Source organism: Cyclopterus lumpus, chromosome 23 (genome assembly GCF_009769545.1).
Source record: "Cyclopterus lumpus isolate fCycLum1 chromosome 23, fCycLum1.pri, whole genome shotgun sequence".
NCBI classification, from domain to species: Eukaryota; Metazoa; Chordata; class Actinopteri; order Perciformes; family Cyclopteridae; genus Cyclopterus; species Cyclopterus lumpus.
In genome coordinates this window covers 11,413,702-11,484,768 of record NC_046988.1, presented here as the reverse complement: position 1 = coordinate 11,484,768, position 71,067 = coordinate 11,413,702, and the positions used below count along the sequence as shown (strand labels likewise).

Below are 71,067 nucleotides of genomic sequence, written 5' to 3'. Positions count from 1 at the left end.
CAAGGACTATTCTGAGGCTTTCATCTGTTTGAACAGTACTGTGTTTCTGAATCCATGTGAGAGAAGATCAGCCTGAGCAGTCTGAGCCTGTATTACAGTAACTACCTCTTGTAAAGAAGGCTAATGTGTCAGATTTAATGTGAGTTAAAGGAAGAAGAATGTGATGCTCAGGGACTTCTTTTGCCTGAGGTGTAAAGGGATAGCTCAGATTATTACAGGTGGGGTTGTTTGAGGTACTTAACCATAGTTGGTGTATTATGAACAGTAGGCGGTCAACAGGCCCTCAGCTTAAAAAAGCACACCGGAGTACCAGCACTGGAGTTAAGCAAATATACTGCTGCGGACGGGGGCAGCAGAAAAATGCATTTCAGACACCTTAAAGAAAGTTTAAATGTGTGCTATATTTAAAATAAAACCAAAAACCAAAATGCTGACTCATTTCCTGGTTTTAGGACTCATTCGAACAGCACTGACTATGGATAAGTGCCTCACCCCACTTAAAATGATTAAAAATATCCCTTCAACTGTTTATGATAAGGCATATCACTTTTTTAAGGACATTATGGAAATTCCTTCAACGGCCAGTTAAATGAATATCATGCTCATTCAGCGGAACAGACACCAGACTTGGCAGGGTAACGGCATGTGTCGTCTTTTGGGATCAACAAAAGGTCAAAATGTCAAAGTTCAATGCTGACGAGTAGCCCGATGCAGGCCGGGATGTCTGTGTCTGTGCCTAAAGGTTCATTCTTTGCTAACGTCGGACAGCTTCCTGTCTCTGTTTCACATTAGACCTGCACATTAGCATCTCCGCTTTCCTGTGATGAGAAATCAGCGATGCTGTGCGATTACAGTGAATGTCTGGCGGGGAAAAGCGGCGGCCTGTCCAATCTGTCGCCAACAGAGACGTGCTACAAATAGCTGTAGGTTAGCTGTGCATGTGTGTCCTCTGAGCCTGAATACTTGTGTTTACATGGCATGAAGGGAGCTTTTTTTTCTGCATTTGTGTGTATGCATTTCCCCCCCCAGAATCGTGTCTTGCAGCATGGACATTTTCAACAGGAGGTTGAGGGAGCGCCTTGAGCTCCAACTTGTATCGCCTCGGGGATGGCGGCGCGTGAGATGTTTGACAGCTCCTCTGTCAGCCCTGTCAGTCTTTTCTCTGTCCGTCTCTCTCTTGTTTAGCCATTCCTGCGTCTGACCTTGCGAGCCCCGTTGAATGTTTTATTATTCCTCCGCCGAAACATGTTGAAAGGTAAATCAATGGCCGTCAGCACCAACAAAGACGGTGTCTCTTCAAGGATGGCCAAGGTCAAATTGGAAAATGCTTGAGTCGTAGGCCGGCATTATGACCAATCAATGACCTATTTTGATGAAACTATAGTGTGTCCTTCTTTTGTTGTGCAGTGTATTTTTTTTATTGTTCAATACCTACACTTTATTTAAGCTTCGGCTTAACGTTTTAGATGAAACAAAATCGTAATAATAAATTGGCTTAATATAGATTACCTTCCCATTATTGGAAATATTTTATGACTTGAATGGATTTCTAATTTAAGCACCTGGATCAAAAGAGTATTTAAACAACCTTGTTTTCCTGGAGTCTACAGACAACTGAAAAAGCTTTTAACAGGTGCATTTGTCATTGTTGCCCTCAAAGCAAACCTTGACCTCTCAACACAACAAAAACAACCTCTCGACCTCAGGGTACATCACGTCTCCGAGGAAATATAACTGTTTCCCCCTTCAAGATGGCAGAGAGGTGTCCCACCTGGTCAAGCTTTTTTTCTTCTTCTCCATTTTCCTTTGGATGTCCTCCATGACTAGTAAACACATCAACTGTGAGAATCCCCTCACCCGTATCTCTTGCAAGCCTGCCCTCGCTCTGAGAGTCTTTGCGAGAGTCTCCTTGATTGTAAAGTCACAGAGATTTACTGTCTGCTGGAGGTGTGCAGTAACCAGAGGCTCCTTGATGTGGGCAGGTGAGAGGTCACGGCAAAGAGGCGAGGCGGGTGGTGGTGGTATGGGTTGGTTCTGTGCGAAGGAACGGCCGCCGGTGACATGTGAAGGAGAGGCCAGGTGCTAATTGGAGCATTGGGAGCGCTAGCTGGGCAGCGTGATGGATGGATTGTCATCTCAAGTTTCTACAGGGAATATTAGCCAACATATCAGCAGGTCAGACCGTGCAATGAAACCAGCAGTTGACATTGGTGCTGGATAACATCACTCCGCACAAACACACACACTTAGCCAGGGGAGAAAATACATCTCCTGGCTCTCGTGTCATATTTAGATACGCCGTTTGCTCTGGGAAGCCAATGTGAGAGGGATACATAAGAGCTCAGGCATTCTGTCCGACCATATGATTCCCATTAAAATGTCTGGATATAGATAATTTGCGACACAACAATTGGAAAATCAATGAGACGTCATATATGTAAAGCCAACGCTGGCTTCTGTCCATGACAAGTAGTACAGTACAGTAAGTTAGTGCATGCTGTTTCCATTTAGAGTGCTGAGCACAGCCTGCCTGAGAATGTGGAGTATGTCTGTTGGACAGACAATCGGACGACTCTGTCACCCAGGCACCCTGGGTGGTCTCCACGCACTGGTAAGACACCTTAGCTTCCCCTCTGCTATGTGTATACGCCACCAGTCATTACTGTATACCATCAGGCTGGTCCACAATGTGAATGCATGGCCCTCTCGTTCGGACAACGGCCATTACTTAAGACGAGAAGGGGCCCGTCAGTTGCCAGGATAAAACCTTTTACTGGTGCAGTATGTGTGAGTGGGCCAGCCCTGCGTTAGGTAAGTGCAGTCACCCAGAACTGAACCAGAAGAGCCCTTCGCATTGTCCGGGACAAAGAGCAATGGTATTTGGCACCAGGTTTGAAGTCAGGCCTCCGCGATGAAACCCAGTCCATCTTGTGAGGAGAGATTAATTGCGAGGGGGCGGTATAAGCCCCTGCTTCAATATTTATCAAGACGGGTGATAGGGGTCCTCCCACTGGCTGCCCCTGACAACCGCAGAGCAGGTTCTCCTTGAACTGAATGGAACGCAAGCACCATTTAGCATGGAGTTAATTTATTCATGCTGGCCTTTCAGGTACAAAGCCACTTGGTGCGGGCTGCATTTACCCCGGAGACACCGAGGTTGGTATGTAATTGGTCCACTGTCCAACTCTTAAGTGTTAATTAGGTACAGGGACCTTTTGGCTTGTGTTCAGACACTGGCGTTAATCAAAAAAACCAACACTCCAGACACCCAGTCAATTTGTTTAACGCTGCTTGTCCCTGCTTCACAAGGGCTACAGCTAACGCTCTGACAGAATAATACCATATTGTTGCCCCATGCTGATTTTATCACCGTTTTATGGAGACAAAAAGGTCTGAAGGGATTTTATGAGGCATATTCAGTTTTACCACATTTCCCTGCAGAATGAAGGACAACTCAACTCTGTTTCCTCTTGTGTCCTTCCACCTCTTGTTGTCTCCCATCAAGTTGGAAGAAGAGCCTCAGGCTGCTGAAGTGACACCCGCTCAGTCAGTTGGCACCAACTCCCGAAACCTCAGTCCTGGGCGGTCCAAAAACTACAGTTGCCTCTCTCATAAAGATCCCACATACTTTCCAGCGACAGTGAATCTTTAATTTTTACGAGCGGTACAACAAACCACTCCTTGTATGGACATCCCCAAACCAGAACCATGGTAGCGTTGTTTACCACTGGAGGCTTTGCTGCCTCAAAGATCGTCTGCGTGATCCAAAAAGCCAAGTCTATCAGAAAGTCTGATTGGCTGAAAACCTGAGGGAACCTTCCATGTGGTTGTTGCCTTTCCTCTCTTGGCTAATGCTTCACAAAAGAGTAAAGTGAGCATCGCCATCTCCTTTAATCGCTGACAGACGAACAGGGGGCACAAAAACAGATCCCTTTGTTTTGCCTCCATGTTTTTCTTTCTTTCTTTTCACCAAAATCCCATTACATGTTGTTGTTGTTTTCCCCCCTCTGTGAGTCTCTGGCATGTTGCCTCTCTGGGTTATTACCCTGAGCCTGTGCCCACAAACAATCAATTCCTCTACGGTTTACAGAAGACTGAATTACCCGCTCTGATCATCACTGCTTTTAGTTTCTTCAGATATCTTTTCTTCAAGGCTGTTTTTGTCCAACCAACAGTCAAATATTTATGAATCCAATCTAAATGTTTAAGCCATCCACGATTCCCTTACAACTAGGCAAACTCCATCTACCGCGGAAGCTCAGGCCATACGATTGAAAACCACTACCGGACCTTGTTGTGATGCTCTCTTAGGATTTGCTGATTTCCTTACTTCCATATGATTGTTAAATAATGATAAAATATTTGCGATAGCTAATTCAAGGGGCAGCCCTCTAAGTTTACACATAAAGAGGCCAGAATTTTTTTATTTCTTTTGTATCCCGGAGAGGGAAGGTGTGATGAATCTGATGTTGTCAATAGGGTTTTCTTTTTTTAAAAGAAAGCTTGCATTACTGGTTGGGTCATTTTATCAATCGATCTGCTAATTGTTTCAGGAAACATTGATCTACAAGCTCTTTTTCCTGCGTTTGCATTTCAGCCCATCCTCGAACAGAAGGAAGGTTTTCGGCGAGTCGGATCTCGTCTGCAGCAATGAAAAAGCAACCTGCTGTTTAATATTGAATGAGCGCTGGCGTTTCACCGACCAACAAAAGGCTTTTGTGCCGCTTCCGCTTGACCACTTCACACACACACACAAAAAAACATCAAAGAGAGGGATTCTCAGCTCTCCAGTCGCCACCTTGCCCTTTCCGCTCACCCCGCTGTCCATCGCAGGGATTAGGGGGGATTGCATCGGTCTGCCATCCGACCACTGGGGCAGTATGGGTCAAAGCTCAAAGTCAAAGGCAGGACACTGGGGACTGTCGTGATGTCCGCAGGGAGGTGTAAGGCCCACCTGCCTACATACATAATAGAAAACCCACCAACTGTCAATGCTTTCTCCCTCCACCCGCAATGAGGACAGCAACAAGAAAACAAAACAACAACGACGGGGAAGTTGTGTGATCTCAACAATGAGGAATGGCTATAGACTCCAGACTAACAAACTGCCTGTGGTCCAGAAGTTGTATTCATCACAGAGACAAAAACAAAAATGAATGTGCTCCAACTGTTGTTTTCCGTTTTGATTTTGGATCAAGTATAAAAAGTGAGTGGTGCCAAAAAACTTGATAGAGTGACTGTAACTAGTAGCAGTTTCAGTCAAAGACCTCGTATGAAGGTTATGGCATTGGTTCTGTAAACACATGGTCCCATGGTACCTTGACGATTGTTAAGAGCAGCCCCCCTCCCCGATAGAGCAGGTGCACCATCTGGCAATATGAACTTTTTATGTTGGTCTTCATTGCTGCTGCAGTGCAGGCGTGACTCATGTGTTTGTGTGCGAGTGAAAGCGGAGCACTGAGAAGACACTGAATCCGACGGTATGTTGGCCTCCAGAGGGTTTCGGTTTGTCTCCCAGTGAATAGACTGGATACATGTGGAAGACCTCCCATCACAGCACCAGACTTAACTGGCCCTCCACCTTCAGGAGAAAAAAAATGAAAGTCTCCTATTTCCCCCCACTGAGAAAACAATACAAAGGTCACCATAATATTAAACCGTTATTTCACCCCCTGCACCACGGCCCTCCGAACAATGTGTTCCCCTTGTGGAATGTTCTGGAGGGATACTGTCAGCAGTAGAGCTATAAAGACAGGAGGCAATTAACAGTGGGGTTGTTGGGTAAGAGAATCTTCATTTTTGGGAGAAGGAAATTTAACACACTTGAATGGCAAAAACAATTTCCAGCAATAACAACAGTTTTTTCATGTTTACATATATATATATATATATATATATATATATATATATATATATGTGTATATATATATATATATATATATATGTGTATATATATATATATATACACCACCCGAAAAAAATAATTTGGACTCATAAAATGAGATTTTAAAAGAGTCAAACTCAATATGTATATATGTGTATATATATATGTGTATATATATATATATATATATATATATATATATATATATATGTGTGTGTATATATATATATACAGTTTTTATTATTCTTGTTGCAAAAAATCCATTTTGGATGATGGTGTCATTGGTCACACTGACTCTGACGGATTAGAAAATAACGCATAAAATCGTTGGTGTGTAAATGTGATTAACATGTGACGTCATATTTATTACACTCATTGAACAAAAATAATACAGACTTGCAATATGTTCTCACCCCTTTTCCTAAATTTGTATTTAAAATCCATATGTTATACCTTCTTGTAAATTTGCCTAGTAATTGGCCCTGGAAATAGTTTAACCAAAAAACTTAACTCAGTAAACTAGTAGCTACAGCTAATAGCTTCATATTCATGCACAAAGGCTCATATTGAAAATTCCTACAAATTGTTTTTACAGCTGAGCTACCGTTGGCCAAACTATTGCTATTCTAACGTTAGCCAGTTATAGCATTAGCTAACTTAAACCACAGATAGCGGTCACGAGAGTAAACATTTTAATAAGTAACTCAATTCGACTCATCGTATAGCAGCTAAAACATGTCTCATAAAGAGCTGTTGGTATCGCCGCTTTGCATTTTGTAAGCAGAGCGAATGCTTCATAACAGATGAGTCTTTCTTTCACCTCCTTGCCTTTTTCCTCACCCCGATCTTACATATTTTAAAAAGCTGTGGTTTTTTGGGCCCAGTGAGGTAACTCAACCACTGAGTCTGGAGTCTGCAGGCTATATGATGTACGATTGTGGAACTCCTGCTCAGACCATCCATTAAAAAACAGCTGTACGTTTAATGACATTTGTCATCTTTAGGCTCCATAAAAATGTGTTTAAATTAAGATTTACCTCCATGCGGTAATGTATTGTGGTCTAAAAGGTTTTCCTGAAGTCCATCCAAGAGCGTATGTTGGGAAGATGTATGATTTTTATATTTTTTTTTGCAGAATTCTGAGCCCTGCCTGTTTTTAATTAGCTGTTGGTGAGTCTTGCCCAGGGTAGCTCTGGCGGAGCGAGGTGTGTATCATCTTGAACCTTTTCAGCATTAGGAACACATGCTATCTGAAATGCTATCTGAAATGCTATCTGAAATGCTATCTCCTCTGCTTTGAAGCACGAGGCCGATGCGGCCGTGTCTCTTTATTAAACATGCATCTATATGCTTTACAGCACGCATTCATGTGTGTGTGTTCTTCATCGAGCGCCACATGATGCGCTCGCCTCGGATGATACGGTGTTCAAAAGTACTTGAACTCTCGGTTCACAACACAACATATAAGGCCGCGTAGCTAAACACGGTGGATGTAGAGAGTGGAGAATCGTGGGAAACTCTCCTGCGACTGAAGTGGTTAACTCGTCTTTATTTCAAGTTAAACACTCCAGCCTTTACGAGGCGAACGCCCCAAACAACAGCCTGTGATCAGAGTGAGGGGTGCCACAGAGAAGCCACTTTCCCCTCGAGATAAAAGGCCCCCGGCCTCAATCGCGTACGTCACACAATAATCAAAATGTGACTTTAGACCGAGGCGTAGAGGCAAAGCACAGGCAACCTGTTTGCTGATGAGAGGAGGGAGTACAAAAGAGAGCAGAGGGAAGGTCAATGGAAGGGAGGAAGTGGAAGGCGTAGATCTACTTTGCCCCCCCACCCGCTCTGCTCTCAGCACAGATTGAAAAAGTGATAAATATGCATGAGTTTGGCTTCGACTGGGAGGGCCTTTGATGGTGTGGTTCTCTATCTCGGAAGCAAATAGGCTGAAAATAACTGTCTGAGAATTTGTGTGTGAACAATATGCGCTTTTAATAAGTAGGAGAGACTTTTTTCAAACTGTATCTCCCCTGAACAAGTACTCTGTTCTGTTTTATTGACTGGAGGAAAGCTAAAGTAGTGATCTCCGACCATTTTCCTTCAAATAAATGTCTGTTAATAAGTCACAGTAATGAGCTGATGATGACGATGATGATGATGATTATTGAGCCTATGATGAATCTGTTTGCATATTCAGTGTTACAAACTGGGTATCTGCCAATCACTGGAGAGGCGACACTCTTTGGATCTTTGGGAAGTGAGACCCAAAAGCGCACCTGCAGTTAAAAGCTTATTGATAAAAAACAAATCAGAGATCTTTGAGATTGTCACTAATCATTGTTAAGATTGATATCAGAGGCCTTTTATTATCTGCCTCATCCAGTAATGATAGTATTAATGATTCAGTCATTTGGATAATTATTTCTGTAATTCAGTCTTCTGCTTTCATCCTAAATAATAAACATTATTTTTGTAACTTTTCCAAAAAATAGTCATTGTTAAAGAACATAGTTTCAATTGGATTTGATTCAAGTTATTAAGTTATGTTATTATGTTATTTAAATCAAGAAACATTTAGTCAAAGAGTTTGATCCCAACCCTTCTGCAAATTGCAACAAAAGCGTGTGTGAACTGACGTTATTAAAGAACAGCATCCAAATCTTAAAAATTAGTCCCATTAAGTTTTCTTCTGAGATCTCTCTTTGAAACTTGAGACGTCATTCGGGGAGCTTGTGAGATTCACTTGGTCTTGTGTGTAGCTTTAGAGTTTAATTTGGTAGAAGTAGGAGAAAACTTCTATCACCTCATTGTGGAAACAACATGTTTTCTTCTTCAACCGTTTCTCCTCTGTGTGTCTCTCAGACCTGGAGGCGTCCCAGTCCTTTGAACACTACAGTATATCAGAGAAGGCCATGGACTACCGGATCCTGCAGATGGACGAGGACCAGGACAGGATGTATGTGGGCTGCAAAGACCACGTCCTCTCCATGGACATCAACAACATCACACTTGGCACGCTTAAGGTCAGCAGATGTTTATCATCGAGATTTATGATTCACATTTTCGACATGACGTCTGGCATCTGTTTTCTCTCGACCACGACAAAGGAGAAAATACAATGTTTGTTCAATTTAACAGTGTGTTAGGCACATCATAAAAACTGCTACACTGGTATTATTCTAATCTGTGCAACGATGTGCAAATTGCCATACGTTTGCCTCGATCAGAACCATTTTAGGGTTGTTCAAAAGAGGCATAAACATGCCCGAGCTCTCTGATAAGTGATTCTGTATGTCGGCAAAGGAGTTATCTTCAGCGCAATTGACAGGCATGAAGTGCATAAACAGATGGGAAAGCCTTTAGGTTCCCCCAGGGAGCCTAAATGCACCGCATCCATTTTTCCCCCGAGTAAATTGCTTGATATATTAATTGAGCCAGACCTTCGAGCACCTCTCCCAGGTTTGAAAGCTCTCCCAATTTTTCACAGACGATAACCGGGCAAAAAAAAAACGCTGACACGGGAGCTTCTATCAAAACTGAACATGTTTGTTTTGTGTTGTGCACATTTCTCCCTGTGATTTCTGCCTGACGATGAAACCTCGGACTCGTCTCTCTCAATCTGTCACTGGCTTGCTGGGCTCTTTTTCCTAAATGCTGTTTTCAAACTCCCGCCAGGTGTTTTGGCCTGCGTCTCCGAGCAAGATAGAGGAATGCCAAATGGCAGGAAAGGATCCCACGGTAAGAAACCTCAACATTTCAAAACCCTCCTCGTGGATTTCACGGGGCTTTTTAGAGGTCAATCAATAAAAAAACACTAAATAAATGAAGATCTAGATATGAATGCTCATGTCAGCTCATGAAGCCCGGTAACAACAGTAAATATCTCATAGTCCAGAAACCCATGGGGGACATAAAAGAGAATATGTCCACTTCCTAAAATACAGTTTGTGTTTATGTGTTTAGCAGGTATAATGTTTTTGCTCATTAGGACTAAACACAAAGTACACCTGAACTGGGTTCTTTGTTTGTGGACATGTGTATTCATGACACTTTAAGGAGGACGTTTCTGGAACATCAAGCTGCAGCACACCAGCGACATACTTCACCATCACTTCTGAACGCCGTGCTTTAAATGTTAAAGTTGCTGCCGTTATGAACGAGATCTAGACTAAAGGTCTCGTCCGCTGTTCCCAGATCAGTTCCTCCAAGTGGGTCGACTGCGATGCAGTGCGTGCCGCCTCCCGGTGTATTCCCCCCCCCCCCCCATCTCCCATCTGTGAACTTGTTTCAGGTCCAACCGCATGTGTGCAAGCGGGCCGCAGATGTCCACGGGGTCACCGACTGACCCCGGAGTCCTCCTGGCATCGGCACAGTTGGTTCAGGAACGAGAGTGAGGCGTGGGAGGATCCGCGGAGCGCCGTAGAAAAATAAACCAGAGGCAAAAGCTTGCGAATGGGGGACGCAGCTCATTGGCGCGGAGATTTCATAACCCGGCCTGATTCTGAGCAGCACTTGTTCGCTGCAGCAAGATTTAATGAAGGCATGTGGTCGGACTCAGAAGACGGATTCCTCCTCCGCCGCCTCTGTTTTCCACTAATTGGGTTGCTCTGGAACAAGCACACCCACACACACACACACACACACACACACACACACACACACACAGTTGCCTTCAGACACTGCAGTGCAGAGCAGAGAAGTTTTTAAAGAAGAAATCTCCCGTGCAACTTTTTGACATCAATTGAACCCCTTATTTTTCAAAGTAGCAGCGCAGGTTACCGTAAAAAGCCTCGGCGCTGCCCTTTTTGCCCTTTTGGCCCCACATCCTCCACCTTGTCTCCATCCCCTGGCAGCAGCTGGAGTAATGGAGCCAGGCTTTTGTTCAACACGCTGGTGCAGAAATAGAGAAGAAGCTGTTTCTCGTCACTGAGTGAGTTGTGCTGCTGAGTCACAGCCCGCCCCGCTGCAGACAGCCTCCACACAAATATTTGGGTGAGCCATCTTTTGTGTGGAGCCACTCAGTGGCCCCCTTCTCCCTTCTTTCCTTTTTTTTTTTTACTCACAACTAGTTTCTTTTAGAAAACTTTCTCTTTCAATTTTTTCCCTTCCGTCCTCGGTCACATTTTCCAACTCTCGGTTTCTTCCCTACCGCGGTATGTATTTCATTTTCTGTCCCCCGTGATGCCGCTCTTCCTCCCCAAGGGTTTTTGGGTTTGAATCGGAGCGCCACATCGCTCTGTTTTGGTTACACATCTGTATATATTAAGTTACTCTTCTCCGATGCAATCTGTGGTCAAGAGGGGCTCCATCCAGCGACCGCACATTGTTTGTGCCGGGAGGGGGGAGGGGGTTGCCACAGATGGAGAAAAATACACCAACCAGGTTGATTAAGTCTGTTTGCTGCTGGCTCAAAAGCCTCCACTTGAAACTCAATGTGGACAGCACTTGAATTTGAGGCCGTGAGGCTGGATGCTGTTTATCCGGCACGACCAGGAAGCCGGCGTGCGTATGAGCAGAGAACACGAGAGAAGAAGAAGAAAAAAACAGAATACAGCTACGTATTTAAGTTTTTATCCTCCTCTGTTAATTTCCCACATTAATCTGCGAAACCCGACGTCAGGCGTGAAGGCCGGAGGAGGCTGTTATGAGATGAATGAGTGATGTGACGTGGGGAGAAAGCAAGACAGACAGAGAGAGATAAAGAGGAGGAACATGCAGACAACAGGGGGGTGACGGTGAAAAATTCCCTTGTCTTTTGTCGATGGCTCCCGGTGGAGCCGCACACCGACCGAGAGCTGCAGCAGCTGCCATTCCTGCAGCCGCGGCCAAGTTCTCAACGGCTCCCTGGATGCGTTTTCCTCTCCTCCCTTGCTCCTTTCTTCTCTGCCTTCCTGTTTCTACGCTTGTTTTCTACAAGCTAAAGGCTTAATTAGCCACAGAGTCCGGCTCTGCCGCCGACCACTCGAGTTTGGGAAATGAAAGCAGAGGTGGATCAGTGATCTGCCTTTAACGAGATCTATCACGTACACCACTGCCAGTCTTTTTCCACTGGCCTTAATACCAGTGAGCTGTGGGACAGTCTGATTGTGCAGCATTGTATAACCTCTATAAGAGATAAGTTTGAGCTACTCCCTCATATGGAAGAGGATACTTCAGGAGAGATAAACAAGTTGGATTTGGTATTCACCTTGGCTGCACACCAGGAGACATTATCCTCTGTTATGTTGTATTCAGCGTGTTGCGTCATAGCCTAGATCAAGAAAAATATGAAAGTCATAATTTTGTACAGGGCTGCCAAATGCTTGTTCTTTTTTTCAAGGATTTTCATGGTTAGTGACACTAATGTTAGCAGAGCTTAAATGCTACAAATCTATTGTAACAGTATACCTCAAATGAAGAAATTTTACAACGATGTTTTAGCAAACATTATCCATCATAACCAAGTTAGGCTGCAGCAGTAAAACTCCAGAGTGTATTAAATAGAAAAATTTTGCGTTTTACTGCCTATAAATTCAAATTTCTATATATTCTGTGCGAAGGAACACTGTCTTCTCTCAGAAGCCACGTGAAGTGACGTGAGACCCCCGATACATTATGAAATATAATGTTTTACTGCCTGGTTTAACATTTCACTGTAATTCACCTCGGTGACATTTTTATTGTTGTTTCTAACCTACTGAACTCTTTCCGTGTCTCTCTTTGTTTATCGATGCCTTGCAGCACGGCTGTGGGAACTTCATCCGGGTGGTGCAGCCGTATAACAGGACACATCTGTTCATGTGTGGCAGCGGAGCGTACAGCCCCGTCTGCGTGTACGTCAACAGGGGCCGCAGACCAGAGGTGGGCGCACGTTGACGGATTCACTTCACTGAATATACAAACTCTCGGCGGCGTAAACCATGTTTTGGGAGACGTTGGCCTGGTGGTCAACACAGACGTTATTGTAGCCGTTGAGAAGCTGGAGATCCCGACACCGTCCATGTAGTTTGGTAGTTTGTTCCCTTCGGTTGGCGATTTAAATACTTTAGGATTTCCCCCACTGACGTGGTCTTGGAAGTGTAAAAAACATCTGGTATCCTAAATTAAAGTATTTAGACTTAAATATACAGCTAAAATTAATGAGCAAAAAGAACATGCAGTGGTTCCCCAGTGGTTATTTAAACCAAAAAACTAATTACGCTAACATAATTGAGTTAGTGTAATTTGTGTCCTCATTACTTTTTTGAGACAGTAATTCATAATTCTTATTCTTTGTTACGCCCTAAAAATAGTGTTCACTGTTAAGGTCCCTCATGAGCGCGGAATATAGTCAAAGTGGTGGGAATACTGCCACCCAGAGCAAGTAAACCCCAAAAAATGTCATTCATTTCTTGTAAAATTCTCGTGGGATGCGAATTTTTTAATGACTCCCGATTTTAACTCATTATTTAGGGATTCGAAACAAAACATAAGTGATTGATATTGATTGGCGGCTGCAAAAATATGAAATAGAATGTATTTACAACACTCGATACTAGAAGGAGAACAACATTGTCGTAATCTATCTGTCTAGTCGCCTAGGAATGTAAATGTATGCGGTAGATGATGACAACCATGTGCACATGAAATTGCAATAATCTCATTGCAGTGTATCTTCGCCTGATATTAAATTATGACCGGCGTCAGATAGCGGTTGTGTCTAACAATAGCTCATTTGTTTACCGTACTAAAAAGAGTTTGGAAGTGTCACTGCACGAAAAGATAGACTCCATAACTTCATATGAGCGAAATTTTCATATGAAGTTACATGAGAGGAGATGCTGAGGATAAGAGGGTTAAAAATGGAGCCTTGGTGTCAGCTGATGCGCTGTCATCTCCGGCCACGCGGCTCTGGAAGTGGGAGCGAGGAAGAGAGAAAAGAGAAAAGTGCTCACTGAGTGAACGGCATTTAGCCACAGACTGCCAAAGACGGCTGCCAAAGCGCTAATAAGCAGAGCGGCCGAGCTCCCGGCCAGGCTCTTTCCGCATCGCGGTGCCTTTTGTCATTTGGGGGGGGGGGGTTTGTTTGAAAGGCATGACTGCTCTGTTTGCAACTTCGGAGCTCAAACATGTCTCCAGAAGTAGGGATCTGGTAAGTATAACAAGCTGTGCCGTGCGAACGTGCCCGAGACTATTATGTTGTGTTCAGACTGGCTGGAGGGGCTGCGACGGGAAGATACTGTAGGTCCTCTGCATGGGTCACAGGTTTTGTGTCTTGTTTTTAGATGAGTAGTTAAATTCGCCACGGCAATAAATGTCCATCTTACTGAGTTAGTCTTTCATTTAGTCTTTAAATCTTTTATAGGGCGTGATACCGACACTCAAGGAAGTTACACTCGTATCAGATATTCCCTGTAAAAGAAAAAACATTTAAGATTAAAGATCTCCTCCAGATGTTTTAAGGCATTAAATGTTTAATTAAAGTACCAATTAAACCTTTTGAGTGGAGAAAATAAACGTTCCTCTGCAGATGAATGTGAAAACAGCCTTTTGGCATCAAAATCTGCAACGGCATCTTTCTTCAAGGTGAAGGTCAAACAATCGAAGCGAAACCCATTTCTGAGTGCATGGGGAGGAAGAGGAGGGGGGCTTTAACAGTTCATCAAATTACTTAAAAGGCACTCTCTTCGCAGTGTAGAGGTTAATGACCTGGCTCACCAGATGGAGTTGTTTGGCGAACAGACACGTTTTCCTGGAAAATACTCCTCGGCCGACGTCACTTCATCACCATTCAAGGAAGCACCACCAGCCGTGCACCAGAGCTTAATAGGAGAGACAGGAAAAGATCTGTAAATGTGCCCAAAGTTATACTGTAAAAGGCGTTTGGACCGTCCAGTCCACCACAAGGAGGGCGTTTTAAACTTGGCTGACGTTCCACCTGAGATGCTATCCAACAAATTTGCAGGGAAATTCCTCCCAAATGGAATGTTCTTCTTCTTTTTTTTTTTTACTGCTCCACACTGGACCGTTAACGCAGGAGCGTTTCAGTGCTTAGAACCAAAAGGGAGGGGAACGTGAGCAAAGCTACCTAGTGGGACATTGGGCGTGCTACTACTTGCGGTTTTATTGCGGTAGAGGCCACTGGGCTCATCATATGAAACTGTCTCCACAATCTCTGACTTCCTCTTTTCTCACACAGGAACAAGTATTTCACATCGATTCCAGGACGGAATCTGGAAAGGGGAGGTGCTCCTTCAACCCTCAAGTGAACACAGCCTCCGTCATGATCAGTACGTGTTTCCTAGCTCCCCCTTCATGGCTTCTGTCTCTTTTTTTTTTATCCTGAAAAGTTGGTAATACCGAAAACAGATTTAAGTTTAGTTTGTTTTTCCTACGGTAGCAAAGGGCCATTCCGTTGTGTTTTGGTCCTGTAATTTGATTTGTTCGGTATCTCCTCGAGTCAGCGGTGCGTCTCTTAGCAACGCCAGCCATCAAATATCAGTCGGTGTCATAACGGTTAATAAAAAGTGAGGATTCGACTTCAATGCACGTCAAACACAAAGCACCGAAGTGCCCTCTCCTTCCGGCCGGGCCCTCTCTGTCCCTCTCTCTCTGATTGGTCGAGGAGTGTTGGGTTGCCGTTGACACGGCTAAAGGCGACACATTGCACCCTGAGCTCTGCTTTCTGACATCTGAGCATGGCGGCGTCAGCAGCATGCGTTTGCCAACAGAGACGGGGGGGTAGAGGGGGTAGGAAGGAAGGTGCTCTGCCAAATGGAGTCGAGGTCAGAGCGAAGGGCCGGTGAAGCACTGCTGCGGCTCCCGAGAGCCTCCGAGAATCAGAGGCAGTGTCTGGGCTCGATAAGATCCGCACTTCGCCTCCCCATCCGCATGTTTTGAACCCTCTGTGGCCGCCTGTGCCGTCAACGCTCCCTGCTTAGCCAGGCAGCTCGGATGCGGGCCATATCCCTTTAATCCTACCCCGATTTGTCCCACATCCTCCGTACACATACTCCAGACCTGATTGATGATGGAGTGAGAGTAAAGGAATGCAAGAACAAAGTGTCTTATTAGCAGCAGAAACCCATTCATAAAACATGATTTATCAGTCAAAGAAACAACTATATATTTTATCTATATTATGTTAAATGTCTGACACAGTTTTTCTTATTTTCTTGGTTTCTAGAAGCGCTGCACAGTCAATCGTAGTTGTTTTTGGCTCTGCAAAATATGTGAGCCCGTTGTTGATTTGCTGTGTGTTTCTTCTAGACCAGGAGCTGTTCTCAGGCATGTATATTGACTTCATGGGGACCGATGCTGCCATCTTCAGGAGCCTGACCAAGAGAAACGCAGTGCGAACAGACCAGCACAACTCTAAGTGGCTTAGTGGTGAGAACAAAGATTTTAAAAATTCATATAAATACACATATTGATGAATTTACACAAATATGTTTCATTTTTATTTTATCGATTGTTAAATTCTCCATGTATTCCTTGTTTTTTACATTCAGAGCCAATCTTCATTGACGCCCACCTGATACCCGACGGAACAGACCCCAACGATGCCAAATTGTATTTTTTCTTCCGCGAGAGGCTGACAGACAACAGTGGAAACACAAAAAATATCCACACCATGGTGGCCAGAGTGTGTCCGGTGAGTGTCCTTTGCATGTGCCTACATGGATGGACACTGTGCTGTTTTGCGGGGGGTTTTCGTAGTTTCTATGTGCAGCTTTTGTCCGCAGAGTGACATCGGAGGACAGCGGAGCCTGGTGAACAAATGGACCACCTTCCTGAAGGCCAGGATGGTGTGTTCAGTTCTGGAGGACGACGGCACCGAAACGCACTTTGACGAACTGGGTGAGTCAAGCGAAAGGAACGTGTTTTTTTTTCTGCATGTTTGTACATTGCCTCTTATTGGTTGCATGACTGCCGTGCTCCGTTATGTTTTTCGTGCTCCGTTAAACCACTGTGAAACAAACGTTGTGTTTTAGAAAATTCGAGACCATCCTAATTCCCCAAAACTCGCCATTTTTCGTTCCAACGTTTCCAGCGATTCTTTTCTCCGTAAACAATCCACGGAACTTCCTTTGTTTGGTCTGGATTAGGGCCGTAGCCCCTTTATCAACTTTCATAACAATTGTTCTGTTGTTTTTTTGGTTGCGTCGTAGGGGAGAGCGGGGTAATGTGACACATTTTTTACATTTGCTCCCCTCTAGGCGAGCTAAAATGATATATCAGTAAAATGTACACATTTCCCATTCATTCAAGATGTTTCCTAGCAATGTACATTATTAGAATGTCTTCAGGACAAAGGACAGTGAAAATATGATTGTTTTTAAAAAAGTGGTCTTGTGTCTTGCATGACCTCAGCGGCTGCACTCTCCATCTCTGCGAGGGGTGTTTGGCCCCAGGTTGTCTTCCTGGTGTAGTTTCTTGGCATGATGGCTTTTCTACAATGTTTATGACATTAACAATAAAACATATGTAATGTAATATTACACTAAAATATGTTTAAGACTCAACTTAACTTGTGCCCCACAGCCACTGTTTTAGAAAAAAACACATCTCCTAGCAATTCAGGCTAATCTTCAGCTAGCATCAATCACATGGTTTTATGTTGGAAGTTCATCAACATGTATGATATAAGTGTTTCTACCTGAATCAATTTGCTTTGACACAACAGTTGATTTAGTTCACAGCAAGAAAATTTACTTTTACATGCAAAAAAAGACATTTTTGTGAAAAAACATACTTACCACAGCACCAGCACCAACTTCTCCTTCATGGCAAGGGTGGAATGGGAGGGGCTTGAAAACATAATGGTCACATTACCACAAATGTGTTCCGTTTTCTAGATACAGGGGGTGTCTCACATTACCCGGTGTCCCACATTACCCCGCTCTCCTCTATTGGTTTATGAACACATTATTCCAATCCTTGCTCCTCACCTTTTGAAAACTACAAACCTGAGCTCGCAAAGCTGCTTTTCCATTTAGCTCATCACACCAGTCAATCTGTCAACATGTGCATTTATGAATTCACTTTCTGGCACTGATCCGGGATATAGGGAATTAGTTGAAGGTAATATTAATATCACACGTTTGCACATGTGCGTTTTTTTCCTTTTCAGAAAATGTGTTTTTGCTGGAAACCGATCAGCCCAAGGGCCTGTTGGTGTTTGGAGTCTTCACATCCACAAGGTAAGGCCGCCGCCGATGAAGCCAAGTGTAACATTCCTGCAGGCCTCAGCGGTTATGTTAATAACTGACTGGATATCAGCGGGAGGGGATGTGCTCGTCAAAGGGCCCTGTTACATAAAGACGTCATGTTGCAGAACGTCCTGGTGGCTCCACCACATGGCCTTCGTTTTGATGTTTGGTCCTCATGATTGTAAGCAGCAGAGCATTATTTTTGCTGCGTGAGATATATATATATATATTTAGAGTACGCATTGATACGGATTATGTAATACGACACAGCAGGAGATAATGAGTTTTATTGCAGTTTCCAGATTGGTGACGCATGAGCCTTGTTTGTTATGTTTTAGAGAAAACAAGAAGGAATATGATCACCTTTCACTTTATATTTAATAAGTATTGTATGAATGCCATGTTTGAAAAGTATCCTAAAAGACTGTAAACCAACCAGCTTCTGTGAAAGTAAAAGAGAAAGAGACAAATACAGTACAATACCACGTAGGTGTTTTGTGATTTGTATTTTTTTTATTGATTTCATTGTATCTTTTACCCAGTCCTTATCCCTACTAATACTCTGACAGTAAATGTAGTATTTCCTCAACCCAATTTGGGACAATTAATCAAAATTAAATTCTTAAACTCTCCTACCTCAGTAGATCAAAGAAGAACCCCATTTAAGCACATTTTATAATTCACACTGCTATTAAAATGATGATGAATAACATTTCAACATCATGATCTTTTATTTAATTTTTTAGAAAATTATGAAAGCAAAGTTCACCCATTAAAACCTCTGTGGTAATTAAAGAAACGCTGAATAAACAGATTCAACGTCTCTCAATTAGCCCGAAGGTCACAGTCAGCAGGGTTGCACGGCAAATTAGGAGGTTTAAAGGAATGGTCACTTGATCCGGATCCTGCCACAGGCCCTCGATCCACTTGTTAGCTCGGGATCATAGAAAGGTTGCAGTCGAGTATCCTGGCTCAAAGAACACAGCCAAACCAAACAGTGGGGTCCTGGAGGTCTTTTACCTCAATGTTATGGCTTTCTCCACACTGTGATTCGTCCTCCGTCTCCACTTCACACAATGTGCTTCTGTTCTCCTTTTCAACAGAGATTTGTGTGTGTGTTTTTAAATGGCTTAGCCAAGCCGCATCAGATCAATGAGGTGGGAAATAGGTAAGCCCCCCCCCCCCCCCACCCCCCGGAGAGGGGCTTTGGTTCTGCCCAGACTCCATAACTTGCACACCCTTAGAAACAGAGATCCTAATAAACAAGTGCAGAATACTTTAGCTGGGTGGGTCTCGAGGTTGTGAGTTTAGGAGGTTCCCACTGTTGTGTTTCCTTGAAAGTATGCATCTCATTTCCTCAGCTCCGTGTTTAAAGGCTCTGCAGTGTGTGTGTACAACATGGCCGACATCCTCACCGTCTTCAACGGGCCCTTCGCTCACAGAGAAGGGCCCAACTTCCAGTGGGTGGCCTTCCAAGGACGCATCCCTTACCCGAGGCCCGGAACTGTGAGTTCATTTCTGGGCCATTCGTTCATCCATATTTAGTGGATGATTCCACAACTGAATTTATGAACCATACCTCCTTAAATATTTCAAGCCAGAAGAAAGAGTAGGGCGAAATCAAATCTTGTATTATTAGCCTGTTAGTAAATGTCATAACATTACTCAAAAGACATTTCCTTTTGTTTCTCCAGTGTCCTGGTGGAGCCTTCACACCTGACATTCACACAACAAAGGAGTTTCCAGACGACGTGGTGACCTTTGTGCGAAACCACCCAGTCATGTTCAACCCCATCTACCCAGTGGGAAGGAGGCCGCTGGTGGTTCGGACCAACGCCGACTACAAATACACGTCAGTGGCAGTGGACCAGGTCACGGCTGCCGACGGCAACTACCAAGTGCTCTTCCTGGGCACAGGTATGCATGTAGACCGGTCTGGCAGGTTGCAGCAAAGAACAGCCAACTTTGGGGTTTTCTGTAGAGATAATTTCCTAGGGTCACATAATCTATACAATGTTTTATATTGTATGTTGACGTCATGCTAAAATGCGCTGACAGGACAATATGAATGGAAATATAATGGATATCCTCCAAAAACTGTTTTTCTTAAAATAAGTGAAAAGTTTATTTTGTGATGCAAGGAAGAGCACTCCTTTTGACCGGGTCCCCTAAAAATACCTTTCCTAAAAATACCTTTCACCAATACCAAAGTCCACAGGAGGAGATGAATGGGTGAAACAAACACAGGACTTTCACCCAGGAGACCGCTTCTCATGTGTTAAAACAAAAAGTAAAAGTTTTTCTTTTTAACTTGTTTTAAGTTACATAACAAACAAACTTTTCCTTTTTTTTTGTTTTGTTTCCATTCAGTTCATGAACCACATGTTTAAAAAAAAAAGTAATCCGAGAGAAAATACATTTCCCTTGAAATGTGATCCAAAATGCAATTTAGCTGAATGGGAACATCATTTTTTAGTAGGGCTGCTCCTTTACAATCGAAATGGAACTTTAATACTTGTTTAGGCTGATACTGATACCAATATTTAAAAATGTAACACATCTGCTAATGATATATCAGATAATATTGTTTTCTGTCAATATAAACAAACGTGTAGGATGCCTTCAAATTGTTTCAGAGACCAAAATGTGTATTAAGCAGGATATTAGATATATCTTTTATCTTATATCTTTGCAGATGTTCTACTTTTTTTCTAGGTAATAATGCTTCCTTATGATTTACTGTAGCTGACGCTATTATAAGGAAACACATTTACAGGATAATGAAGGCAATAAAACATTGAATGATTGTTAGGGGGAGACCTGTTGCCACAGCTGGTAATCATAACAACAGATAGCAGAGGGCAGAGTACACTGTGGGTGTGGTGGCCAATTTTAAAAACACAGACAGCCTGAAACAGCATGTAGCAGAAACGAGGTCATCGACGGTGCAATAAGACAAGGTCTTTCGGAGAGCGCTTTCTCCTTGCATATTTTTATTTAAATCGGATGACAAAAACCCTGCAGGTGGAAGGAAACCTGCGAATGAAGGACTGATTGTGAGATTAAATGTTCCTGAGAGCACAAGTGTAGAATATATATTATGTCTCTTGTTTCCGTTTCTCTCAAAATGGCTGTTAAACAGAATAATATGTGTGGGCTTGCACACACATATTATGAGTGCATTCGTGCTTGTGCGTGTCCACTTGTTGGCATTCAGAAAGCAGCTCTCTCTCTCTCTCTCTTCGTCTCTCATCTCTCTCTCTCTCATCTCTCTCGTCTCTCTCTCCTCTCTCTCTCTCTCTCTCACAGCTGCTTGTGTTTATCAGGCAGTCTCTTCATTCGGTTTCTCCAGGCCGGGAGAAACCGAATGAAGCCCCGTAAATGCCGCTTTGAGGGAGAGACGCTTTTATCGGGCGTGTCCAGAGGAGCTGTTACTGGAACTCCCTGATCCAACTCCCAGGACAACCCCCCACACCCAAAAAAAAAAAAAAACCTTATTGATGATGATTGTGTTGAATCTTGCCCTTTTCTGCGTGACCCTTGTCCTCCCTTTGCGTGGGGCTTAAGAGCTTCCATTCTCACCCCTGCCGCAGTTGATTTTGCTATAAATATGTCCGCGGCTATTGTCCCTAATTCAAAGCAAACATGACTTGTTTTTTTTCTGTCGTATCTGTTTCACAACGGTTGTTATTAATGCGTTGCGTGTCATTACAACTCGAGGACGTGTGTGTGCTTTCTGCCCCAGACAAAGGTACAGTACAGAAGGTGATTGTCTGCCAAGCAATCAATCCCTGCACCAAGATCTGATCCTGGAGGAGCTGGAAGTGTTAAGGTCAGCTGTCTGTTTATTTTTTTTATTTTTTCTATAATTATCTCTTACTTTCATCCTCTGGAATCAAGGCAGAGAGGAGGGGGGGGGGGGGGGGGGGGGGGGGGGGGGGGGGGGGGGGTCGGGGGGGGGGGGGGGGGGGTGGGTGGTTGTGGCCACAACACAGAGGTCCCATGAGCGGACAACAGAAACCGGGTGGCATTCAGCAATGGATGTTCTGCAGCGTGGAGTGATGGGAAACCTCACACACTCACACACTGCGAGAGTCTATTCGTTGCCCCGAGTGAAACCTTCACCACGTGCTCTTTTATCTCCTCGATATCACGAAAAGCGTGATAAACCTGTGATCAGATGCTAAGGCCTTTGATCCTCCACGGCACCAAAAGCGCCTCATCAATCAGAGGAGATTTATACTCAAATAGTTTTCAAAAAAAAAAATATACATCTGGCAAAAAATCTGATCTTAAATGGCTTGCTAAACGTGTTTGTTTTATTAAATAAAGCTGTTCTCTGCTCATTTCCCCAACATGTTCCCAACTATTCCTTTTAGATTTTGATTAAATAACTGTGCACGATGTCGTGAAAGCTCCTAACTCACTTCCTGTATGTGCTATTTATTTCAGGATCAAGCTCCTGTTACCAACCTTGAGAATATCCTCAAAAAAGTAAGATACCTCATTTGTTAAGTGCAGTTGTATGGTTTTAATATGTTATTAATTGTCTGTGCAGCTACTATGTAATGCACGAAACAGAACTCTCCTGTGCACGATAAGCCTCCCGAAGGCGAGGAAATAATAAGGGCGTATTGTTTCGGCGCGCTGCCTCATTTTTCCTGTCAGCCGGCCACTTATGAAGACAAACAGGGCGGCTGATATTGAACTGTTTACTTTACAGCAACAGCTGTACGTCAGCTCGGAGTTCGGGGGTGTCGCAGGTCTCCTGCACCGTTGTCACGCTTACGGCTCGGCATGCGCCGACTGCTGCCTCGCCAGAGACCCCTACTGCGCCTGGGACGGCCTCAGCTGCTCGCGCTTCTATCCCACCGGCAAAAGGTACGAAGAGATTTACAGCTTCGGGGGTTCATCACTGCGCTTTGGTGGCGTTATTCAGTACCTAGAAGTATCGAGTGTCCGCCAAGGGTTGTTCTCATGGCAGTGTAGGAACAAAAACACTATGCGGGCCTTTAAGCCCCAATACAAGTCTTTTTCTGTGTTAATAAGGGCTTGCAGGTGTTGATTAGTCATGGAGGCAGCTATTAAAAACTTTTACGAGCGTTAAATAAACACCAGCATCGTTGAATAGCGGGCAGTATTCCCTTTTCCCCAATTTGCCCTGGTGGACTTTCCAATAGACAACCAAAGTAGTATTCATCAGTTATACAACAAATGGCAAATCAATCGAGCCAGATACTGAATGTGGGGAACAGATGATGTGCAACAGTGTGTTATTAAAGAAGATCAGGAAAGAGAGCTGCTCACAACGTGTGAGGGGCAAAAAGATCACACGACTGGAAGCCTTCAGTGCACACTTCGGTGTAGCACATCAGTGTAGGACATCGCTAATTCTGCCTTTTTGTGGCTCCATCTAGACATAACACAGACAAGGCGACACCTCGCCTCCGAACCGATACCCCTCTGTCCTCTTCCAGGTCTGGGTTGTCTCTTGACATTACAGTCAGACGCAGGTCAAGTTTAGTTTGGTCGCAGGAGAGAGAAGAAAAAGAGAGCGGCCCCTTGTTTTTCCTGCAGGAAAACGTGTCTGAAAGGCGTCCGCCGTTGACATGCTCCTCTCCTCAAGCTGTTCTGTAGGAGTGTGCACGACTGAGAGGAACAACAGTCAGATTCTTATTCATATTGTCTTTGCACTGGCAGCTCGAGACGAACATGCGAGGAGGAAGGTCGTGTGTTGGTTTTCTATTTAGCTGTCGCGTATTGATACTCTCCGCTATTTCCCTTTTCCTTTTCTAGGAGAAGCAGAAGGCAGGACATTATGCATGGAAATCCACTCACTCAATGCAGAGGATTCAATCTGAAAGGTAATTAAAGCTGCACTGATCAATATGTTTATGGTTAATTGCATTTCCACCCGACTTTGCATTTTTCCCTCAGCTCTACAGAGCTTAGCCTCTTTTAGCTCTTTGTTAAGATTTTACGGCCCACAAATTACATCTTTCTTTAACCTCAAGCTCAGATAAACCCCCCCGTAAGCTGCCTTCCCGGCACTATGGAGCTATGAACGTGAATGTCTCTACGTGTAAGGAGGATAATAGGTAAACATGTCAGCCCAAAGAAATGTATAAGGTGATAATATGTCAATGTTGTGTTTTTAACTTCTATTTTAAGTGTCCAAAAAGCTAAAGTATGCGACAGTATGCATATAAACATATAAATAGGTATCTACGCTCTGTATCCGTATCAAGTCAGTTAAAGTATTTCCCCAGCTATTGTAAAAATAAATCTACATTTGATGGCAAAACTGTAAATACAACCTAAACAATAGGATAGCAATTGTTTACACCGGAGCCGTGTGTGTCCAGGTGCTGCAAGAAATCCATCGTGCAGAGCCCACCCACTAGTAAAGGGTGCACTGTAATGAGAGGAGAGGATTTGCTCCCCAGAGGGTCCCATTTCCGTCTCTAAATTTAAAACGAGCTCGGGGAACCAACCATATGGCCATTACCACTAATTAGTCACAACCCTGTCGCACATCCAGCTGAGTGATGAACCATTTAGCTGCAACAACCAAAAAACTACACGTATAAAGGAGACGAAAACCGAGAGCTTCGACGGTCGTCTTTGTCAGTCTGAGGAAGTCTGGGCGGAGATCGGTCGTGCTGCAGGTGTCCGGCTAAGCTCTGTGTAAACATTTCCCTCTCACAGTCGGGAATAGTGACAGATTTGAGTCCATCTGTGGGCTTTGTGTCTGTCAGCAAGTGACGTCTGACGTGACTCCCTTGACTCTCTGTGGTGTGTGTGTGTGTGTGTGTGTGTGTGTGTGTGTGTGTGTGTGTGTGTGTGTGTGTCTGTGTGTCCTTGTTAGCTTACAGAAACGCAGTGGAGATGACGCAGTACGGCGTGAAAAACAACACCACCTTCCTGGAGTGCCTTCCCAAGTCTCCTCAGGCGTCCATTCGCTGGCTCATTCACAGGGACAACGACAGGAGGAAAGAGGTCAGTTTGACCATTAGAGGGGTCAAAGGTCAATGTCCAACATCACAGCCCTGCCTTTTGCACGTATGAAACAAGTGGACGGGATTAAAGGTCCCTTTTCTTGCTCCGGTTTTATTTGTTTTATTACACCGATTTATATTACATTGATTATATTACATTGATTATATTACATTGACTATTAAACACGTCATAGCAATCAGATCAAACGTGATATGGACTTTCACTTATGGCTGGATTCTCAGCGGTGCAACCGTTTTGCAAATATTTGACACCCCTATAACCCCTTGAAAGGCTGTGAAAGATTAAATAAAGCTGTGAAAGAGTGCATGAAGAATCTTTCATGCATTAAGCTCTCACCTCTGTGGAGTTGACTCAGAGTGATGGCCGTTTATTGCCGTTTCCCCACGAGAATAGAAGTTGGCCTTAAAATAAATCACTTGAGTTTTATGGTGTGTAATCATTGGAGTCTTTTCCAAAGTAAGGCCCAGCTGGTTTTAAAGTGGTCGGTGGAAATGGAATAAGCTGTTGCATTGAAAGTGTCAGCATCAGTTTAGTCTCATTATTTCGGCACCTCCAGAAAGTTCTCTAGAAAATATGTCAAAATGTCCATCATTCCTTTTATTCCAATGGACATCAAACAGAACTATGCTGGAGGGAGGAGCACCATTCTTCCCAAAACAATTCCCTCGTGGGGTGTTTTGATGAAGAACACATTCCTTCAGATCTCTTAAAGGACATATCGGAATGATATACAGTATATTCATAATATTTGTTTTTAACGCACTGATATTGGGTCGGTACTTGTGATTGGAATCAGAAGGCTTAAAAAGTGGTATCGGATCATCTCCGTGGGGTTGTTATGACAGAATCAAATTGTGCCCACCGCAGGTGAAGCTGAGCGACCGCGTGGTCTCCACGGAGCACGGCCTCCTCATCCGCTCCGTGCAGCTGTCCGACCAGGGCCTCTACTACTGCCTGACCACCGAGAACAGCTTCAAACGCACCGTCGCCAAGATCCGCCTGCGAGTGCTGAGCGAGGCCATGGTGAGCGTGCTGACGGACAAGCAGCAGTCGCCGTGGGCCTGGGCCAGCTCGCTGCACCCCAAGACCCTGTTGGCGGCCTTCAGTCCGGCAGAGAGCCTCGCCGTGGAGCAGTACTGCAAAGAGAGGAAGCAGCTCCAGAACCTCCAGCAGAAGCAGCAGCAGCAGCAGCCTCAGCCGCCCGGACCTCTTCGGGGGGACTTGGCCAAACTGAAGCCCCTGCTGGACCGGAGGAAGAGCCGCAACCGGCGCAATCACTTCCCGGAGGTTTGACACGGTGGGGGGAGGGGGGGGGCGGATAACTTGACACAAACACCTCCACGCTGTTTCCCACGAACCCAGACCTTCCTTTTTCCAACTCTCATCTCAAACTGCACAGCTGCACTGCGAGGTGGGTGTGGGGAGTTGTCATTCGGCAACATCTCTTATTCTTGCATGAGGTGTACTGTGAGCAAGATGGCCGTGACATCCACCAACGCACACCCACAGGCACCCACGAGCAGTTCATTTGCCCCGTCGCAGAGTCCCAACACAGACCGAGGTGGCCCGGTTGTGAGTGGCACTAATAAACCGCGGTCCGAGCCGACATTGCTTGCGATAACACACCTTGAGACGCAGCTGTGGTCAATGATCGTATCATATTTTTTTTCGATATTAGAAGGGAAACTAGACCTGGCCGGGTATTAAAAGCTCACGATGGATTTTGTTCTTTTGTTCACAAAAAGAGGCGGTCATTTGAAAATGAACATGGTTAATGGAGGAGATTGAAAAGGGACAAAAGGGAGACAGATGCATGCTTGAGAGCGAGCGCCGTCTCACAGTATAATATTAGTGTTTTATTAGATTCTACTCACATTTGTCTATTTACTTTAAACTAACAAAGATGTATCTGTTTCAGTGAAATGGCAGTGTGGGCAAACATCAGGTAATACGGAGTAAATTTTTGTGAGGAAAAAAAGGGGTTTCTCATGAGTTGACTGATTCTCACGCTGTCTACAACAGCACCGATCATACAAAGCACAGATGGCAAGTGGTTCCAATAAAAAGTGTGACATTACAGCGCTGTGTATGTTAAACAAGGGATTAGTTCAAAGGCCAAACTTAACATCCTGATGTTACCCAAACAGAAATAGTAGTAAAACACAGAGTAGCATATCAAATTCTGCGGGGGAATCTGTTGCAAACATTTGATACACGGACGAGAATCTGCCTCACTGTAAATCAGCTGCACATTGTTTTATACTTCCATTGTTTATAGCACAGAAGCATGTTTATAGAAATGCGTCGAGGGATCTTAATTCTTGCCTGGATCACATTTTGAGTAACTAGCAGATTCGCACATTTTAGTTTTACGGCGTAGTTCAAATCTTATGCTGAAACGTGACAATATGCTTTCGACGTCGTTGACGGCAAAGTGGGCCGTTTCAATTCAGAAATAGTCATTATTTGACTTCTGTGAATAGACCTTTTTTTTTTTTTTTTTATCCAAAGACGTAGTTAATGTAGATAGAGATTAATCGTTGCTTGTGTACATAGTATATTTTCTTTTGTTTCATCCTTTTTAATTTAATGTTGTGCAGATGTTTGTGAAAATGTGTACATAATTTCGACATGATTCACCAGCATATGACTGTATCTGCAAATTGCAGAGACATACAGTATTATTTTCATTTTCACTTTCGTTTCACTTTCTCCCTCGAAAAAAAGATCTACGTTTAATAAAGCTGTGCGACCGGCGTCATGTGAACTTCAACTCAGTGTAACTTCAGTGTTGTGAATCATATGTATTTCTATTTATTAATGTCGTGATAGCCTGAATAAATCTGTTCCGATGAATCTCAATTTTACAGAAAGATCATGCCTTTTATTGTCGAAACCTTTATTGGTGTAATTTCTCCAAATGTGAATGTAGTCTTTTTGTGATTTGCCAATTCATCATCTAAATAGATTATCCTATATTCTATGATCATCATAGAATATATATCATCCTATTGAGTCTTCACACATTTTTTGGGAAATACACATATAGTTGCTTACTGGCAAAAGAGATCGATACCACTCATGCCTGCACTGTAAATATGAAGCCGCGCCAACAGCTGGTTAGCTTAGCTTAGCACAAAGCTGGAAACCGCTACCCTGGTTCTGTCTGCAGGAAACCCATCAACGCTCAGAAAGAGATTGTCTGCTCTGAAAAAGTGACTGAAGATGAATGGGTTCGACATTACGCTGAAGTTTAAGAGCTTTTCAAACAACAACTGTCCTAAATTTCAAAGAAATCTGTGGGTTGTCAGTTTGAATCCCGATGGTATATGTGTGACATGTGAGATTTTGGACCGAACAGTAGAATCAAAGTCGTCCGGGAGGCTGCGGAGGGTAATTTGAAGGCCATAAAACCAAAGAGAGGCCTCCTGCTGGGCTGAAATACGACATTTTCTCCAATCAAACCCAAGTACCATTCAAAATCCCCGTATAATCATCCCCCAGCAAGTCCTTTTGCTGCAGCGTGCACAATGCAGAGCTTTTGTTTCAGCCTCGGCTGTAGTTTGGGCCGAGGGGGGATTGTCAACCAATTTATAGACTTGTTTTGCCCGGTTGGAACAATCCAATACTAGGAATAGCACACCCAATGAGAACTCCCTTTCAGCTTTTATTCATTTTCGAAGACACCTGTTCAGCAAAGCATACAAACATTTGCGCAAGATTAGAGTCATGTACATTTCTTTTATAGGATGTCGAAAAAAACCATCTCTCCTCTGTGCAGTTTAATAAGCGGACAGTTTAGAGGATTCTCCGTCTGCTCTCCCTCCAGAGATCCCTGATTGAGTTATTGTTACAGTGTTTGCAATTTGAAATAATACGCAGCAAAAGCTCTTGAGCTTTACTAAATCACAGTATTCTTCCCCCTGGTAGTCAAAGGAAGTAGGATTTTATAAATAACACTGACATTTGAAAAAAAAAAAAAGGTGCAACTCTATATCAAAAGGTTTGATGTCCCGTAGCAGCTTGAATTGCACTGTGCTCTGCAGCTCACGCTCGACAGACGCCGCTGCATCATCCGTTCACACCAACTTGCTTTGGCTTCTCCTCGTCATACAGTAGGAGATGGAACACACCCCGAAGATGGCCACACCTGAGGCCAGCAGGGTTTTCCAGACTATCTCCAACATCTGGATACGGGACACCAGCTCCTCCTTAATCCTGTCCGCCGTTGCGTCATCCAACGCAGCCGTCTGGTAACACGGATGGAGACGGAGAGAGAGAGAGAGAAAGAGAGTGACTGATTATAATGCATCCCCAAACGATCAAACTTCATGACTGCAGGGCTCCGCTGCTTTTTAAAAAAATCTTACCTCGTTCATCCAAACAAGAGGGAATATGGTGTAATCCTTGACTTTCTTAAGCACCCTGCAGGGAAAGAGTTCATTACTTGGTATTCAGGAGCGGGAAGATGTCTCAAACTTTCTGCCTTCATTTGACATGAGAGAAGAAGAGAGAGAAAGAGAGGAGGCGGATGACATGCAAACTCAAACTTTCTTCAAGGGGTAGTTAGACAATTTTGGGAAATTACCGCTCACCGGTATTCTCTTTTTTTTTTTACCGAGCGTTAGATTGCTGTGTCGTCTACCTTGAATGAGGCACATGCTATTAATGTCTGAGAGTAAATATGAAGCCACTGCTAGCGGCACGTTAGCTTAGCAGTCCATACAATGGCAAGAATTGTTTAACTCTCATAAAACCACAACGTATCATTCTTTTTTGTATGAATTATGCAAACTATATATAGTGAGTTAATTAGCTTTACAGGAACTGGTTGACAGATTTAGTCACCTCTGAACAGAGACAGGCTAGCAGTTTCCCCCTTGCTCTCAGTCTGTACGCTAAGCTATGCTAACTAGCTTGTGGCTGTAGCTTCACATTTACCACACAGATGAGTGAGGTCTCAATCTTCTCACTCTAGCTCTCGTCGAGAAAGAGAATTGGCGTATTCCCCACTAACCTTTCCTTTTAAAAAAGGTGAAGCGGAACTTACGTGATGACATTTGATGGTCCATACATCATATTCACTTGAATTCTCTTGGCAAACCTCAAGGTAAACCCGGTTGTCTACAAGAAAAATGACATCTGCATCAGAGTTTCCGCCAGTAGAAGTCAAAAGTCCCAAAAGAACAAATGCTCTTACAGGTTCCACGTCCAGGAAGGTGTAATGCTGATCCCTAATGGGATTGAGGCCCTTCACCCCATCTTGTAGGGACGGACTGCCATAGAGGAAGTGGGGCAGAGAGATAAAGATGGGTCTTCCTGTTCAGACAATTCAAAAATACCAAGCTGCTGAGCAAAACGACCAAACAGTAGAAGAAGGTTCTCACATACCGTGATGATGTTGAGCTCAACAAAACAAATGCAAACTGACCATTTTGACAGGAGCTGATGTCCAGGACTCCGGCCAGGCTGCAATTCTTGGTGGTCGTTGGGTCTCTGCAGAAACATCGGTTATCTGGGTTGATCGTAGGGGAGGCCAGGGTGTTTTCCTGGAGGGTGTAGCGATACACTTCAATCCCTTTCAGATCCTTGCTCTCCTCAAAGCCAGCGGACACAGACCTGAAGACAAAACAACAAGGAGATCAGTTCAAAAGTCTTCCACACACTGAACACCATGTACCCAGTCATCCATTGTGCAACTTAATTCAGCCTCCAGTACATGACTGTGGTTTTTGGTATTGGAAAGCTCTGACCTCTAGTGGTTACTGAGAGGAAAGTCCAAATGGTTGCCATCCTTCAATGAAGATGTTAAATCTCCCATCGATGACACTTACTGCCCGACCTCATGTGAGCAAAGCTGTCAGACTGCATTATGGGGAAAAGAAACTGCCCCTCACCTGCAGATGTCTGCTGAGAAGAAATAGAGCGGCGTGCTCTTGTCCACAAAGGGAGCGAAGGAAGAAGCATCTGAGAAAGGGAGGAGGGGAAAAATGAGGTCAGAGAGTCAATGAGTCAGCATTTAGGGGCTGCAGGAATGAAAGTTATAAATGACATATATATATATATACACATATATGAGCCGCACCTGTCCCGTTGATCATGTCACAGTATGGGTCGTCCCAGAAACGAAGGCTCCTGATGAAAAAAATTCAATTTGTCAGACCAAACTATTTGATTTCGCAGCCTAAAAGATTACAGTTGGAAACAAACAAAAAGCTGAATTCTCACTTCAGAATCTGTACAATTTGATTAACCTGATTTGATTAAACAGACTAAACTCGTCAAAATGTAGCACCTGATTTAAAAAGATCAAGACTCCTTCACTTTGATCTCAGTCAGACTCACCTCTCTCCTCGCCACCTGTCAATTATTCCCACTTTGGACATGTCCTCCTTTCCAGTGTAGACATTGAAGACGCCTTCATATGTACCGTTGTACTAGGGAATTGATTCAATATATTAATAACAAGTGTATGTTACTGGGTAGATGTAGTCTATTCTGTGTTGTATAAAGTGTAAGTGCAACTTGTTTGTTTACTTACAGGGTAAAATAGGCCCAGCTTTGCTTTCAACATGGGGTCGTCGTAACCCCACAGCAATTCCTTGACTGTACGGTGCTGGAACAAGGAGGAGTTGCTGGTCTTTATCAGATTCTCCAGCACAGCATGAAGCACTTTTGGAACCAGTGAGTAAACTGCCTGAAGAAAACAAAACCCAACATTTCATTTTTGATGGTGTCAATGGTAAAAGGCGACATCATGGCACCATCTTGATACACAAGCAAAACTGCTGTGCACACACACACAACTGCTGCGGTGGCCTCCCGGAGATAAGCCTGACAGGACCCCCCCCTCTTTTATGACCGTGATGCTGCATATTTACTGACAAACAGAGTTGATATTGCTCTGCCTCTTATCAAAGTTTGAACAAAGTCCCATGTTAACAGCATCTTTGCACCGATGTCAAATGTTATCTTCGGGTCAAATGCAATACTAAAAGGTGAAGGACTTTAAGAATAATTTTTTGGATTCCTGATAATGTTTGGACAACCGGTATTTTTCAACCTGGTTCTTTTTCTCTTTATTGTGGCCATTGTAGCCCACTGCATTAGCTATTTGGAGCCAACTGGGGCAACTCCTTGGCTAAACATCAAGCTGACTATTTATCTACACACACAGTTGTGTTTAAGTGTGTTTCGCTGTGAGACATGTTATTGTATTTCTTTCTGAGACCCCTCTTTATGATATATAGTGCACTGTTGCCCAACCTGGGGGTCCGGACCCTTCGCACGGTCACAAGTGGCACAGATTAACAGAACCAAAACAAGAACCATATATTATATACCCATATTAGAATAAATGATCTCTCATTCCTGCTTTTCATGTGAAATTCTGAATAGTTTTCAGCCCTTGAGGCTGTAAAAATACATAATCAAAAGGAACAACCTGGGAACCTACTCAACCATCATGAAGAGAGGGGTCACAAACCAAAAGAGGCTGGGAACCACAAATAAGATGAGTGGTAGCAGACCGAAGCAACCCACCACAGGCGGCACAGCTTGCTTTGGCACAGCTTACCCCGGCTCTGGCACGGAGGAACCGTAACTATTAACAGCAGAGCGGAGTCAGGAACCGCCGCACGGCGAGGCGACACTCACTTACAGCCACAGCCAGGTTGAGGGAGGTGACTTTGTCCTCCTCCGGTCCCACTGACATGGACGGCTCAAAGATGGCGCCCACGGGCAGCAGGAAGGAGACCGTATCATTGGTGTTGAACGTGATGTTGTCTTTGGGGAAATACCTTGTCCTGAATGGGGGAGACGGTCATACTTAGATATTCAGTTGTGTTAGAGAGAAGATTGTAATTTAAGAGGTGACCTTTTTTGTCGAAATGCTATAAAAGAGGTCAACGGATCAAGCTTACTTGTATGTGTACGGTCCTTTTTCCACCACCACTGGAGTCGTTCCGTTTTGCACAACCTCCTGGGCGTTTTGCACGTCGAAGAACCAGAACTGCCTGTACACCCCTGCTCCCGCAGCAACAAAGTTGTCATACGCTGTCGTTCCGGGCTCAATGACGGCTTCCTAAAACCCCCCCGAAGACAAACAGACAAGTCTATTTTTAACAATGCTCGAGGCTGCCAGCAGGCCAGCTGCCCCCCCCCACGGATACATAAAGAGGGTGGATGCTCTGTTATTTCAACGACCGCAAAAAAAAATAAGAAAGAGAAATCAGATGTAAACTGCAAAAAGAAATGTCTCTACAATCTCTTGTTAAAATCACAGACGCTGATCTTTTGATGGATGAAAACACACTTGGCTCTCTGCACAGCTTCTTGTTTACCATTTGAAGCAGCTTTTCAAAAGCACACACCTCTTCCCCCTCGTTTCTCCTGCTTCACCTTGATCTTCCGCGTAAACACACACACACACACACACACACACGCACACACATGTACACGCATTCACCCACACTCATCACTCCCCTATTCTCCGACTCCCCCGGGGTGAAACTCGGCCACGTACCTTCTCGACTGTCCCCTTAATGATGCTGTTCCCCACTGGGATGAGGACGCCACCCAGGATGGCTACCACCGCCCCGAACACAGCTCCGGCTATCAGCCCGCACCTCATGTTACAGCAGTCCATGGTGGTGTGCGCTCTCCTCCGCCACTCTCTACGTCCGTCTGTCTGCCTTGGCAGCCTGTTCTCCTTCTGTCTCTGTGATGGTGTGCGAGTGCTGGTATGTGCAGCTTGAGTCCCGGTGGTGGTGGCGGCAGCAGCAGCAGCAGCAGCAGCATCAGCAGCAGCGATGGCAGGAGTGGCACCGACACGCTGTACCATCAGAGGAACTGACGGAGCAGCCGAGGTCAGGTAAAGATGCAGACACCCATGGACCTCCCAGAAATAAACTTATGTAATGAGGTTAAAGGTCACGCGTTTAGATGAGAGCGATCTCACCGGGTATCAGGGACTATCTCACCAGGTGATAAGGCTGGGGAGAAAGGTTGCAAGAGGAGTTGGCTCAGGTCAAACAAAGCTTATTAGTTCTCCTAATTTTCTGTTTTGTTTCATTCAACATCTAACAGACCGTAGTATTTGTGCTTTTCATAATTCTCGTTGAAGGGGGATGTATCAGGGTGGGAAGATATCAGCTCTTGGTACCCAACGACCTGGATGATGACAACCGTCTTTTTGTTTTTGTTTATGTTCTTTCCTGGTCTGTTTCTTATCTGTCCTTTCTCTATCTCCTAATCCCTCGTCTCCTTTCTCTCCCCTCTCTGCTCCGAGATCACGAGGGACCGAAAAGGAGGAACATAAAAATGATTAAGTGTTTTCCTCATTGCGCCGAGACGGTTACAATAAAAAAAAAAAGAAGAAGAAACTTATCTGCATGTGTGCTTTTTATAAGGGATGATGAAACGAATTGCTCTTAATCTCAATGGATTCATGTAACGACTCAACGGGGCAGCCAACTCTGCGTCATCGCTGCCTCCTGCAAAGTGACTCTTCCCAGCACGGCAAGGTTTGCAAACGGGAACCTTAAGATTGGAATAAAATTCTAAATGATGCTCTTTGTGGATTCATGTTTTATAGTCTACCAAGAGGAGTATTTCCACCAAAGTGTTTATTTCAGTTTAGATTATTTATGGATTCCCTAGCTGGCTCGGATGTTGTATGTGTGTGATTTCTTGTCAATAAAGATTTTGAAAAGTATAATTGAGTATAGTTATGTCGATGGGGAACAGGTGAGTTTCGGGTAAAGCTATGGCTTGCTCCAAAACTTGCTTCGGTCTCGTGATCTTTGAAGTCTTCGATGTTTGTTTCCAAACCATCGAGTCCTACAATAACTTTAACTTTTTTGTGCAGCTTTGAAAAGTGCTATTCACATCAAATAAGTTGTTTATTTATTTGTTTGCTTGTTTATTTGTTCTACGCAAGTATTTGTTATTGTTATGATTATCACTATTAATATTATTACATCCTCAGGGGCTATTTTTTGACATTGAATGAAACTGCTTCCACAGCTCGTCTGTGGGGTTGATCCATCAGTGTTTCCAGCCCACGTGTCCGCTTCTGCAGCGCCGTGAAGTGGCGCATTATCACCACTGGGGGGCAGCACCAACACTCCTTCAACGCTCACTGCAGGAGGAGAACAGCAGGCCTGTCCATGTGGTTGGTGCAACTAAGTCTTCTTCTTCGTCTTCTTCTTCGTCTTCTTCTTCGTCTTCTTCTTCTTCTTCTTCTTTGTCTTCTTCTTGTGGTTTAACGGCGGTTTAAGTCTCTCTGCCAGAGACATGTCTCTGCCTATTGAAACAAACATTCTTGTCACAACAGTTTCTATCTCACCTGACTGACTTTATTGTTGATCGCCCAACGACAACATTTGGATTGCATCTTTGTCTCTTTGCAGAGATTAAACCGATACACCTTTGGCTTCTCTGCCAGCTGCTGAAATGTTTTTTTATTGAAGACATGTAAACGATTAATGATACTTGTGGGGATATCTTACACCATACGACACCGTCTGGTCTTTTTACCACCATTCTTTAGAAACAAAATCCACCGTTTCCAATTTCTAGAGCTTAACTTTAGGGTTTAAAAATGTGTATTGTTATTTTGTCATCTGTGTTGTAATATGTTTCATGTCAAATTATGTTTTGCCAAATTAAACTATTTCCTGTATCTCTGTTCCTATACGGATTAAACGTGTGCTTAACAAACCCATTTCTTCACTAGGAAAGATCACCGAGTATACTAAAGGCAATATGCCATCTCTTCTATTCATAAGATTGAATAAATAAACAGTAACTGTCCACCACATAACCATCGAGATAGTAACGCCATGCATTTGCACACATAGCCTTACAGAAAAATAAATATAGTGTTCAGTTGAAAGTGGATTATAAAAGCTCCTATTATAAGCATGGTATATACGTAAGCATTCATATTTCATAAAGAACATTGTCCTTTTCAGAGAACATGAATGCACTTCATGTCCGTGGTGCTTCTTGTGTTGGGTAATATGACATAACCTTTTGTGCCTTAGGGATACAACCTCTGGCTCTTGTTATCTCAAACCTGGAGAGAGGCCCGGATGACACCGAGGGAAACCTGCAGGCCAGTTTAGAGCGAGAGTGGAAAGGTCAACGGCACACATTTGCATGTTCTCCCAAAAAAAGCCACGTTTAAAATGAAAATGTGCTCGAGGAGACGGGGTTGACACCGCGAGGGTTTCAGTGGAATGTTTGAACCGACGTTCAGACTGACTGTTGACTTTGAAGACTCACACTTGACTCCGTCCGACATGCTAAATTATTTAAACCACAAACAATGGTCATGGACTGCTGAGCGGGTTGGGATGAGACGAACACTGTCACCGTTAGAGGTTTGGTTCCCATGGGAACAACACACTAGAAATGTAGGTTACAGTGGCATACGGGGTAACTTAATCAGAGAAGTTATGATGTATGCGTATAATACTGGGATTAAATGGAATTTATTATGATATATATGAATTTTAGTCAAACTCACTAATTGATACTCAAGGGGAAAAAAGTTATAATCTTTATTGACAACATAAAAAAGGCTGACAAAGTGAAAATTATATGAGTTTTAATTTGGGTTTAATATTAAATATTTAAATAGTTGTATATTAAATATGATCATATATTATGAGCTAAATATATCATTGAGGTGTGTGATTGTAGTGTTGTGGGTGTAGGTGATACATTTTTGAGTACGAGCTATGAAAATAAAGTTGACCTTAATCCAATTGAAAACCTAGATGTTTCAAATAAAACGGTAATAAGGAAACATGCTAAATGTGTATTAAACTGCCACACGTAAAGTTATTAGTGTGCAGGTTTGAAATGCGTCCCGTTGTCGAGAAGTTTCCGGTTTAGGGGTCGACTTCCAAAATAATGGTCAATTTATCTTTGACTGAAAATATAGTGCATGTATAGATTTAGTAATACACAGGTGTGGTCAAACATGTTTTCTTGATTATGAAATACCAGGCTGTACAAGTCAGTTATACTTTACATTTGGTACTTTATGTACAAATGCACAAAGTGCAATGTCAGTCAATAGGACTGAAGATAAGGCCTAGAGAAGGTTTCTGTCATATATTTAGATGAACATGCCCTGTACATTCTGGTCACAATTTATACTTCTTATACCTTTTGGGGCATTTTGCCCAACACTGGAGAAAATTGGAGAGAATTTGACAGTGGACAGCGGGGAGAAAGTCATGCAACAAAGGACCCGGTCACTGCAGTTACGCTAGGTAACCGATGAGTGCCACATTTAAAGTCATTTTAGTATTAAAGGTCACATTGATACCATCGACCTGCTGTGTGGTGAGTGCAACACTTACATTATGTCCTAAATATGGTATTGGTATTTTATATTCTATATATTTTCAGTTTTAGAGAAGGAATGGTATTCCAGCAGAGTATAGTATAATATAATAATAATATATAATATTGAAGAGAATTTTTGCAAATCTTAAGTCTTTTTTTTAGTATGAGGTTTTCTGGAAATGCCACCTTTATTGTGAAAGATCCGACCGGAAGTAGATGGTCGCCGCTGACGGAACACGCCGAGCAGCTCTCTCTCGCCAGTTGAAGTCGCCGCCGCAACGAAGGGAGGCGAACGGGCGGAGGAGACATCATTAATGAATTGTTTGGCTCTTCAAATATCTTTCCCTCGGACGCAAGGAGGATTTTTAACCCGACACAAATCCCCGCTGGCTTAGAAGAAACGCCGTGCCATTTTTTGGGGGAGGGGGGAGTCGAAACCCTTTTATTTCTTCTGAAACAGATCGATTGCCTGTCATTAAAAAAAAAAGGGCGTGTGTGCGGAGCGAAGGCTGTTTTAACCATTTAATGTGGGTATATATGGTATTTTAGGTCTTTTTTTTAACACCTACCTGGGTCTTGAAGGACACAGTCGAGGATGGGATGCACACTGAGCACGGAGGACAAGGCGGCGGTGGAGCGCAGCAAGATGATCGACAGGAATCTGCGGGACGACGGGGAGAAGGCGGCCAGGGAGGTCAAGCTGCTGCTGCTCGGTAAGGAAGGAGGAGGTGGACGAGGAGGGGTTCGGCGAAGACTCGGTTCATGCAGACGAACTTCGCCTTGTGTTCGCACACAGCAGTCGTGAAGCTCTGAGGCGACGCGGGGAGCGAACCCCCCCAACATTAGTGTTCTTAACGGTGGTGTCAGTTGGGAAGAGAAACGGGAGTTTCAATTCCGCATCGCGAGCATACTCTCTTCCTCTCCTCCTCTCCTCTCTCCTTGCTACCTTTAATTAGTTAACCGTCAACTCACTGAATGAATCATGATATTTACAAGCAAAAATTGCTAAACGTTATTATGTTGTTAAAAATTCCAAAAAACTCCCAATTAATTCAGTTTTTCAGTCAGAATTACAGACGTGGCAAGTTTTTATTTGTTTCCTTCTTTCCTATTTCCGTGCTGTTGGCACAAGTTCCATTCGGCCGCCTGTGTGTTCCATTCATGGACCAAGCCCGTTCAACAATGGCTCATTTCCTCTCGTCTAGTCCAGTGCTATGCAGTTTAAATAGGCCTGTGGCACATTAGGGGCCCAGGCCCGACTGATTGGGACTGGAGACTTTAGAGGGTCCGCTCACTTTAGGAGGTGTGAAGGTCCTATTTGTCTTTCTCCAGCAGTGTCATCTCCAGTTTTCAGATGTTTTGAAAGCCGCATTGAATACATTGTTGCCTTGTCTTGTTCTCATCTCAAGTTCAGTAATGAGAAACACAGAGAGAGAGAGAGAGTGAAACACACACACACACACACACACACACACACACACAGAGAGAGTGAAACACACACACACAGAGAGAGAGAGAGAAACAGACAGACAGACAGACAGAGAGAAACACATTGAGAGAGAGAAACACACACAGCGAGAGAGACAAAAAAAGGACAAACATATTGCGCAACAAACGCAGGAAATTACAACGATTAAATGTAATTTAGTTAGAGGCCTCAAAATATATCCATTAAAAATCAAGAAGGATTTATGAATGGCACACAGTTCATCCACTGAAGTCTTATTGTAATTTCTTGGATCCATTCCATCACTGCTCCCCGTGTGCATCGCTTGCATTTAGAAAACCAGCCATGTGCAAATGCATGGCCTCACTTGCACGCTGGGGAAACACTGTTATCCTTGTAAATAGAGACCGCAGGCGAAAAAACTTTTCCATCAACCCCTCAGGGGGCCGAGCTTTGGGGAAATGTTGACATGCACACACAATGCATGTGGGTTACCAGGACCTGAGGTCTGGAGCCAATACCAATACCAGGTAAACGTCTGACACAAGCTGTTAGTGGCTTTGTGGACCGATCAGTGAGCCGGCGATAGATCAATATGTTCTTTTGCTACCATTGGTATTCATCGTATCGCGCGTCAAATGGACGCAATCTTCACATTCCTCGCCATCTACATATAAAATGTATAGTGGTAGACGTTAGTGTTGCTTTGTCCCCACAAGAGCGTACGTTTTCTACTCCCCATAGGTAGACCACATTCCTCAGGTGCTCCGAGTCCAGATGGGGCTTGCTGATTTTGAAGCGAACAAGTTGGGTCAAGTTTCTGCTCTGCTGCTGTCGGGTGGATTCTGACTTTTCATACCTTCTTTTTGCTCAGACACAGAGAATCGCTCTCGCTTTTGCCGGAGTGGCTCGTCGTGGCCTCGGGGTCGGTTGCCCGACTCCATGCCGTTAGTGTTTTGGGCCATCTGGCTCCGCTGAAGTGACACACACACACACACACACGCACACACGTGGGGCTGGGTTCACCAGGAGAAAGAAAAAGGGCTGTAAGATGAGAACGTCGCTAATGACTAAAGCATTAAAAATGAAAAGGCTCTGCTACAGAGAGACAGTGTGTGTGTGTGTCCGTATCTGTGTGTGTGAGAGAGTTTGAGTTGTTTACCTTGCCGATACAAACAGTGGAAACATACTGTTTATGAGTTGTTAATCAGTAAGAAATTCTGTAGTGTACCTTTCTCTAAACGTAACCTGTCAACGTCCATTTTTAAAATGTTAAAGCTGTGTTGCGTGCAACGAGAAGGACAGACGTGTGTGTTTAAGGCAGCGGGGCCTCTGGTACGTTGGTGTTGGCGGCAGTTTTTTTTTGTTCAGTACTTCCCTGAATCTAAATTACAGGCAGATGTGACATGAAATCATTACGCTGACGTGAAGAAAAAAAAACGAACTCCGCAATTTGCATGAACATTATTTGGATCTCTGGGAGTCTGTGGCCTCGCTGTCAAAGCATCAGGCTCAGGTGTCTTTGAATGGGGCGGGAACTGGATCTCTTCTTTTTTCTTTTTTCCTGAAAACTGAACAAATTTCTCATTTAGCTCTTGGTCTTTTATTGGCTCATTTTATTTCCACCATCTCCCGGACCTAATTATCCTACTATTCATATCTACATGCTAAAATAGATTACAATCTCCTCAGCCTAATTACTCTTTCTATAGCTGTCGTGCAACTGTGGGAACATTTTTATTAATAACCCTTTTGCCTTTGTCTAACATTTGCCGTCTCTCTCTAATGTTTGGCAATTTATTTATTTTTTGTCGAAATTATTTAACCAGCCAAACATGTAGTGCAGCGTTGTGTTACTCATCTTACATTTGGATATTGAGAGGGGGCGGGGGGCACAATCAAAACAGCTAAATTAATCACACTCTGATCCCGCTGTTGGCATCATTAGACATCTCTGTGAATAGTTCGGTGTGTGTGTGTGTGTGTGTGTGTGTGTGTGTGTGTGTGTGTGTGTGTGTGTGTGTGTGTGTGTGTGTGTGTGTGTGTGTGTGTGTGTGTGTGTGTGTGTGTGTGTGTGTGTGTGTGTGTGTGTGTGTGTGTGTGTGTGTGTGTGTGTGTGTGTGTGTGTGTGTGTGTGTGTGTGTGTGTGTGTGTGTGTGTGTGTGTGTGTGTGTGTGTGTGTGTGTGTGTGTGTGTGTGTGTGTGTGTGTGTGTGTGTGTGTGTGTGTGTGTGTGTGTGTGTGTGTGTGTGTGTGTGTGTGTGTGTGTGTGTGTGTGTGTGTGTGTGTGTGTGTGTGTGTGTGTGTGTGTAACAATCTTTTAGCCATTGATTACGCTTTTTGGTAGATCGATCCCTCCGGTCGTTTCCCCTTGTGGAAGCACTGCTGGAATCCTTCATGAGTGACTCATACTTAAATCCTCCTCTAGTAAGGGAGAGGAACCATATATCATAATGGGAAAATGACTGTACAACACAGAGAGAATGTAAAAGAGGAAGAAGGATGTGTATGACGGAATAAGAGTGCAAGAGAGAGAGAGAGAGTTGGATGATGTTGGGCTCATGCTGCTAATGTGGCATCACAAATGCGGATTGGAAATTGAGCCCTCGACTTCCACACCTAGGTTTTCATCCTCACTGCCGAACATCTCCATTTTAGGGCCGGGTGGACACTAGTGGCAAAAGATGTGCGTTTTAAAACCAAACCACAGTGGTGTGGGTGTGTGCATGTTGGGCCGGCAGCCTGCCCCCCCCCCCCCCCCCCCCCCCAATTTAAGATGTGATCCAGTGTCAACTTTAAAGTTACACTCTGAGGAGGTTTACCTCTTTAAATGGCCGCAAAATAATCAAGTTCAACTTTCATTTACACAACCGAGATAAATTTTCAACCTAGCCTTGCTAAAGTTCTAAAGAGAACTAATCATACAGTTGATCTGGAAATGTAGAAGCCCCGAGCACGGTAGCCATTTTCATCACATTCGTCTCCATACTGCCATTGTTTCCCTCGTCCTCGCTGGCCTGGGAAGAGCGACCGAGAGAGGTTCCAAGAAAAAAAAAAAAAGATGTGTTTGCGGTTTGGTATATAGTAAAGGCTTTGTTCCCTGTATAAAGAAGAAACAGAAAACAAAAAAAACTCTTTTTGTTTTTACTGAAGGGGTAAAGCTTGGATTTTCCTAAAATAGTGTCAACCGCCAGAAACAGAAACCAGCTGCTCCAGTGGTTTTGACTGTTTTGGGGTGGGTGTATCAAAGCTGTGGGTGTGTAACATGACTCTGCATGAGGACCGATCGGTCAGGCCCGTGGTGCTATATAACCCTTAAAGGTGTGTGTGTGTGTGTGTGTGTGTGTGTGTGTGTGTGTGTGTGTGTGTGTGTGTGTGTGTGTGTGTGTGTGTGTGTGTGTGTGTGTGTGTGTGTGTGTGTGTGTGTGTGTGTGTGTGTGTGTGTGTGTGTGTGTGTGTGTGTGTGTGTGTGTGTGTGTGTGTGTGTGTGTGTGTGTGTGTGTGTGTGTGTGTGTGTATTTAGTCATTATGATACCAGGTGACCGCATTATTCCTGCCATTGAATTTAAGCAACAGGTCACTGAAACGGCAGCAGGATTAGCACTCGAAACAAGCCTTATTTAGTTTTATCTTCTTGGATCTAAGAGATTTCTTTGCCAGTTCAGTAAAGCTGATGATGAAAATGTTCTTTTAATTGTAACGTAATCCCTTTTCGTTGCAGTGGTGTGTGCAATATCTTTTTTTTAGCATAACCAAGCCATTAAAAAAAAATGTCAGAAACCATTGAGAAGTCACAACCAAGGTCAGAGAAACGTTACTACTTTGAGCTTAAGTGTGAGCTCACAGCCGCCCCCCCCCCCCCCCCCCCCCCCCCCCCGCTGGGATTCAGGCATCCAGTGTTTTGGCCTCGGAGACCGCCGCCACCCTCTTCCGGGGGGCTCTCCAGCACCCGGGAGGTGACACGTAATTAAAATAATATGCCCTCGGGTGAATCGCAATCCAATCATCCCGAAGGTGAGGAGCCGGGGCCGCACTATCAGCATGCAGCCGCTGCCGAGGGAAAGTTTGTCGGCACAAAGACAGATGGCGGTCACGCTGCAGCGGGACGCGTATTTACATATTCAGTTTGAGTTCGAAATCATGCTCACGGGGAGCTGCTACTTGCAGCCTCAACTACTAATGTCATTTTAAAATAATGTCCCAAAGTTGCTTTTGCAGTAGCAAGCATCAAGGAAAGTGGAACTAGATTAAGGGGATGATTATATTATGCAAGAGCAAACCATCTCGTCTCCGCTCACGGTATCACGAGTGAACAGATAGTGGTGGACTTCGTGATATGATTCCACTTCCTCTTATTCTGTTTCGAGAGACGAGCTGTGGGTGGGTGGGGGGGGGGGTTCACTCAGGGAACGGCCGCTCTCTCTGGCTCCAAACATCTTCCCCAGTGTCAGAGGAGTGTCGACCGGCCGATTACCTTCCTCTAAGTCTCCACTGCTGTAACGTGAGGACATTAAGTGCACATTAGCAGATCTAATGCGGTTAACGGTAATACCCATTAGAGGATGAATATGGTTCTGATGAATACGGTTCATGAGGACACCGCAGCTGGCTTTGATTTGTAAAAGAAAACTTCTTCTTTTTTTAAATACAAGGGCACTTCCAAGGGACTGGTTACAGTTGAGGGGGGGAAAAAAGAGCAGCATAATGCGTGTGTGCATAATACATAATGGTCCCAGTTGAAGCCAACATGCGGGCACACACACGCACATGGTCCTCAGGTGACTGTGGCCTCACACAAGAGATGTCCTGGATATGGAGAGAACAGTTGCCATGGCGCTGTGACGTTAGAGAGGTCCGCCATGCAAAAGGCGTTTATTTTCTGTTTTTATCGTAGTATTGTCTGATTGGCCAATCAGTCTCCGGCTCCGAGTGCCCTCATGTGTTTTTCCGGCACTTCACAACTCTGGTTCTCGACCATTTCTTTTGATTAAGGCCGAGAGCCTAGAGCTCAAACGAGGTCAAAAGAAAAGAAAAATGCGCCCGCATGAGTCGGTTTACGCCGAAGTTAGCCCCGCCACCATGGTTGCAATGGCGCCGGTACGCGCAAAGATGGCCGCCGTGTTGACGGGAAATGTGACGTCCGCCGCATTCCTGTTTTTATGTTTCCAGTTTCAAAAGGCTCTTTTGAACGTGAACGCCGAAGCACTCGCGCTGTGGTTTTCTCAGTTCTCCTTTTTTTGGGGGGGGGGGGCGGGGGGGGCGAGGGAAGTTCTGCTCCAGTTTCATACCCGCGGTTTCCTCTTGGACCCATTAGATCATTGCACAATAACATCGTAAGTGCTTTTTTTTTTTTTTTTTTTTTTATAAATAAAAAGGAAGTGAGCTGAATGATTTGCGGGTTAAAAAAGACGTGCTTAGAGACCCACTTGGTAACATTAACCTCTTGAAATGTTTACACTCCATAATAAACCTCTCTTTTGTCTTTTCCAGGTGCCGGCGAATCGGGGAAGAGTACAATCGTCAAGCAGATGAAGTGAGTTCATTTTTGCATACGGAACAATCAAAACGACACTCTTTTTTTTCTTCTTTTTTTTTTTTCTTCCAGTGTATCAACAATGTCTTGTCTCATCCGCTATGCATACTGGCACAGAGAGAGTATTAATTTTCCACAACACAAACGGTGTCAAATGCCAATCGTGCTTTTCGAGCGCCTCTCTGGGTCGTTTCGTTCTCCGTGAGGCGCGTTACAAACGGCTACCATGCATTATAGATCATGACGACAACCCGGCAGAATTCATGCAAGTGTAAACTCATCGCCACATGCACTTCACTTGGTACATTTCTAAGCAGCGGGTCACCTATTATATTGCTTTTATTTTTATTTATTTTCCTGTGACGGGTATTTTTGTTTTGATCCAGTATGAATGTTATTTTACTCAAAACGATGATGTTGTAAATCCGCTGGGATCTCTGGGAGCGTGCTGAGAGGTATCATGGCTCAGTATCTGTCTGGTTTAGGGAGATGATTTATACTTATTGCAGCATGATGCAGCCGGCGGATTACATTAACATATTGATAACTGGTGAAAGCTGCCGTCCTTTTTTTCTTTTATTTTTAACAATAAAAGGAAAAGTCTTGTGATATATTCTGTCTTCCTCTCATTGTCACCAAATCCTATGAAAAGACGTTTTTAGTCGAAAAAATAACAGATTAATCGATAATGGAAAAAAAACACTTTGTTTTATGCACACACCGTTGCTAGATTTTCTTTGACGATGACAACAAAATATAGAATCAAACGTCAGCAAGACAACACATTAATGTCCAAGTCAAGATAATAGACTTTACAATGCGGCCATGCAGCTCGTGCTTTTCATCCAGAATCTCGGGCAACTGTAGAAGAAGCTCCTTCTTCTCCGGATGACCATAATTTAGGCCGCACGAAATGAGGTGACAGCCATTGTGGCCTGACAATATTTCTGCGAATGAGCATGAAAGATCGGGAGTATTGAGACATTTATTTAATAACGGCTGAGGAGGAAAATAAATAATTTCTCAGAATGCCGGAGAAAAAAAAACCGCGGACATCATGCAGCCTGGGAGAATCGGTCATGAGAAGATGAGCTTGCGTTTGCAGAGCTGGAAAATGTCTCAACTGCTCACCGGGTTTTTTTTCCCCCTTTTTTCTCCTGCAGGATCATCCACGAGGCCGGCTACTCAGAAGAGGAATGTAAGCAGTACAAGGCGGTGGTCTACAGCAACACCATCCAGTCCATCATCGCCATCATCAGAGCCATGGGGCGCCTCAAGATCGACTTCGGCGACGCCGCAAGAGCTGTGAGTGACAGAGAGAGAGAGAGAGAGAGAGGGGGGGGGGGGGGGGGGTGAGTGGGTAGAAACCGGGTGCGAGTTTGTGGCGTTGGGGAAAACAAGCGGTCAGCAAACGCTTTCTGGGAAAGAAGTCTTTGAATGTAGCCGGAGATATTTTCAGGGCAAAGAGCCAAATCATGTAGGTCTCTGAAAACGTCCTTCGGTGCCCGGCAGCTCGGTTGCAGGCTCAGGTCAACGGTAATGGCGGTGTAATGACTTTGACTTGGTTGATTTATGGTATTGACTCATGCGACTCCTCCCCTAGGACGATGCGCGACAGCTGTTTGTGCTGGCGGGCTCAGCGGAGGAAGGCTTCATGACGGGAGAGCTGGCCGGCGTCATCAAGCGACTGTGGAAGGACGGAGGTGTTCAAGCCTGCTTCAGCCGCTCCCGCGAATATCAGCTCAACGACTCGGCGGCATAGTGAGTCACAGACGCACACATAAACAAACCGGGGTGACAGACGCGCAGCGGTTCTCTGAAAAAAAACCATGAGTCATCCAATGAAAAGGCTCAGGGGTCCCCGCCCCCCCCCCCCCCCCCCCCAACCTTGCCAAACACGAGCCAAGGGCACCACACATCTGTCATGACTTACCCCCCTCTGCCAAGACGACTTAATCTTTGACCTCACACCTCGACACAGGAACATTAGTCAAATGCCCCGAAAGCAAGCGATCACGGCCGAGAACATCTTCTCCCCCTTTTTATTCTTTATTGCGCAAGAGCCCTTGGCGTTGAAACCAATGATATCATCACAAGGCAGCGCCACTGTTTTTGTTGGGAGAAAAGGCCATCCGCCTCGTTTGTCATCGCAGTCATTTGGCCTTTTTCTAATTGGTTCCTCTCCTCCCGCCATCTTTTCATGAATAGGGAACGCCATCGCTCAAACCTTGTGTGGTTTGTTTTTTAACTTGATGCCTTAGATGATAAACAAAAGGCTTGTTTGAAGGAAAAGGGGAGATTACGTGTGTTTGTCTGCTAACAACTAGAGGTCACTTATCTCTTCCCCTGTAATGTATCAGCGGTAACCTTGAGATATTTGCTCGGATCTTAATACGCCCGGGGTGGTTGTGGGTTTTATGTGGGACATACAGCAGATGTTTAAACATTAATACCGGGCTTTGGTCTGGCAAATTAGTCTGGAAGTCCAAATAATAAGATCTAAAAGTGGAACCATTCAAACTCATTGAAGACCCCGTGATATGTGCTGAACTCGTTTTCTTGTCCGGCGTTGCACCATAAAGAAGTCGACGGTTTCAGACGGACAGAAATATGGAACCCAACATGGTTTATCACTGTTTGTTCAACTGGAAGTTACACGCTCGACCTTGACACTCCTGACACGTTTTCTCCCACTCTCCTTCCCTCCTTCTCACTGTGTTTTTGGTTTGCCCTCCTCAAGTCCTTTTTTTCATTGTGTCCTTTTCTCAGCTACTTGAACGATCTGGACAGGATATCCCAGGCCACCTACATCCCAACCCAGCAGGATGTCCTGAGGACTCGAGTCAAAACCACAGGCATCGTGGAGACCCACTTCACATTCAAGGACCTGCACTTCAAGTGAGGATTTCTCTTCACCGTGACGACTCGCTTGGCCTCAAAGCTGTTTCCTCTTTATTTCTTTTTTGTCGCGATAAGCTTTCCTTCCTTTCACTGACTCATTCGCTATAGAAATTCCCTTTGTGCACGAACAGCTGTATGTCGTGACACAAACTGTGAAGGCACCAGCAATGAGTCAGTTTTTGGCTCTCTATTTTTAAAAAGAAGAGAAAAAAACAGGAAGTGGAGGCAGCAGGCCTGATGACATCATAATACCAGAGGTTCAGGGTTATTGAAACTCATACTGAAACTCTTATATTGTCCATAAACACACGCACACAAACACTAATGTTTCTCAATTTCAGACGCAAGCCTGAATGCGGTGTCATGATGACGCACGCGTGTCTCAGTTGTGTATTACAACACATTACAGCTCTTCTGTAAAGTAGCCATTGCTCAATGTCATGTAGGAATGACGCGGCGGCAGTGTCTCACCGACCATGTTGAATATCGAAAGCAAAGTATATGTTCTTCGTGGTTCCAGTTTGATGATTAATTAAAAAAGGGTCCGGCTTCCCTTTTGAGCCAAGATGTCGATCTTTCGCACAATAATTCATGGGTTGCATGGGACATTTGTGCCACAATGATAGTCATTGTTGTCTTTAAGAATCCCCTCCCTGCAGTCCTGCCTTTCAAAAACAAGAGTATTTACAGATCCAAGAGCTAAATGAGGCTTTTTCTTTTGGTTCCTTAATACCATCTGCATGCATATTTATCCCGTTGGAATCTGATTTGAAACTGCTCTTAATTGTTGGATTTGCTTGTTTAGAAATTGTCCCTGAATGTGAGATTTATTTATATATATATATATATATACTTATACTTATACACACATACACACACACACACACACACGTTGTGTCTAACTCGTAGTGTTCGTGTCACCTCGGTGAGCATAGACACTAAACACTTTAAAGCAATAAAACATTTCCATCTTTTGACTGCGCCAATAGAACACAAACTAAATGTCTGCTTCAGGTCTGAATGGTTTCCCCTCTATTACACAATCCGTATATGCATTTGCCGGTCACTTGAGTATCTGCGCTGCTGAGATTGTATCAGAATTGTTTTCAATTAACGAAAGACAAAGAATTTCTGTTTCCTTTCCCCTCAATCCGTCATCACTAAACACCAGAGCAGCCACAGCGACCCCGTTCTTCTCCATTTAGTTCATGCCTTGAGGTTTTAGTAAACACTGCGTGTATCGTGTCTGTTTGTAACGCTGAGGACGCGTGCATACGTCTGTTCTCCCCTCCAGAATGTTTGACGTTGGCGGGCAGCGGTCTGAGAGGAAGAAGTGGATCCATTGCTTCGAGGGTGTGACCGCCATCATCTTCTGCGTGGCCCTCAGTGACTACGACCTGGTGCTGGCTGAGGACGAGGAGATGGTGAGTGCTTCAGCCTCTGACTCATGGGATAACATAATAGCGGGCACTCTGTGTGCATACACAGCGGGAACGTTGCCTCTGTTTACCGGAATCGTGATGGGTCAGTTGAGGAGGAGGATCCATGTTCATGGCGGGACGCGGTGATCAACATTTGCCTTCCTCCCCTCTCCCCTCCCCCTCCCCCCCGCTCCGCAGAACCGGATGCACGAGAGTATGAAGCTGTTCGACAGCATCTGCAACAACAAGTGGTTCACGGACACCTCCATCATCCTCTTCCTTAACAAGAAGGACCTGTTTGAGGAGAAGATCAAGAAGAGCCCTCTGACCATCTGCTACCCAGAATACGCCGGTAAGATTGGCTCTGACAGTGGCCCATTTAGTTGTTGTTGTTTACAACGTGAGAACCTGCAAATTACTTTTCAAATTGTGCTTATGGAGTCGACCTATTAAAGACTGGGGATGTTTTTTAGTTTTTTAATGAAAAGTATCATATTTGACAAGTTGAATGAGAACACCGATACCGTTGTCATATCTGTTTCTAAATATAATGTGGCAGCTGGTTATTAGCTTTGCATAAAGGCTGGAAACAGGGAAAGCAGCCAGCCTGGCTCCGTCCAAAGGAAACAAACCTCACCGACCAGCACAGAGCTCTAATAATCACGTTGTACATCATTTGTAAAGAAAAAGGCAGAACTGTAAAAAAAAAAAAAAACTTTGTGAATGGTCTGAACATTACATGGTTGACAAACACCAGAGGCCAATAAACCCGTTTGGCTCACTGTTCGCGTCAGCATTAAGCTTTGATATGTAACAGATGCATTTTCCTCCTTTTTTAAAAATTTTTTACAAGAACAAGCAGAATGCCCAGTTAGCGAAGAACAAAAAAAAAAAATGTTTTCCTTGTTTTGTCTTTCCCTCGCCTCGTCCAGGCTCCAACACGTACGAGGAAGCCGCCGCCTACATCCAGTGTCAGTTTGAGGACCTGAACAAGAGGAAGGACACCAAGGAGATTTACACCCACTTCACCTGCGCCACGGACACCAAGAATGTGCAGTTTGTCTTCGACGCCGTCACCGACGTCATCATCAAGAACAACCTGAAAGACTGCGGCCTCTTCTGAGGAGAATGGCAACGAAGATGACCTTTTACATTTTATTTTCTCTTGGTAAGGAACTCTCCCCCCTCGCCCTCGTCGTTAGTCATCATCCTCCCTTCGTCTTAAGCACCACGCGCATGTCAGCGTTATTGACTGAATGCGTGTTCGCCATGACATCGGCATGCAGTGGGAGTCGCCGGGTTTGCATTCTGGGTTTTCTCTTTCAAAAACGCCTTTTTAAAAAATTGGCTTCAAAAGGTTTTAGTTTCCGGAGCTTTGAGTACGGAGGAGTTGACCGCGAAGATTCAGCGCAATCCATCATAATCAAATGCATAATTAAATGGCTGACATCCTATTCCTTCTTTCATCCGAGGCGTAGATCCATTTCCTGCTCCTCCGTTGTAGATGTTTGTGAAGTGATGGTAGGCCCGGTGGAGCTCCACCAAGCTCCCGCCACTCATGTTTCTTCCCCCTCTGCTCTTCTGTCCTCAGGAGGCGGAGCCAGATTTATTGTGCATCTTTGGTGGGGAAGATGAGAAGAGTCGGGAGGATCAGTCACGGACCAGTGCTGTACTATATGCCACTTTTAACAGCTTTATTTATGTTTTTTTTTTTTTTTTTGTCTTCGGGACATTTTGAACTAGCGTTACGTCATTTGTGTAAGATGTTTGTATCATTGTAAAAGCGTCGCCGCAAAAAAGAAAAAGAAAAAAGAAGGAACAAATATATATTTTTGTTTTCGTTTTTTTAATTTTTTCGAGGAAGAGGAGGAATTCATGTTTTTGCTGTTCCTTCTGCAGCCGCCTCTGGAAAAGGACGCTTTGTTGTTGGTGGAAATGCTTCTTTTCTTCCTTCCCTTCAACAACAAAGGGAAGAAAAGGGGTCCGACTTTGAGTCCAGTCTGTTGGTACTTGTGCCTTCGCATGCCTTTTACTGCGGCCGTGGTCCCAATGCTTGTTCTGTTGCCTGCTGAATTGTTCTAAACATTAAGAGGTCAACTGTTTTCATATGTTAGTCCCTGCTATCTTTACCTGTGCACACCACTGAGCTATCGGGAGGAGGAAGAGTCTGGTCTGCAGATACATGGGTCTCCATGGTGACCGACATGTAGCCTCCACAGTCGTCGTCGTCGTCGTCGTCGTCGTCGTCGTCGTCCCCCCCACCAGCCATGACAATGGAGGGCCTCTCTGGCCCGATCACGCAGTACAATACTGAGATGTATATTGTTACATGTGCCCCGCAGATCTGGGGTTCTGGTTTTTAAACTGTACAAAATATCCATTCTTCCCAATCATTCGGAAAAATGGTTAGTTTAGGCCTCGAGCTCACAATACGCTGGAGTGTTTATAGTACAAAGACCAGGGTAGGCACGTTTTATTGTGTATTTTAATGTATTTGGAGGAGAGGTTTCGGTGTTGAGGAGAGGGGGGGGGGGAACTACAGAAAAAGAAGGTTGAAAAGAGGACGAGGTCTGGAATGTTTTAAGGTTCAGACCTGGGTCCCGCTCGAGGATCCACAAAGCCTTTTTCAGTCGGGTGATGGAAAGGGAGGCGGTCGAGCGAGCCAAGAGGAGAGACAGATATGGTCCTGGATCTGTTCATATAAAGAAACTGCCACAATTGTCAATGTGTGTGTGTGTGTATGTTCTCCGCGGACGGAGAACCTTTGTAGACTCATCTCCCTTATTTTGCTAATAAAAACCATTTACAAACCGTGTGGCGTTGCTGTTATCATTACACGTGTGTCTTCAGCGGTTAATGAAGCAACTAAGTTACTGCTGCCCCCCCCCCCCCCCCTCCTTTTAATGTCAGGCTGCTATCACATGCTCTTCAGATGCAGAAATACCTCAGACTAATGTAACGGGTGTTAAGGACCCGAGGTGGTTTTAATCTCAAAGATGAATTGTTTTTCTTCCATCGTGGATCTAAAATGCAAATTCCACTTTATTTGAAGATGCTTTTATCGGTAATGGGTCATGCACTCGTGCTTTGATGCTTGTGGACCGCGCGCCCCCCTTCACATCTTCATGAAGGGCCGGCTCGGCATACTGAGCAGGTACTCATTTACATACTGTATGCTTTTCCCGTGAAGCAAGGTCATCACCAATTTGAGACACACGACCTCCCCGTCCCATTGGTTCGCACCACTGTGGCCTTTAGGGCAGGAGCACTCAATGGAAAGGTTTGTTAGGATAAAACAAGCGATCGCGCCCAAAGAGGTGGTTAACGTGCGTACGCCGATATGGAAATCCGCCTTTAATCTCATTTTCCTATGGGCTGACGTGACCGCGCGGCGCTCCTCAGCCCGTCTTCCTCTCGTCGTGCGTCGTCATAACACAGTTTGCATTGTAAATATGTCGCGCCCTGACCTGTGAATAGCATCGGTGTTGTCTTCCCTTTCTAACAAGGCCTCTACCCACGCATCATGTGGAATAGAAGGGTCGAGCTGCACAAAGTGTACTCGATAACTCTGACCGCCACAAGCTGCCACATACAGTATATGTTACCTTTTATTTGAAAAAAGTTTTGTTCACAAACTACTGCTTAATTACACATCCAGCTCTCGTAGGTGAGCATTAGCATTCGCTTAGAGTCGTGTATCTGGTCCTCTAGTGATTCACTTTCCTTGGTCCTCCGTGTTTTACTTGTTTTACCCTTTATGGCCACCTCCAATATGAGTTATTGCTAGAATTCTGGATTAAAGCAGCTTTAAAGCACAATTTAGATATGCAACGTTGCACAGAGGTTTCAGAAACCTTTGCCTCTCTTGCCGTGAGATAATTCCACATTGTAAGTGATTGGGGCGCCACGAATACTTTGCATGTGTTTGTTGTTTGCACACATCAACGCTGCTGCTTTGCCTGTGTGCTGTCACACTCCTGTACAGACACACACACACACACACACACACACACACACACACACACACACACACACAAGGTTTGAGCTCCTGTCACAGCTCGACAGAAAGGTGGCGGTGTAAAAGCAACGCAGTGACACTTGAGGTGTGTGTGTGTGTGTGTGTGTGTGTGTGCGTGTGTGTGTGTGTGTGAGGGAGAGGGAGAGGGGAGGAGGGTGTAAATAGATGGAACAATGGAGGCATTATTCCAGTGTTGGTCCATCGCTGTGTTTACCGTCTGCTCTCCTCTCAGTCACTCTGGGGGCAGCAGTTATTTGGCAACCGAGATAAGACAGGCTTATGAGCTCTGCAGCTAACACCAAAAGACACACACTCACACTCACACACACTGTGCTGCACATTCTTCCACGCGCCGGATATCTCACGGTACAGTTGGACGTCATGCGTCGGCTCTCAGTGCTCCGTGTCCGCCCGGCCGGTACGCTGATTATTTAGGGTTGACTCTTTTATCGCATTGCTCGTCCACACAATTCCTCTGTTCTGCTGCTTTGGACGCACACTGGGAAGTGGCCTCTCTCGCCCTGGAAGTAATGTTTAATGTCGGCCTGTCTGAGACATGTCAAGGGTCACGAAAGTTAAATATGTAGTCTCACATGTAGTCTCCTGAGTTATTAGTGCATTAGTGCGCTCTGTGTAGTCACCGATGAGATGGGTGTTGTGTCACGACGTGACGGGGCACCCATTTTGAAAAGTCCAGTCTTTATCGTTTATTAATTTGCTTCTTCTTTTTTTTTTTGCCATTCACACGTGTGAGTGTGTGACAGATCGGCTGTGAGTGGGCTGGTGGGTGGAAAGGCTGTGTGTGTGTGTGTGTGTGTGTGTGTGTGTGTGTGTGTGTGTGTGTGTGTGTGTGTGTGTGTGTGTGTGTGTGTGCGCGTGCTCCAGCTGGATGCCTGTGCTTCTGCTGGTCACCTGATATTTGCTGGCCGCGTTCATTCAGTGTGCAGATTCCAGCTTTCATCTCCACACACGCACACACACGTAAGCAACAGCGTATACACACACTCTCTCGTGGTGATGTCATTGATTCCGAGCTCCATGGCAACAGTGAGCAGGGATGGGGGGGGGGGGACGGGGGGAGAGAAGCAAAACGGAGAGATATTCCTTCATAGTGACGGGATGGAGTAGTTATAAATAGCTCCTGATGTTTCTAGGTGTCCGAGTGGCGGCGGCGGCGGCGGGTCGGTCTTGGAGCACGTCGGCGTGGGTGTTTCACCCGGAGACGCTGTGTCTTCGTCAAGTGGCTGTTTCAGACCACTCGGAGTGACGCCGGTCGTCCGTTGGAACCTTTTGTCATAAATATGCTTGTTATTTCAGGGCTGGATCGATGTGCTGGAGCAGAAAGCGACGTGAGGCCCAATGGGCTTCAAATGGCTCCACAGCTGGAACGGCTGCCCTTATGAACCCCACGCGTTTCATAACTTTCTCAGACTTGCCTGTCCCTTTTCTGTGCTCATGTGATATAGTTTTAATTGCCCTCATGCCTGTGTTGACTTGTGAATGTGTCTTACTGTCTACATCAGTGGGTTTTTTTTCAGCCTGGGGGGCCAGGAGCGTCACAAGATCCGACTGAGGTGTGGTGAGATGATGAAAAAAAGGTTTGCTCTGACCTTTGTTACATTTCTTTTGCTTTATAAAACAAATGTTAAATAACCGCACCGTTTTAGGCCTCTATCTAGATTGATATTTTTTTTTTTTTTTAACTTTAGCAATTCAAATTGCCTTTTTCCTCTGTTGCAAAGTCGGCTGCAGAAGAAACAAACGGAAGACACCATTTAAATCGTAACAGGTCCTTGTTGTGCTTTTCAGATGTCAGGTTCTTTTAGTCAGGGGAAATCAACAAGGCCTTACGGACATAAATTGGCTCGCATGGATCCGCTGTCAAACAGGATAATGACGTGGGTCTGATTATCGGGCGACTTACAGCTCCGAGGGCCTCGTAAAGATCTTCAAAAGACACGATCGGAGAAGGAAAAGAAAAAATCACCGTAACATGAGAGGGACTTGTCTAGTCTGTCGACCACTCATAACACTACATGACATCATTCACACCCAGGGCCTGTGTACACTGTACGTTCCTCTTCACTGTGTACCTGAAATGCTTCTCTTATTTATAACAAGTTACGGGCACACTGAGTCTCTCTCTCTCTCTCTCTGAACAATGGCCCAGTTGGAGCCACCCTGTAGGCTTTGATAAGGGTATTTGGGATTAAACGGTGCATTTCCACCTTCTTAACATTCCCGCGTGCCCACTATGTCACATGAGCTCCTTTCAACTGAAACTGTGGCCGACAATAAAGTGTTACAGAAGCATAAACTCTCCGAATGCAGAGGCCGTGATGGATCAAGTGGGCTAAAGAAAAGCCGGTTCTTCGTTGCCCTTGTCCGATGAAGGGTCCCGAGGGGCCATCGGCTGAGGTGGATATCTGGCGGGGCGAAGGCCCCTTTGGCCTTCTGGACGAAAACAATAGTTTTTTAATTAATTTTACTTGATATATTTCTTTTCGTTGTATTCAATCATGTGAATTAATTGATCTACGGAGGAAAATAACTAATAGATTTCTGTATTTTTAAGCCACGCTTGGTCAAACTGGGATGTTCAGTTTTCGAAGCAGCTCCTGTTGTATTCCTGTCTGAGTCAACTGCCCCCCCCCCCCCTCCCCCAATCATCCACTTACTCAGCCTGTCCGTGGGCAGCAGGCCTTCTGCTGCTCTCACTGTGAATGAATCACTCTTTTATTCATAACACGGTGGCACACAAATTATTGTTTTGTTTGTCGTGCGGGAGCGTTTTCTCTGGACATCACCTGACCTCGACCACCTGCTCCGAGGAGGCTTTGAAGGGGAAGAGGAGCGTTTTGAGCGTCCATCTTTTAGCTCTAAACCACGGTGACTTACTGCCGTCCTGAGAGATGGAGTTGTGAATGGGAAGTGTGAGCGTGGGCTCGCAGGGCTTCAGTACTCATCGTGTGATCCTGTAAATGGTCATTTAGAGGCAGAGGAATCCGATGCCTAATTACAAAGGGGGGGAAAAAATCTTTGTGAGGCAAAGCACATAATCAATAGCAGCCTCAATTATCAGTCTCTCTCTCTCTCGAAATAATTTTTGTTCCCACTTGTTTTATGCCAGAAAAGTAGCTTTTCATTATGTATCATCACACACACACACAGTCGCGCACGCGCGGCCGCCTCATCTTTGTATCCGGAAATTGCTGTCAGGCTTGTTAAGCAGAAGCAGAGTGTGATCTAACGGGGGGAGAGAGGGGGGAGAGAGGGGGGAGGAGCCGACTCACAACAGTAAACAGTGTCGGAGTGAACCCACTTAATGGGCTTTATGTGGCGCGTGCACATTATCCAATTTAACTGTGCGTTTAATCGAACTCTGGCTGTTCTGCATCTGACTTCTCTCACCAGAGCAACAGCTTCTACTTATTCTAATTATTCTTCTCAATGCTTTCTCACTGTGGTCCAAATGTTCCTTTTTTCTTTTTCAATTCTTTTTTTTTTAAAATTGATTCTGCCTCGCTCCGACACGGTGACACAAAGGGAATCTTCCCATTTCTTCCACTTGGTTTAATAAGAAATACAATATGTTGTTGGACATCTTTCAAAGTGCTCCTGAAGAGCACCGCTTGTCGGCTGTACCTCCGCGATGAGACGTCTCCTCCGTCCTCTCAGCGCCCTCTAGCGACGACTCTGCAGCGCTGCATCCGGGTGCTTCCCAATTAGACCCGATTTCCTGTGCTGTAATATCATCACTGAGGCCAGAAGCGCTTTGGGTGTTTTTGAGACGCTGTTTGGATTCAGATGGTGTCACTTTCACACATTTGAGTTTTTCCGCCGCTGGAAGATGCTGCTGATGTCACAACATCTTGATGTTGACACAGCTCTGATTAATGTTCCTGGCATGAGTCAGCCCCACCCACACAGCTCCATCATAATCTCATAAGCAGTGTGCAGGAGATGATGTGTGCGTGTGCGTGTGTGTGTGTGTGCAAGAAACAAGACAGTATTGAAATATAAATATGTAACCGTAGCTTCCAGATGTAGATGACGCTTACCATAAATATGTATTTGTGTCCTTTTAAAACTAGACTTTATGTAATAGCAATCATTATAATGCATAATACATATTACTTTCCTAAACTGTCGTATATGAATATAATTCAATTCAATTCAATTTTCAATTCAGTTTATTTTGTATAGCCCAATATCACAAATTACAAATTTGCCTCAGAGGGCTTTACAATCTGTACACATACGACATCCCTGTCCCAGGACCTCACATCGAATCAGGAAAAACTCCCTGTGTGTGTGTGTAATATAGTACACACAAACACACAAATAGAGCAAACAACTAAGTACATCATAGTTTCAATGAGCCTTAAAATGTACTTTCTTCCTAATATGTTGATATTATAAAAAAAATAATGAATTTTGTCAAATAACTGAAATTATGAAAATGTGAATTTGAAATTAAGACGCAAATAACATTTATTTTAATAAAATCTGCACACTGGAATAATGATTTTTTCCCAAATATATATTTGGACGTATATTTGAAATATTATCCATAGATTGTTTGACGGAGGTGTTCTGTGTTCTCTTAATTGAATCCATCTTCATCCCTCAGAAGTCTGACATTGTCAAGATTACACTGGTTGCCTTCTGGTTTTATGACAACTTCCAGTCCGAGCTGTAAAATTATGGAGTCCCCGAAGCAGCTCACTTACATATGTTTTATATGCAGGAACGGGTATGGATCAGATTTAAAATCCAAACACCAAACAGGGTCGAAAACAAAAGAGGAGACCCAGCTAATGATAAACTAGCTGTTTTGAGGGCCATGTGTCTGAATCCATAATTCATATTTGAAGAGTGTCTCATCAAACTGTGAATTATGCCAGTTTAAATAGCCCTAGTTGATGGTGTGTGTCCTGTTCTGTGACTGCTGGAGCTGTAAAAACTCATTAAAACCCGTTGGTATACTTTCATGTTTTTTTGTTGTTGTTGCATTTGAAGAGGAGCCGAGTTATTCATAGAACATGTTTGCTCATCCTAAAATGCACTTGAGCGAGGGTCTGCCTGAGCACAAATTGACCCACAAACCTCCTCCCTGCGAATACAAAACAAGAAAGAAAGAAATGATGACGGATTTCCAAAACCCGGCAGCGGAAAAGCTTTTTCCCCCTCGCGGGCTCGACAACCGCCAATTAACCTGCAGTCGTGTTGCTTGGTCTCGTGTAGGAGGGAGAAAACTCAATTAGGGAGTTTGATTGAACTCAACGCGGCATTAAAAAAATCCTTTCACGGTGTGTGTGTGTGTGTGTGTGTGTGTGTGTGTGAAGCTGGCTACATCTGTCACTAGTTGTTGTACAAGCATTTTACAATAAATCAGCACATTTTCACCATGGCACATTACCCAATACACAGATTCACCAAAATGAAAACAATGTGCATCTTATACAGGCGTGTATTTCTGGTGTGGCTCTGGGGTGATCCCTTAATATTTAATCTGGTGGCATCGTCAGGTCAAAATGTCGACTAAAGATAAGGGAGCATGGTAAACCTTTAATATGCTGATGTTAGCGTTTAGTTCAAAGCACGGCCTCTCAGATCCCCTTTCCACCACATTAGCTCTGGCTCTTGAACTGGTTTCCACCAGTTCATTGGGGGAAACCATGAAGCGTTGCGTAATGCACAAAACCCAGGTAAAGAAGTAGCAAGATGGTGGATCGTTGATTTTCTGCAAGCTTTTGTAAAAAAAAATAAAAAATTCTTAAAGGGACGGTTCGACCTAAAATTATTCCTCCCACCTGTAGTGCTATTTATCAATGTCAGAGTTATCCGTCTCCTCTCGAATATAATATATAGGACTCTATGGCACTCGGCTTAACAGCAATGTTTCCAGAAATCACCATTTGTTTATTTAGGATAATCCAAAGTCTAACATCAGGAAAAAAACATGTATTTTTTATTTTGGTGTGGACTTTATCTTTTAATTACTCAAGCCACATGTTCCCACCTGTAGGTCATTTACTGAGGCCTACTGTTTAGTCAGATCAAGTCCAGGATGGGTCTCTTTACAGACATGATCTTTTCTACCTCACCTTAAAATGGCAACTGTCTTTTAATAGCTAACCTCAGTTAGAGAGCTTCAACAAGCAGCTATTAGCTAAAAAACAGGCTTTCAGGTTTGGTTTAGTTTTTTTTTCCCCCGAGGTTTCGTTTTGTTTTTCCCGGGAAGGGAGGCAGAGTAAATGAACAGATGTCCCCTTAAAAACACACAACATTGTTTTTGATGTTCCACCATTCACTTCCTGTTTGCCCCCCCACCCACTTCCTGTTTGCCCCCCCCCAACCCCCCCGCTCAGCGAGGCGCCGTGCTTTTGGACTAAAGCTTAATGGAGGATTCCCCTCGTCTAGTAAAGTAAAGTCAGTCTTGAGGAATCAATACGTCACCCTTTGATGTCGGCACGCGGGCCCGAGTCTCCCAGCGTCTCGCCACAAGAAGGGAAATGGTTTGAGTGAGCGGCTGATTGAATTGAGTGAAAGACCTCCGCCCCTCCCCCCTCCCCTCCCCCCCCGACTCTCTGCTGGCCGTGTCCCCGCCCGGGTCGCCGTGTGGACGCCGGATAAGCGCGCGCGGCGCAATTCATCGATTTTGTGCCACGGGGGTGTGTTTGTTTCACCACACCTCCCCTCCCCGCTGATGTGATCAACGCCCCGTTGTTTGCCCACATTGGGGGGCGGGGGGCTGCATATCTATCCCATTCTGGAGGCTCGTCCTTGGAACCTCATTGGAAGTCACATCACGGGGCTGCCCACAGGCGAAGGGCCCGGGGGGCGCGTGGCGCGTGTCATTAGTTGTGTTTCAGTGCGGGGGGGGGGAGGAATTGAGTTGTGCCGCGTTCCACTTTCTTTCTTTTTTTTCTTCTTCTTCTTCTTCTTCTGACACACTCCAGTAATTAGGAAGCCATAAGTGGATTAAGCCGGAGGCGGCCCGAGGCGGTGCCGCGGCCGGGAAATGTATCTTCAATCAGCGGCTGACGGCTCGAGCCGCGCTGACGCAGCGAGAGGACCGAGATCAATGGCAGAGGAACGAACTATGGTGCGCGTGACGCTGGCGGAGGAGGAAGGTGTGCGCGTGTACTTGGTTGACACAGCAGAAGTCGACTTCTGACATGATGGCATGAGCTTCTTGCAGGGGTCTTTTGAGTTTGTGTAAGCTGTATATATATTTTTGTATCTGATCTACTCCTGCTTATTAATTGTGTGCGTGTGTGTGTGTGTGTGCGCGTGTGTGTGTGTGTGCGTGCGTGTGTGTGTGTGTCTTCCACCAGCAGATGGCAGCATGGCTACTTCACGTTTTCTTGCTGTATCATGGGAAACACGCCAGAAACTTCATCCTGTTGATCTTTCGACTCATTTATTTTTGAGGATTCTATTTCTAAGCTTTGAGCTAGAAAGGGAACGAATTTGTCAGATAGATATACATCATTATCTTGACTGTTGTTGTCTTAGACACCCCAAACAGGTTGGGCAATTGGGGTAAATCAATCAATCGAACAAAAATCATATATTCAGGATAAACATCTTGTTTTCAAAGCCGGTAGCCATTAATATTGTGATATTGATTCATATCATTAAAACAACTCAATTAATCACTTAACTCACTTAATTTAGCACCATAAATCTTTAAGATACAAGATGCACGATCTGTAGAGGTCACGTCTTCAGGTTAAAGTGTGTGTGTGTGTGTGTGTGTTTATTTGGCTGCCGGCCGGCCCGTCGACAATGTTTTTCATGCTTCAGCGGAGCGTGAGCAAGACACGCATTCTCCTCATTGGAGGAGCTCGCTCACACGTTCACCCTCTAACTGCCACACACACACACACACACACACACACACACACACACACACACACACACACACACACACACACACACACACACCATTGCACAGCGAGACCCGTTTGCTGCTCCTCACACACTTTGTAGTTTGGGCTGTTGCTTGATTTTATAACCATCCTCAGGCTGTAATGACTGTGATGAGTGCGAGCAACTTGTGTAAACAACATGGACTCTCACTGCCAACTAACGGGGTGGTTGCCAGTTCGAATCCCAAGACTGAAGAATTAGGGATGAATGATATATATATATATATATATATATATAACTATATATCTCCTCACCACCCGGACCCTTTTTCTTAAAAGAGCGGCCCTTGGGATCTCCCAGCTCAGTGCGAACCACAGTCACTGGCAGGTGATCCCAGTGAAGACCAGTAATGGGTTTCTCACGGGGACAAACAGTTCTCAAAAATTGGGGTGAGCAGGTTGGAGGATGGAAGACAAAATGGCCGCGGCGTCACTTCGCTAACTTTCGGAGTCTCCGAGACCATTTAACCGTCCCTATTGGTGCCACACTGCTCCGAAGCCAGATGGGGTCGCGGCTCTGAAACTGATTCTTTATACGACTCTGGATAATCTCTGTGGATTATATGACTCAGCGAGATGAGCCGTCGGCTTCTCCCGGAGAGGCGAGAAAAGGTGCAGGGGCTTAAAATACAGTTTCAGATGATAGCACACACGCTATTTAGTGCATTGTGTACACGATGTTCGTGTCATATTGGAATTAGACAACATCATAATTGCCAGATGAACCCTTAAAATGAAACCTTTCCTCCCATATGACGGGCCGCTGGGGTGTTTATTGATCGACCCACAGCCCAGTGGGGGGGGGGCTGGTGCAGGTGTTTGGGCAAGTTCACAGTCAGTCCGTAATTCACGTGGACCCACAGTGGTTCAGAACCCACTTGAAAGGAGAAGACAAAAACTTGCCACCTGATTTCTTTTTTCTATTCTTTCAAAAGCCCCAAGACACACACACACACACACACACACGTCTCTGTCCTAATTGTATGATTCTGCAGGTTGGGCTGTGCCGATTGGCTCGCCTAACGATAGCAAAGTTGCAATTTGCAAACGATCACTCGCCGTCGGTCATGCGAGGAAAGAGCCAAATTGCATTCCTTCAACACTACACATTTAATTACAGAGATTACATTGTTTTAAAAGTTGTGAAATAGGTCAGATTTGCCCCGGTTGTGCCTATTTTCAGGAATGTCTCAGGGGAGTCGTCCCTCGACCGAGCCTGAAGTAGAAGGAGTTTTCCAGTTTAGTTTGAGCGTGTGAAATAAGTCATGTTAACACGAAACCCAAGTTGCTTATTGAATGTGTTCATTTTGAAAAGCATCTGAAACTGCGCCGTCACAAGAACAGTATAGGTATAATAATATAATGTTTTCTGTTATTAGATTGTCATCAATCGGCCAAAGAAAATAGACACATATCAACAGAAATCCAATATTGTGCATAACTTATTGTAATTATCTTCACATCTGATGCATATTATGAATATGGCAATGAACTAACTACATGTTTTTAATATGTGTAGTACATTTAAAGCTGTATTAATTTATTGTTCACCACTTGGGGGCAGCAGAACAAGCTGTAAACACAACAACAAAAACGATATGAATCGTTAAAAACAAATACCGTAACCAAATAATAATTTACTTACTCTCAGTTTGTTGCTCCAGCTTCCCCGCAACCCTGAATAGGATAAGCAGTTCGGATAATGTAATGTTGACTTTACTAATCATACCATTATAAACTCGTCATTCGTTCCAACCCCGTCTTCTCGACTCTGTCGACACAATAGATTTATCAACATAATGATAGTCGTCGGGTTAATTCTATGTAACACCGTGTTGTTTCGTGTGATTTCCAACCTTTATATCACAGGAAGATTTGAGGAACAAGTGTCATAAAATGTATAGAAAACTAAATGAATTACTAGAAATCTCAATATACAAACACACATATCTATATAGTAACACAGCCCGTCTTCTACCTGATGAATGACCAGCCTAAAAAATAAACCAAAATACCCCAAACATGACAAAAGGATTATGTATTCAGGTTAATGAACGAAGAGGAAGGGCATTGTGCTCGGAGCATCTCCGGTCAATTCAATCATCTGTATGTGTGACATGAGTTCGATCCCCATGCAACATCAAACCGTGTCACAAGACTGCGAAAAGCAATAATTCTCCCTTTGCATCCTGTACCTTTAAAGCCAGAGGCCTAAACCCTTAAAGGGGGCACTTAGATGCCCAAGCGACGTCCGCAGGTAGAGACATTAATCCACTTTGCCACCTGAGAATCAATTCAAACATCAACACATTGTTATCCTCTGCAGATTTAAAAGAAGGTCATGCTTTCATCTATAGTCGGACTCTCATAGCTTCACTCCTATATCTAGTCCATAAAGAATTCAGCAGTTTGAGGGGTTTAGTTGATCCCCTTTATCCCACGTTGTATCATCTCTTCACTGCCGACCAGGTGGAGCGAAGAGTCAAGGGTCCAGGGTTTTTTAGGAACTCTAAAAAAAAAACATTAGGAGATTCTCAAAATGTTGTCTATATTTCCTGGAAACGCCGAGGATTCCTGGTGTGACTGTGTAGCTCGAACAGATGAAGCATGTCAGCCCATTTCCCCTGAAACCCAACCGGGCGGTACGGAAGTTGAAATGCAATGTAGCGGAGGCCCCACAGAGGCTGCCTGTCCTCCCCGTAATGGTTTAGGTTTGTCACTTTAATTATAACGTGGAAGCAGAAGAGGCACCAGACACTGCCAAGGAACTTTCTGTGACGACTCGCTCTCAAATCAGCCTTTAGCTTTCTTATCCTTCCTGGTAAATAAAATAAATTTTAAAAAGCTCACGCGTTGTTTGTTTTTTCTCGACGTCTTTGTTGCAGTTTCTCCCCGTAAATGGCAGAAGTGTCGAGTTTCTCCATCAAATAGAACTAAACGCGTATTGACTTTGGTTTTTGGCTTCCGAACAAGAGCTTTTCAGTTTTGTCTTCACACAATAGACTCGTCACAGCAGGCACTTGGCTTCGGAGAAGGCCGCGTTTAGTGCGAAAGCTCGTCAGCGAGCCAACAACAGAAAGGCATCTGAACGAGTAAAACCTTGATAGAGCCGTTGGGGAGGTTATTAATCGTACCTGTGATCTTGCTGCTATGATGAGAAATGTGTGCAGATTACCTCTAACAACTCACTGTATTATTAGGGGTCCTGTTTCTGTTTTTATTCAAAATAATAGTCATTTTACATCCAGCCTTTAACATTTACGGGTCATAGTCTCTCCTCGTGCAGCTTGCTCGTTGAAAGGAATTTACCAGCATGAACGTATTGGAAGAGGCGCATTGTTCCACTAGGGGAAAGAAGTAATTATCTTTAAGTGTAAAAAGGAAATTATTTTTATATTGAAAACCAGAAAAATAGTCTCACTTTTAATAACAAATTCATTCGATATAAAAATAACATTCTGGGCTAAATAATTGTCAATGTCTAAACTTTTAAATTGAACTTAAGTCTTTCATTTATTCATTAGAGAAACCTAATTTTTGTTCGAGTGACATTTTCTCTAGAATTAGTATCGCATGATTGAATTTTTTTCAAACCTCTTGTGCCTTTTTTCCAAATGCAAAAATGTCAGAACCTATGAATGATTTATTATCAATAGTGTTATGAGGAGATATTGCTATTTTAGCAGATGGTCGAGCTGTTGCAGAATGAAGCTTACTTTTCAACGGTGTCCCCAGAGCAACCCCCCCCCCCCCCCCCCCCCCCCCCCCCCCAGCACACACACACACACACCCTCTGCTGACGGGTGTGTGACTGTTATGAACGCACACACCAAACGGTAAAAGCATCAATAGGTAATTAATTAGCAAGCTCCCGTGTTATCGGCCCACACAGAGACCGGAAGCCGTCAAGTCAAGGGGAGAGAAATCTGTCATCCTCACCCCTCCTCTGTGGTTCAGGAAGATGCATAATTATCTACACACACACACACACACACACACACACACACACACAGGGGACACAAACATTCCGATGTGTGTGTGCGTGTGTGTGTGTGTGTGTTTGTTTGCAGTTCTCTTGAGTTGGCTATATCTCATCTCCAATTCACCTTGTCTGTACTTTCACCCTGTGTTCCCTCTTGGGAAAAAAAAAAAAAAAAAAAAGTAGAGAGAAAAGCTGAACCGACGCTCTCTCTCTCGCCGTGTCTTGCAAACAAAACCTCGTTCAGGCTTTTATGAGGCCCCTGCGCGACCTCGCCACCTTTTGAAACACGGAAAGATTGACAGGAAGTCTCTGGATGTTTTTTTGCCATTTTATATTTTCTTCTTTGATCCCCGTGACACGGAGGTACAGAACAGATAGAGAAAGAACGACAAAAGGAGGAGATAAAGACAGCAGCCTTCTTCCTGTCCATTGCAACAAGCGCACACATCGGCTCACAGACATGCACTTGCGCACTCATTCATATGCACTTTCACATTATTTCATGACTCATCTTTTATGCATGGCCCTGTTGCCGCATTTGCTATCGCTCTCTGAGTTAGATAAGAGCAGGATGGCACTCAAGCGAAGATTGGAAAGATGTTCCCCGTTGTGGCGGCACCCGAAAGAGGATTTCGAAGTGGAATGCGCACCATTTGCAGCCTGGCCGTGAGCTTGGTGTCTTGTGACAGCACCTTTTTACGATCGGCGCTGCCTTGGCTGAATTGGTTTGCAGGCATCGATCAACTGAGAAAGGGTTAGAAAAGATGGCCAATGTGTATAAATTAAATAACAGGGATAATCGCACGTCAATACAGTGTGTGAACACTGGTGTTAAAAGGAATAGCGAGGTTTGTGCAGCCGTTTCCCCTTGCTTCCAATGCTTCATGCTACGCTAAGCTAAGCTAATCATCTCTGGGCTCCCGCTCCATAGTGCACAGACGCGTAATTATGAATCCCGCTCTTTTCTCTTTTTTTCTTGGTAAGCCCCGCCCTGCGGAGCTAGTAGAAGCAAAACCATTGGTCATGGTTAGGCATTGACAAATCAGCTCACCGGCACCTCCTCGCCTGGCCAATCATATGCTTCTTGACTTCAACGCAGGGCGGGTATTTCCAAGAAAAGCAGTGGGATTCATGGGTATTCATTGTCGCATCCAACTGGCAGGAACTTAACACTTAAATTTCTCAAAATTGATTAAAGAATACCATTTTCGATTCTATCTTATGATAATATTGTAATTGCTGGGAAAGCACAGGAAAGTTGCAAACAGGAAGTGGCAAGTAAGCAAAGCATTTGTCCTCCAAAAAGTGTAACACCAATTTTCTATCTCAGGCAAAGCGGGACCTGGAATGTCCAAATTACCTCCGGTATCTCGCCACTTCAAACAATCCCCAGTCTTATCTTATGTTGCGCACGCTGATAAGCACCTGGCATATGAAGTAGAAATGTAAAGAGGCGACAGAAAATAAGCGCCGTGGGAGGGAGAGACGGGGGGAAAGTGCAGGGAGGGGTCGAGCGAAACCCGAGCGGAGGACGCAGCGGTACAAAAAAAATACTGCGGGAGGCTCAAGTGAGAAGCAGGTGAAAGGACAAACAAAGACCTTCAACATTTCCTCAATAATGAATTGCTGCTTTTTGCTGTCGCACTTTTCTGAGCCTTCGCCGCCAGAGTGACACCCACTCAGGATGCCGTTAGCCTGGAAAGGCCTTGTTCCTGATGCTTGACTAGAGAGCAGCAAAGTGCATTTCGTTGCTTCCAGAGCCGGCATTAGTGACAGGCGAGACAAATCATGTGCCTGACGGAAAAGGGAAAACAATTGTGCCTGCAGTCAGCGACGGGTGCAGCGGAGCGGAGACGTCCTCATGGCGCCTTTTGTGTTGTCATGGCCCGGCCCCCTCTTGAGGGGGAAACTTGACCCACTACAGTTCACCGATTAACTTTGTCGACGCTAAGTTGGTTTGTTTAATATAAATGTAGGTGGGCATGTTGAATACAGAAGCACACACGCCTGAGCTCATGATCGCTACAATCCCAAGGCTGTCAACTTTGGCTCATTATTCCTCAAAAAATATATATTTCCCATCAAATATGTCAAGGCGAACGCACCTTTAATGTATGTTTCGACAAAACTGCTCGGTTCAGTTTGAGTTCCAAATTACTCCTATGAGTGCATCACAAAATAGTCGGAGATTTAAACTCCTAAAATGTTGTACATTAATGGATCATGCTGTAAAAATATTCTATATGTTTGTCGTTGTCAACAAATCCCCTGAAAATACTTTTGTTAGCAGTTAGTCCATCTTAATACCTTTTGACTCGTATTCAAGACCAAAATGGGTCAAATAATTTCCTTACTGACGGTAATTATTTCCAGCAGTGGATTAAAAAGAGAATTGGTGCTCTGGTGAATATTTACAGGATGGTTTGGATTGATTAAAAATAAAATACAGTGCCCGTGTTCATCCTGATCATAATATCGTGTTAAACAGTACAACAACTGCCGTTTTCTCAAACATTTTTGGACAACAATGCCGCTCTACGGCACAGAAGAAGCAGGAATGAGATATATATCCGTTTTTTTTGGCTCCACAGACAATACCACAAGACGTATCCTTTAAGCTCTGGACCCAAAGTGAGTAAAGTCATACATCATGAAAAGTTCTGTTATACATTAAATAAAGTCAATGAAATGGTAATATATTGCTATTATTAATGCATGCATCTGATCTCATTATTATGAATATTTCATGTTAACTCTTGATACGGTTAGCACGTTGGCATAACATTTGCAATTGCCGTGCAAATATGTGAAGAAAGTGAGGCTCTGCTGGGCTATAGCTGTTAAAAACACAATTTATTAGGAGGCTGAAAACATCCAAGACCAAAAAAATTATAACTCGCTCTGTGCAGCGGTAATGTCTGTTTGCAATAATGACGCATTACCATGGGGCATTTTTTCGTCTCAAGTGCAACTTCACAGTACATCATAATAATCTTTTTGATCTTTGCCTAATATACCCACTTAACCCCCTACCTACAGTCAGAGGGAGAAACGCAAAGAGGCGTTTCCTGCACTTCAAAACCGTCTCTCTCTGCTTCAATACTTAATTTCAGCTTCTTATGCGCTAGGCAAGAACTTCAGAGCCCATCTAGAAAGGAGGCTTTGAGAGCTTGTTTTGGCTGCGGTCCTAGTTATAAATTTCTCATTGGTATTCTTGCTTTACAGTCTAAAGTAAAAAGTAAAAGCCATTCCCCACAGAGAGTCTGATTCTGTCCCTAAACGCCCCCCGACAAACTGTTCACCTCTATTACCCACAGTCATTTATTCCGACTCCCTTTTAACTCACCAGTTTGGCCATGCGAGTAGTCCCTCAGGGCGCGATTGTTGGACCCCACCAGTTTCCTGTCTGTGCCATTGCGCTTTCTACCGCGTACGCTGATTTGTGTTTGTCGAGCTCTTGATGTAGTCACAGTCTGCTTTTAATCATGAGCCGTGTTTGTGCACACCCAATTCAATTATTCATCATGTTTGCTCAAAAGTCAGCTCTGCAGAAAATGACACTGATGCGAATGAAACTCTGGAAAATCCACGAATCGAGCTCTGGAAAACCCACGAAAACAAGAACTGGTAACCGTCATCCGCCTGAGGTTTGGTGTGGCCCGGAGAGGAGGTGCACTTGTGTGTTGTAATATCTGCCAGAGTTTCATCTGTCAAAGACAGGACCAGCACTCACAGAAATAAAAGTTAATAAAGCAGGTTTTTAGAAGCGAGAGTTCGCCCTCTGGGGAAAAGAAGGACAGGAGAGACGGACTAAAAGAAAGATAACGAGAATATGTAACAGATTGTGGGGAGCAGCTGGAACAATGTATAAATACACACTGAGAATATATACAGTACGTGAGTCAATATACTGTATACACCCTGACAGATGAGAAAGTAAAATGTGATCTCGCTGCTTCTATTCCACCTCCCTTGTCATTCATGACTTTTCTTCCATCTCCTGTCAGCCTTTTCTCTGCAAGTAGGTCAATTAAAAATATAAAAGGCTGGAATGAGAGAAGTGCATGTTTTATCTTCTCCTACCTAATTGACAAAATGACAAGAGGACATATTCCTACATGTTTTGAATATGTTTCAAAGTCAGAGATGCGTTACTACGTCTCCCCGGCGGTTCTCAATCTCAATAATGTTTCATATTCTTCATCTAAATTGCCATCGTTCTCACTGTTCCCTGATAAAAGATGCAACCCTGGTCGGCACGCAGTCTGACCAAGACATTTTCATAATGATATATTCAGCCAACTAATAACAATGCCCGCCCGGGTGGCTGAAGTGCTAATGCTCATAATCCATCCAAAATTCCTCTCATCTGTTTCCTGCATTGAGTGCCATGGGGGAGAACACGCAGCCTCTACCAAATTACTTTTCTGTACTCTGTGTAGCTACACAATTAACTCTGTGGGTTCAATTATACACAGTATAATAATACAATTGCAGAGAGATTATTTTTGTATCATGTATTTCTTTTTTTGTGAGTGGGCATTTGACTGTACACACTTAAAATGAACCCCACTGCATCACAGGCCACAACCTTTTTCGACATAATTTGTCTTCAGAAGTATCATCATACTTATTTTATTCTAACGGTCAAATGTGCCCCTTCAGGTGCATTTCAAAAGCATAAAGTAACCGTGCATTGTGTGAAGGTACAGAAAGTACACCTCAACCTCAAATTACTTTCATTGGAGTAATAACACGATCACAACGAGCACAATTAAGCAGCCTGGGGACACTTTTTTAAAATAATTTCTCGTACACAACTCATGTGACATATGTTCACGTTTTTTTTTTTTTTTGCCTAATGCTGATAACAACACCTCTTAAATTTGAGAGGTGTTCTTATTTAATTTTTTTCAGCAGAATCGCGACAATAAATAATCAAAAAAATAAAGCTGACAGTAAGGTCACAGCAAAGCTCTCGGCTGTTTTTTGTGTCAGACACTTTTAATCTTTTATTATTTTCGGCTGCTAAACAAAGTCACACGTTCAGCTGAAATTAAGTCTCACTCGTTATGCTCAGCGTTCAGTGTGATAACCAGACCCGACTGTGTTCATCGCATTGGCAACACTGCTGTTGGTGTCATGCGTGGCTCTCATTGGCCGATGGCCGTGTGCGTGCGTGTGTGTGCGTGTGTGTGCGTGTGTGTGTGTGCGTGTCACCATTTGGCTTTTGCTGCCTACAATGCTGACAGGCGTCAGTTTCGGTTTGACTGTCAAGATGGAGGCATTTCATGTCTCTTTGACGCTGCTGTGGGGAGGGGGGGGGGGGGGGGGGGGGTCGTTTCTCCACAAGTGTCTGACTGAATTAGCAATGGAGCTCTGAGGGACCATCGCTGCTGGTGCAGAAAGCAATCTGTCAGCATCGTATAAGAAGGGGATTTTATTTTTATTCCTTTCCCCTCATAACAGAGACTGCTGTGCGATTGGTATTCTTTTATATAAACTGAGTACAAATAAGCAGGAGAGAGAGAGAGAGAGAGAGAGACACCGAGAGAAACAAAGTGTCTGTTATATCTCTGTGAAACAGCTATAAACACACATAAAAGACAATGCCTGGATCAATAGAACACATTTCACTTTCTATCTGCCTCACCCTCTGAAATGAGTTTTGACGTATAGCAGACAGCCCAACGTCTGTGTTCGCTCCCTTCCCAGCTATATTTCACCCTCAGCTGAGGTAAAAAATAGACCAAAAAAAACTCCAGTGCCCTGCGTCGCTCTGATAAGAACCACCGTTGTTCACTGGATCGCCGCCATTTAGCCCGCAATTATTTTCTTTAGTCCACGGAACAATTCGGGTCCGTGTGCGTTGTGTGTCACTAAATGGTTGCGCCTCGCTTTGAGATAAGACACAAAGACCCCCTGAGGTGTCATATCTGAGCTCCTGGACTAAGGCCGTGTGCTTATGAGCTGGAGCAGAGTGTAATCAGAGCAGTGGCACCCGGCGGAGCCAAGGATTTGAGCCCCTGGCTGAGAGGGCCAGCTCAGGTGAACTGAGCCTGAATGCAACATGAATGGATTCTTGTCCCTCTACTGTTTTAACAAATAAAGACCGATTTAGCCTTTTAAGGATGACTGAAATCCTGTAAAAAAAAAATCAAAGCTGTGTTAATCCATACATTTCTTTTGAATGACGGCAAATCAATTGACAGTACTACGTCTTTCATCGTAGTGAGCTTCTATAACAGAAGGTTAGCCTAGCACGTGACATACATGTCACAATTCAAACAGGATCAAACCCGTACCGTACGTACAATCTCGAATATCCAAAGTATCATGGGAGTAAAGTAAAGTTTGTATAAGAAGACCCAAAAGGAACACTGCAAGTGGACTAC

General features: G+C 44.3%; 3 protein-coding genes and 1 long non-coding RNA gene across 4 annotated transcripts in view; 3 read left to right on the top strand and 1 right to left on the bottom strand.

Annotated features, from left to right (window-relative positions):
• sema3c (sema domain, immunoglobulin domain (Ig), short basic domain, secreted, (semaphorin) 3C) overlaps positions 1-27,938 on the top strand; it is a 35,618-nt gene extending 7,680 nt beyond the window's left edge. The window contains 17 exon segments of the mRNA XM_034526481.1: positions 8,741-8,901; positions 9,554-9,616; positions 12,599-12,718; positions 15,036-15,126; positions 16,106-16,225; positions 16,348-16,490; positions 16,582-16,696; positions 17,970-18,039; positions 19,410-19,554; positions 19,743-19,965; positions 21,794-21,817; positions 21,820-21,887; positions 22,501-22,542; positions 22,772-22,929; positions 23,845-23,912; positions 24,917-25,047; positions 25,936-27,938. Of these exon segments, the coding sequence (XP_034382372.1) occupies positions 8,741-8,901; positions 9,554-9,616; positions 12,599-12,718; positions 15,036-15,126; positions 16,106-16,225; positions 16,348-16,490; positions 16,582-16,696; positions 17,970-18,039; positions 19,410-19,554; positions 19,743-19,965; positions 21,794-21,817; positions 21,820-21,887; positions 22,501-22,542; positions 22,772-22,929; positions 23,845-23,912; positions 24,917-25,047; positions 25,936-26,361 (2,168 nt within the window). The 3' untranslated portion in view covers positions 26,362-27,938.
• Positions 27,939-28,722: 784 nt separating this feature from the next.
• Positions 28,723-35,563, bottom strand: cd36 (CD36 molecule (thrombospondin receptor)). Its single transcript, XM_034526478.1, has 12 exons — positions 33,593-35,563; positions 32,991-33,151; positions 32,729-32,873; positions 31,610-31,765; positions 31,414-31,505; positions 31,154-31,203; positions 30,966-31,035; positions 30,500-30,687; positions 30,269-30,387; positions 30,119-30,192; positions 29,439-29,493; positions 28,723-29,318 (listed from the first exon to the last, which is right to left on the bottom strand). The coding sequence occupies exons 1-12, from the start codon at positions 33,908-33,910 to the stop codon at positions 29,148-29,150; spliced, it is 1,599 nt and encodes a 532-aa protein (XP_034382369.1). The 5' UTR covers positions 33,911-35,563; the 3' UTR covers positions 28,723-29,147.
• A 2,072-nt stretch (positions 35,564-37,635) lies between these two features.
• On the top strand, positions 37,636-51,545 carry gnai1 (guanine nucleotide binding protein (G protein), alpha inhibiting activity polypeptide 1). Its single transcript, XM_034526480.1, has 9 exons — positions 37,636-38,144; positions 44,368-44,410; positions 45,574-45,715; positions 46,014-46,171; positions 47,180-47,308; positions 48,606-48,735; positions 48,931-49,084; positions 49,665-49,900; positions 50,324-51,545. The coding sequence occupies exons 1-8, from the start codon at positions 38,027-38,029 to the stop codon at positions 49,853-49,855; spliced, it is 1,065 nt and encodes a 354-aa protein (XP_034382371.1). The 5' UTR covers positions 37,636-38,026; the 3' UTR covers positions 49,856-49,900; positions 50,324-51,545.
• A 7,857-nt stretch (positions 51,546-59,402) lies between these two features.
• On the top strand, positions 59,403-60,417 carry LOC117726354. Its single transcript, XR_004608990.1, has 2 exons — positions 59,403-59,889; positions 60,094-60,417. It is a non-coding gene; the product is annotated as an uncharacterized LOC117726354 (long non-coding RNA).
• The last annotated feature ends 10,650 nt before the right edge of the window (positions 60,418-71,067 follow it).

Excerpts from the sequence above, each read along its gene's own strand:
- gnai1 (XM_034526480.1), top strand. The coding sequence starts at position 38,027 with ATGGGATGCACACTGAGCACGGAGGACAAGGCGGCGGTGGAGCGCAGC. Across the intron at positions 44,411-45,573 it reads ACAATCGTCAAGCAGATGAA|GATCATCCACGAGGCCGGCT; the intron begins GTGAGTTCATTT and ends TTTCTCCTGCAG. Across the intron at positions 45,716-46,013 it reads TCGGCGACGCCGCAAGAGCT|GACGATGCGCGACAGCTGTT; the intron begins GTGAGTGACAGA and ends CTCCTCCCCTAG.
- cd36 (XM_034526478.1), bottom strand. The coding sequence starts at position 33,910 with ATGGTACAGCGTGTCGGTGCCACTCCTGCCATCGCTGCTGCTGATGCT. Across the intron at positions 31,204-31,413 it reads GACAGGTGGCGAGGAGAGAG|GAGCCTTCGTTTCTGGGACG; the intron begins GTGAGTCTGACT and ends TTTTTTCATCAG. Across the intron at positions 31,036-31,153 it reads TGACATGATCAACGGGACAG|ATGCTTCTTCCTTCGCTCCC; the intron begins GTGCGGCTCATA and ends TCCCTTTCTCAG.